The sequence below is a fragment of the Phyllobates terribilis genome, unplaced genomic scaffold (assembly GCF_046119375.1).
Source record: "Phyllobates terribilis strain yellow unplaced genomic scaffold, ASM4611937v1 Scaffold_12__6_contigs__length_324123572, whole genome shotgun sequence".
Classification (NCBI taxonomy): Eukaryota; Metazoa; Chordata; class Amphibia; order Anura; family Dendrobatidae; genus Phyllobates; species Phyllobates terribilis.
The window spans coordinates 297,574,097-297,646,185 of NW_027362772.1; the positions used below are offsets into that span (position 1 = coordinate 297,574,097).

At 47.4% G+C, this 72,089-nt stretch overlaps 1 protein-coding gene across 1 annotated transcript; it reads right to left on the minus strand.

Annotated features, from left to right (window-relative positions):
- Positions 1 to 4,264: 4,264 nt before the first annotated feature.
- LOC141171666 (indolethylamine N-methyltransferase-like) lies at positions 4,265 to 49,406 on the minus strand. The gene is made up of 3 exons (XM_073655329.1): positions 49,175 to 49,406; positions 15,612 to 15,819; positions 4,265 to 5,354 (listed from the first exon to the last, which is right to left on the minus strand). The coding sequence occupies exons 1-3, from the start codon at positions 49,323 to 49,325 to the stop codon at positions 4,931 to 4,933; spliced, it is 783 nt and encodes a 260-aa protein (XP_073511430.1). The 5' UTR covers positions 49,326 to 49,406; the 3' UTR covers positions 4,265 to 4,930.
- Between the last annotated feature and the right edge of the window lie 22,683 nt (positions 49,407 to 72,089).

Here is a 72,089-nt window from a genome sequence, read left to right on the forward strand (position 1 = left end):
CATCCTCAATTATTCCCAACCTGCACAAACACCTCTTCCTGCTGATACCTCAATACTGAGCCTCTGTTGCCGTACCTTCTGTGTGCTCTCAAGATGGTAAAACAACCCTCTAGAACATAGTAATGCAGTGTGCAAGTGTCCTAGAAAACAGTGACCACATTTTGCCCCCTAGAAAGTAATAGTGCCCTCTGTGCGCCCCTCTGACAGTCATAATAACCTGAGCTCCCTTATAACGATAAGTGCCCACTTAACATTTAATAATGTTCTGAGTCTCCCCCCATGTACAGCTCCCCTATACACAGTATGATGCTTACCTATACACAGTATAATGCTCCCTCACTGTATAGTACCCAACACACAGTATACTGACCCCTTAGTAGCCTCCAAACTTATGTCTCCAACACTATATGATGGACCCCACACTGTGAAAAGACCCCACATTATCTCCCACACTGTATGATGACCTCCACAATATACAAAGAACCCACATTATCTCTCACACTGTATGATGGCACCTATATTGTGCAAAGACCCTACATAATCTCCCACACTGTATGACCCTAACTGTAATCCCCACACTGTATAAATAACCTCCATATAGTATAATGCGCCAGATAGTCTTCAATATAGTATAATGCACTCCCCATAGGCAGAGTCAGTAGGATAATGCCCCCATAGATAGTCTGTAGTATAATCCTCCCACCCCCCACAGGCAGTCTGTAGCATAATCCCCCTTCCCCCATAGGCAGTCTGTAGAATAATCCCCCCTTCCCCTATAGGCAGTCTGTAGCATAATCCCCCCGCCCCCATAGGCAGTCTGTAGCATAATCCCCCCACCCCCATAGGCAGTCTGTAGAATAATCCCCCCCATAAGAAAAAAATAAATAAGCACAATCCTCACCTCTCTCTCCTCCTGGTTCCCCCACTGCTCTGAGCACCCGGCCCGCACACATCTTCAGCACAGCGGGCCGGGTGCCAAGTGATGACATCAGTAATGTCAGAGACAGAGGACGCTATGAGGACTGATGGTAGAGGGAGCTTTGCTCCCTCTCCCATCACTGAGCTTGTGGTTGCGGTGAATGTTTGGCAGGCCCGATGTTGGCATCGGGGTCCCCCTCATGCTCATGGGCCCAATAGCAGCCACCAGGCAGTGCAGGGACATCGAGTCTCCCTGCTCTGCCCGGAGTGTAACTGTAGCGGCGTGCTGCTCACGCTGCTACAGTTACAATAGTGTAGTTCCGGGTGGGCTCCCTAAGAGCGCCGGACCCGGGGTGACCGCCAACCCTGACCCCGGTAGCGACACTACTGGTGTGAACACAGGCACACAGCTGAGTAGCTTATCTGAGGAGGTGGAGGAGTAAGAGGATGAGGAGGTAACGTTGCGTCCTAAGGCGCAGACATGGAGTGATGCAACCGCGATGAGCACTGAATACATAGCCACAACCGCGGCAGTGACCAGCACCGTTCGCGAGTCTGCAGCTTGCAAGGGCGGCAAAGGTTGTCTAGCCTGGGCCTTTTTTGACACCGCAAAGGATGAGCCAACTCACATTATCTGGCAACTTTGCAAGAAAAAATTCAGTAAAGGGAAAAAGGACAATAATTTGACTACTACATGCCTGAACCTTGACATGCGCAATTAAATGCATTACACTGGTAATCTCACTGCGATAAAATGTGGACCTCAACAACCATCAGCCACCCCATCAACCGCATCTGCTTCTTTTTCCTGCTCAGTTGTGAACTCCTGCAAGCTTACCTTCATTTAGGCTCTCAATAGATTTGTCCCGTGCATCTCCCCTACTGTGTAACTCTGTACCCCAATGCATCAGACTGTCGCCTACCGTGGAAACCTTGAAAAGGAAGCTGAAGATCAACTTCTTCTGACAAGCGTACAATCTGCAGTATCCCTCTCTCCAGCATACCACTGCATGACTAGCTGTACCCTGACCTAGTGTATCCTCACCCACCCCTTTTAGATTGTTTGTGTGCCCTCGTGGGCAGGGTCCTCTCTCCTCTTGTACCAGTCGGTGACCCCTTTTCACATGTAAAGTGCCACGGAATAAATGTCGCTATAATAATAATAATTATTCTACTTGTACTCTGGGTCAATTGAGGGCACTTTCCTTGTATCTGCCCCTAATTTGATGTGTTTTGGAAGCTTTTGGGGCCATGTGAAGGTGTTGTATATGCGTTTGTTTTTGCCACCCATTGAATCCAATGGCGTTCGGCTATGTTCGGCGAATATTCGACAAACAAATTGAGGCCTGGAAATGGGAGTCACTCCCAAAATTAAAGTGGAAAAACATACTACAGGCTGATCCAACTTTGATGTAATGTCCTTAAAACAAGTCAAAATGAGGCTCAGTATTGTGTGTGGCCTCCACGTGCCTGTATGACCTCCCTACAATGCCTGGGCATGCTCCTGATGAGGTTTCGGATGGTCTCCTAAGGGATCTCCTCCCAGACCTGGACTAAAGCATCCGCCAACTCCTGGACAGTCTGTGGTGCAACGTGACGTTGGTGGATGGAGCGAGACGTGATGTCCCAGATGTGCTCAATCGGATTCAGGTCTGGAGAACGGGCGGGCCAGTCCATAGCTTCATTGCCTTCATCTTGCAGGAACTGCTGGCACACTCCAGCCACATGAGATCTGGCATTGTCCTGCATTAGGAGGAACCCAGGGCCAACCGCACCAGCATATGGGTCTGAGGATCTTTTCTGGGACCTAATGGCAGTCAGGCTACCTCTGGCGAGCACATGGAGGGCTGTGCGGCCCTCCAAAGAAATACCACCCCAACCATTACTGACCCACTGCCAAACAGGTCATGCTGAAGGATGTTGCAGGCAGAAGATCGCTCTCCACGGCATCTCCAGACTCTGTCATGTCTGTCACATGTGCTCAGTGTGAACCTGCTTTCATCTGTGAAGAGCACAGGGCGCCAGTGGCTTTTCCAATACTGGTGTTCTGTGGCAAATGCCAAGCGTCCTGCACGGTTTTGGGCTGTGAGCACAACCCCCGTCTGTGGACGTCGGGCCCTCATACCACCCTCATGGAGTCGGTTTCTAACCGTTTGTGCAAGCACATGCACATTTGTGGCCTGCTGGAGGTCATTCTTCAGGGCTCTGGCAGTTCTCCTCCTGTTCTCTCTTGCACAAAGGCAGAGGTAGCGGTCCTGCTGCTTGTTGCCCTCCTACGGCCCCCTCCATGTCCACTGGTGTACAGGCCTGTCTCCTGGTAGCGCCTTCAGCCTATAGCCTATAATAAAACTAATTTGTAATGTTGATGAACAAATTGGTTCTAGTTTAGCGTTCAGACAATATAAAAAAAAACTTTGCAATTTAAATATCTAAAATGTTTCTTTAGCATTCAATGTCTTTTTTTCTATTTAGTGACTCTATATTGATTTCTTCCAGTGGTGTAACTTTGACTAAATCAAAGTTTTTATTGTGCTTCATCACTAGATAGACTTTGTTTAAAAAAAACATTTTTCACATTATGTCTGTGGTCATTCATGTGTGATCTCAGAGTCTGGGTCGTACGACCCACATATTGTAGACCACAGACACACATTGCCACATAAATCACGTGATTTGAATTTCATGTTAGATTTTATGAGATGTTATGTATTTCTTCCATACTATTAGAATTAATTTCTTTAGCTCCATGATTTATAATTCTGCAGTAGCAGCATTTTATTAAAAAGCATTTAGAGATTCCCTTTGTATCTCCTCTCTCACTCTGGGAAAGAGTTATAAAAGCAGGCTCAAATTAATTTTCTCCATACACCTGAAGAAGGAGGCAAACAGCGAAACGCGTTGTGTGTATAGTTTTTATTTGTTTTATATTAGTGTGAATAAAAAATGTTTACTTACAAGCAACCTGAAGTTCCTGCACCTTGATCTCACTCGGTAACAAAGATAGCGCCGTTCCCTGGTTCTCCATTTTGGCATATAAATCACAAATTATAGCCAATATGTAGTTGGAAAAGTCAGGATATACAACTGATAAAAGCTGTAGAAGTGAGAAAAATTTAGGTGCTGGAGGGGGCCAAAATATATAAAAACCTAGAGACCGGTCACAGGTTAATATGGCCCTGCTTATGTGCAGTTACTTTCACATGGTACATCTAACTCAATATAATTATTACTGATAAATCAAATTCTATAAAACTTTACAACCAGTAAGCAACAAAGATCTCGCCTTAGTAAAGGACACAAACAATTAACTATGATATGATTTGCTTTATTTCATTATTCATATAAAACAGATGGAAAGCAGAAAAGCAATTAAATTCAGTAGACAATTGTTAACCAGTATACAGCAGTACACATAATCCTTTGTCACCTTATACACGTTTGGTTTTTTTGTATGTGCTTAGAATATTAGACATCCGCGCTCCTCATGGATGTTCATCTGTATTTTGCATTTTTGTGACATTTTTGGTACTGTAAACCATTGGTGCCTGTCTGCATCCAGCAGTGAATTGGTGTTTTAATCATATAAATTATATTTAATAATAATCTTTATTTTTATATAGCGTCAACATATTCCGCAGCACTTTACATACATTATCATCGCTGTCCCCATTGGTGCTCACAATCTAAATTCCCTATCAGTATGTCTTTGGATTGTGGGAGGAAACCGGAGAACCCAGAGGAAACCCACGCAAACACGGGGAGAACATACAAATTCCTTGCAGATCTTGTCCTTGGTGGGATATGAAACCAAGGACCCCAGCTCTGCAAGGCTACAGTGCAAACCACCGAGCCACTGTGCTGCCCAGTGAATACATCCAAACAGCTCCTCTTATACTAAAGGCTAAGCAGTTATATTTTTATACATTTATAGGTTTGTGTAGGTATTTTATGATTATTTAACCTTAAAGCTTTACATAGAATCTCTTGGCATTAAGACCTAATTTATAAGTTTCTACTTCTCTTTGTGAGCTGCAATGAATAGCATGCCCTTGTAGTCAATGAGATCACTCACATTCGTTCTCTTTTTAACCTTGCAGTTATCAACAACAAAACCTTCTTCAACTAGAGCTTTTCTGGCAAAATCCTCATCATATTTGAGAATATGGAACTTGTCTTTCCCTATTGTAATATATGTTGCATCTAAAAGCCCCATAAATATGAGGTGTCCTCCAGGTTTCAGCAACTTTGAGACCTTCCTAAGATAATTTTTGAGTTCATCATGATTTTTGCTTATAAATTCTAACAACCAAGCAATGATGATACAATCTGCAGGTGGTAGATCGATTGGCTCTACAATATTTTCTTTCTCGAGGTCACATTTCATAACATGTCGAAGGGCTGTTCTCACTTTTCCATCTTTGTCCTGAAACTGGTCACTGAAAAAAAATGGAAAAATGAAGAATGTGATTGTGTCACAGCCATTTATAAATAGAAAAGCATTAGGGCCCAATAGTTAGCACCTGACTATCGGTTTTCAGTTTTTGGAAAAGGTTTAAATTTTACCAAAATTAATGCACTGTGTTTTCGTTTGGAAAGTTATATTCACACCATGTTCGAAAGCCTATGTGTGATGCATGCCTTGGCAGCTCCATTTGTATACATATACTAAAAGCATCCATAAACCCGCATTCACTCAACAGGGGCCAAAACAATGTAATAATCTCTTTCAGCAAAACTTTTTTAACTGCAAACAAAAGAGTGGAAAACTGCACAGATGGTGCCCAATCATGGCTTTGAGCAGAGGGGGAGGGTATGTAGGAAAGCCAGGTGGGACAGAGTCTGGGTGAGACCCCGTTATTGATTTGCTTTCATTGGAAAAAGCACTGTGATTTTTGTTATTATGTATATTCAGTGAAAAAGGCTGGTTTCATTTAACCCCTTAATAACATCTGACGTACTAATATGCGTCTGTGCCCTGGGACTTAAGAGCCAGACCCGTATTAGTACGTCATATCTCTAATTAAAGACAGCATTAAAGTTACGGTGCCATCTTACCTCCTGGTAGATGGTGTCATCATCCCGGGGGCTGTCGCCGCCCCCCAGCACCAGCGATCGCTGTGATTGGCTGTTCAAATCTGAACAGCCAATCACAGCATATCTCACTGTTTCCGGCAATGTGATTGCCGGAAACAGTGATCTGCAGCCTAGGATCGGTGCTCCTATGAGCACCGATCCTAGACTGTTGCTAGGACACCCCAGCCCTGGCCCCGGACTGCTATGATCGGTGCGATCGCCGATCACATCGATCGCACCGATCGTAGCGCGACCGCGCGGTGACAGGGCGGTCATGGGGCGGTGACCGGCTTGTGACCTGCCTGTCACCGCCCCATGACCCCCTGTAATGTGATTCAAGCCGCCAGACTGCTGTGATTGGAGCGATCGATGATGACATCGATCGCTCCAATCAGAGTACCTGAATACAGGTGACCAGGCGGTCACAGGGAGGTGTCACCCCTCTGTGACCCCCTGTGGTGCGTGCTCTGCTCCAGCCATGTCTGATTGGTGCAATCAGTGTCACCAATCAGATGGCTGGGGCACAACATGCACCACAGGGGGTCACAGAGGGGTGACACCTCCCTGTGACCGCCTGGTCACCTGTATTCAGGTACTCTGATTGGAGCGATCGATGTCATCAATGATTGCTCCAATCAGATTACCTCCACCTGTCACCACCCCATCATCACCCTGTGACCGCCCTGCAGACCCTCACATTTGGTGAGGATTTCTACAGAGCGATCACATCTGATGTGTTTGTGCTGGGCCTTGTAGTGCCACAGAATATTCTGTGACACCACAAGACCATCTTCTCACTGTTCCAGTCGCTGCTGCTGCCGCTGCTCCTGGATCTTCTGTTCCAGCGTCCTGGATCTTCTGCTCCAGCTCCTGGATCTTCTGCTCCTGACCTGCTGTGGTTCCTGCTCCAGAGCCTGCTGCTGATCCTGCAGAGAAGACTTTGGTAAGTCTGTTCTCCCCTCATCCACCCCAATCCCCCCTCCCCCCTCTTTTTACCCCCCTTTACCTTTTTTTTCTGCGTCCTGCAGCGGTCTCCAGCTCTGGTCCGAGTCTCCAGCTCCACTCCCGGTCACCAGCGCCGGGCTCCTGGTCACCAGCGCCGGGCTCCTAGTCACCAGCGCCGGGCTCCCAGTCTCCTGCTCTGGGTCTTCTGTTCCAGTCCTGCTGACCCTTTGGTAAGTCCATCTCTGATCTCCCCTCATTCACCCCAATCCCCCTCTTCCCACTCCCCTGTCTTTTTACCCCTCTTCCCACTCCCCTGTCTTTTAACCCCCCTTCCCACCCCAGTGTCCCTGTTAATTCTTTTGCTTCTGATCTCCAGCTCCAGTACCGGTCTCCTGCTCCGGGCTCCTGGTCTCCTGCACCGGGCTCCTGGTCTCCTGCACCGGGCTCCTGGTCTCCTGCACCGGGCTCCTGGTCTCCTGCTCAGGGCTCCTGGTCTCCTGCTCCGGGCTCCTGGTCTCCTGCTCCGGGTTCCTGGTCTCCTGCTCTGGGTCTTCTGTTCCAGTCCTGCTGACCCTTTGGTAAGTCCATCTCTGATCTCCCCTCATCCACCCCAATCCCCCTCTTCCCCATCTTCCCACTCCCCTGTCTTTTTACCCCTCTTCCCACTCCCCTGTCTTTTAACCCCCATTCCCACCCCAGTGTCCCTGTTAATTCTTTTGCTTCTGATCTCCAGCTCCAGTACCGGTCTCCTGCACCGGGCTCCTGGTCTCCTGCACCGAGCTCCAGGTCTCCTGCACCGGGCTCCTGGTCTCCTGCACTGGGCTCCTGGTCTCCTGCACCGGGCTCCTGGTCTCCTGCTCTGGGTCTTCTGTTCCAGTCCTGCTGACCCTTTGGTAAGTCCATCTCTGATCTCCCCTCATCCACCCCAATCCCCCTCTTCCCACTCTCCTGTCTTTTTACCCCTCTTCCCACTCCCCTGTCTTTTTACCCCCCTTCCCATCCCAATCCGCCTCACCCCAGTGTCCCTGTTAATTCTTTTGCTTCTGATCTCCAGCTCCAGTACCAGTCTCCTGCTCCGTGCTCCTGGTCTCCTGCTCCGGGCTCCCTTCTTCCTGCTCCGGGCTCCCGGTCTCCTGCTCCGGGCTCCCGTCTTCCTGCTCCGGGCTCCCGGTCTCCTGCTCCGGGCTCCCGGTCTCCTGCTCCGGGCTCCCGTCTTCCTGCTCCGGGCTCCCGTCTTCCTGCTCCGGGCTCCCGGTCTCCTGCTCCGGGCCCCCGGTCTCCTGCTCCGGGCCCCCGGTCTCCTGCTCCGGGCTCCCGGTCTCCTGCTCCGGGCCCCCGGTCTCCTGCTCCGGGCTCCCAGTCTCCTGCTCCGGGCTCCCGGTCACCAGCGTCGGGCTCCCGGTCACCAGCGCCGGGCTCCTGCTACGGGCTCCCGGTCCTGAAAGAACAGAGAGGACTTTGGTAAGTAATCTGATCTCCCCTCATCCAACCCAATTCCCCTCTTCCCACTCCCCACACATTTGTGCGCACATCACAAATCCACACTCGTGCTCGCTGTTTGCACCACATACAGTATTTCCTTTTTCCACACACTCTAAATAAAGTACTGACACACACACACTCTCAAAGAATTGACACACACGCACCACATACATAACAAACAATGTCCTGCTCATCCCAAACTCATTATTCAGCGGAGGAGGCATACGCTATTCTTGCCTCCGACACTGACAGTGAGGGTGAGGATCCCACATTTCTTTGTTTTTCCGACTCCTCGTCGTCTTCCTCCTTCTCTTCTTCCTCCTCTTCCTCAGGTTCTGCTGGCCCGCCCCGCCGTCGTCGCAGGAGAGATGATCCAGCGCCCCCCACTACTGAGCCTATATGGACTTCGCCCCCCGAAAATTATGAGCCGCTGATTCCTGATTTCGTAGCGGAATCAGGAATCAAGTTTGACACCACCGGCCTCACAGAAATAGACTTTTTCAAAGTCTTTTTCTCTGAGGATTTTATAAACCTCATGGTGGGCCAAACTAATTTATACGCTCATCAATTTTTAGAACAAAACCCCTCTTCATCATTTTCTAACTGGTATCCTGTAGACGCAGTAGAAATGATGAAGTTTTGGGGCCTGGTCCTTCTTATGGGGATCTTGAAGAAGCCCGAGCTTCGGCAATACTGGAGTGTTGACGTTTTGTATAACACTCCAGTGTTCCGAATGGTCATGCCCCGGACACGTTTTCAGGCCATCTACAAGTTCTTGCATTACCAAGATAATGCAAGGTGTCCTGCACGCGATGACCCGAACTTTGATCGTTTTTTCAAAGTTCGGCCGGTCATCGAACACTTCAACAACAAGTTTGGTGAAGTGTACGTGCCCCAAAGGGACATTTGTGTGGATGAGTCCTTAATTTCTTTTAAGGGGCGGCTTGGATTCCGGCAGTACCTGCCCAGTAAGAGGGCAAGGTATGGGATCAAGCTGTATAAACTTTGTGAGAGTACCTCAGGATACACTCACAAGTTTAGAGTTTATGAAGGGAAGGACTCCCGGATTGAACCCCCTGAATGCCCCCCTGTTCTGGGAGTGAGTGGGAAAATTGTGTGGGACTTGGTGCACCCACTGCTTGATAAAGGTTATCACCTCTACGTGGATAACTTTTATACAAGTATCCCGCTCTTCCAGTCCCTCTCTGCGCGACGTACCGCAGCCTGCGGTACTGTCCGCAAAATTCAGAAAGGCCTCCCAAAGACGCTAATTGTGCAGCTGCTCAAAAGGGGTGAGAGCAGAGCCCAATGTAGCGACCACCTGTTGATGGTCAAGTACAAGGACAAAAGGGATGTCCTTTTCATGACCACCATACATGGTGATGGCAGCACACTCAGCACTGTACGAGGTTCCACTACACAGGTAGTCAAACCAGACTGTGTAGTGGGGTACAACAAGTACATGGGGGGAGTTGATCTCTCTGATCAAGTCCTCCAGCCATACAGTGCTTTGAGAAAGTCCAGAGTGTGGTACAAGAAGCTGGCCGTGCAAATTGTACAGATGGCAATGCACAATGCTTTCCTTCTGTCACAATGTGCAGGCCAGACTTCTGCGTCGTACCTTCAGTTTCAGGAAACAGTTATCAAGGCCCTGATATTTGGCAGCGGTGACAGAGAGGGCCCCAGTACTTCTGGAATTGAAGGACCAAGAATTGTACCAGGCCAGCATTTCCCAGGGCAGATCCCTCACAGCGGAAAAAAAGGAAAGTCACAAAAGAGGTGCCGAGTGTGTTATAAAAGTGGAATACGCAAGGACACCATTTATCAATGTGACACCTGCCCTGACAAACCTGGCCTGTGTATGAAAGACTGCTTCAAAAGGTACCATACTTCGATGGACTATTGAATTAATTTCTGAAGTATGACAACCTGATGAACACTGCACAGCTGACGTAGTGTTCGTCAGGTTGTCATACATCAGTTGTGTAGTGTTCGTCAGATTGTCCTACACAACTGATGTATAACACTACATTACAAAATTCAAAAATCAACTAACACTACCAAAAAGGGGGCACTTGTTAGGCATTTCACTATTTAGGCACATCAAGGGCTCTGAGAACATGACATGACGCCCGCAGACCATTCCATCAAAGTCTGCGTTCAAAAGCGTCACTCCTTCCCTTCCGAGCCCTTACATGCGCCCAAACAGTAGTTTTTTTCAAACACATGGGGTATATGAGTACTCAGGAGAAATTGCACAACAACTTATGGGGTGCAATTTCTCCTAGTACCCTTGTGAAAATATTTTTTTTTGCATTTTTGTGGAAAAAATGTTTTTTTTTTATTTTCACAAGTCAACATTATGATTTTCTGAGAGGCACCTGGGGGTTCAATGGGCTCACCACACATCTATATAAGTTCCCTGGGGGGTCTAGTTTCCAAAATGGGGTCACTTGTGGGGGAGCTCCAATGTTTAGACACACAGGGGCTCTCGAAACGCAACATGGTGTCCGCTAACAAATTGGAACCATGTCGCGTTTGGAGAGATCCTGTGTGTCTAAACATTGGAGCTCCCCCACAAGTGACCCCATTTTGGAAACTAGACCCCCCAAGGCACCTATCTAGATGCATAGTGAGCACTTGGAACCCCCAGGTGCTTCACAAATTGATCCATAAAAATGAAAAAGTGTTTTTTTTTCACTTATTCAATTTTACGAATCAATTTGTGAAGCACCTGGGGGTTCCAAGTGCTCATTATGCATCTAGATAGGTGTCTTGGGGGGTCTAGTTTCCAAAATGGGGTCACTTGTGGGGGAGCTCCAATGTTTGGGCACACAGGGACTCTTCAAATGCAACATGGTATCCGCTAACAAATTGTCGGCTCAAATTGTTAGCGGATACCATGTTGCATTTGAAGAGTCCCTGTGTGCCCAAACATTGGAGCTCCCCCACAAGTGACCCCATTTTGGAAACTAGACCCCCCAAGGCACCTATCTAGATGCATAATGAGCACTTGGAACCCCCAGGTGCTTCACAAATTGATTCGTAAAATTGAATAAGTGAAAAAAAAACACTTTTTCATTTTTATGGATCAATTTGTGAAGCACCTGGGGGTTCCAAGTGCTCACTATGCATCTCAATAGGTGCCTTGGGGGGTCTAGTTTCCAAAATGGGGTCACTTGTGGGGGAGCTCCAATATTTGGGCACACAGCGGCTCTCCAAATGCAACATGGTGTCCGCTAACAAATTTAACGGAAAATCGGCTCAAATTGTTAGCGACACCATGTTGCGTTTGGAGAGCCGCTGTGTGCCCAAACATTGGAGCTCCCCCACAAGTGACCCCATTTTGGAAACTAGACCCCCCAAGGCACCTATCTAGATGCATAATGAGCACTTGGAACCCCCAGGTGCTTCACAAATTGATTCGTAAAATTGAATAAGTGAAAAAAAAACACTTTTTCATTTTTATGGATCAATTTGTGAAGCACCTGGGGGTTCCAAGTGCTCACTATGCATCTCAATAGGTGCCTTTGGGGGTCTAGTTTCCAAAATGGGGTCACTTATGGGGGAGCTCCAATATTTGGGCACACAGCGGCTCTCCAAATGCAACATGGTGTCCGCTAACAAATTTAACGGAAAATCGGCTCAAATTGTTAGCGACACCATGTTGCGTTTGGAGAGCCGCTGTGTGCCCAAACATTGGAGCTCCCCCACAAGTGACCGCATTTTGGAAACTAGACCCCCCAAGGCACCTATCTAGATGCATAGTGAGCACTTGGAACCCCGAGGTGCTTCACAAATTGATTCGTAACAATGAAAAAGTGAAAAAAGAAACACATTTTCATTTTTATGAATCAATTTGCGAAGCACCTGAGGGTTCCAAGTGCTCACTTTGCATCTAGATAGGTGCCATGGGTGGTCTAGTTTCCAAAATGGGGTCACTTTTGGGGCAGCTCCAATATTTGGGCACACAGCGGCTCTCCAAACGCAACATGGTGTCCGCTAACAAATTTAACGGAAAATCGGCTCAAATTGTTAGCGACACCATGTTGCGTTTGGAGAGCCGCTGTGTGCCCAAACATTAGAGCTCTCCCACAAGTGACCCAATTTTGGAAACTAGACCCCACAAGGCACCTATCTAGATGCATAGTGAGCACTTGGAACCCCCAGGTGCTTCACAAATTGATTCGTAACAATGAAAAAGTGAAAAAAAAAACACTTTTCATTTTTATGAATCAATTTGTGAAGCACCTGAGGGTTCCAAGTGCTCACAATGCATCTCGATAGGTGTCTTGGGGGGTATAGTTTCCAAAATGGGGTCACTTGTGGGGGAGCTCCAATGTTTGGGCACACAGTGGCTCTCCCAACGCAACATGGTGTCGCTAACAATTTGAGCCGATTTTCCGTTAAATTTGTTAGAGGACACCATGTTGCATTTAGAGAGTCCCTGTGTGCCCAAACATTGAAGCTCCCCCACAAGTGACCCAATTTTGGAAACTAGACACCCTAAGGCACCTATCTAGATGCATAGTGAGCACTTGGAACCCCAAGGTGCTTCACAAATTGATTCGTAACAATGAAAAAGTGAAAAAAAAAACACTTTTTCATTTTTATGAATCAATTTGTGAAGCACCTGAGGGTTCCAAATGCTCACTATGCATCTAGATAGGTGCCTTGGGGGTCTAGTTTCCAAAATGGGGTCACTTGTGGGGGAGCTCCAATATTTGGGCACACAGTGGCTCTCTAAATGCAACATGGTGTCCGCTAACAAATTTAACGCAAAATCGGCTCAAATTGTTAGCGACACCATGTTGCGTTTGGAGAGCCGCTGTGTGCCCAAACATTGGAGCTCCCCCACAAGTGACCCCATTTTGGAAACTAGACCCCCCAAGGCACCTATCTAGATGCATTGTGAGCACTTGGAACCCTCAGGTGCTTCACAAATTGATTCATAAAAATGAAAAATTGTTTTTTTTTTCACTTGTTCATTGTTACGAATCAATTTGTGAAGCACCTGGGGGTTCCAAGTGCTCACTATGCATCTAGATAGGTGCCTTGTGGGGTCTAGTTTCCAAAATGGGGTCACTTGTGGGGGAGCTCCAATGTTTGGGCACACAGGGACTCTCTGAATGCAACATGGTGTCCTCTAACAAATTTAACGGAAAATCGTCTCAAATTGTTAGCGACACCATGTTGCGTTTGGAGAGCCGCTGTGTGCCCAAACATTGGAGCTCCCCCACAAGTGACCCCATTTTGGAAACTAGACCCCCCAAGGCACCTATCTAGATGCATTGTGAGCACTTGGAACCCTCAGGTGCTTCACAAATTGATTCATAAAAATGAAAAAGTGTTTTTTTTTTCACTTTTTCATTGTTACGAATCAATTTGTGAAGCACCTGGGGGTTCCAAGTGCTCACTATGCATCTAGATAGGTGCCTTGTGGGGTCTAGTTTCCAAAATGGGGTCACTTGTGGGGGAGCTCCAATGTTTGGGCACACAGGGACTCTCTAAATGCAACATGGTGTCCTCTAACAAATTTAACGGAAAATCGGCTCAAATTGTTAGCGACACCATGTTGCGTTTGGAGAGCCGCTGTGTGCCCAAACATTGGAGCTCCCCCACAAGTGACCCCATTTTGGAAACTATACCCCCCAAGGCACCTATCTAGATGCATTGTGAGCACTTGGAACCCTCAGGTGCTTCACAAATTGATTCATAAAAATGAAAAAGTGTTTTTTTTTTCACTTTTTCATTGTTACGAATCAATTTGTGAAGCACCTGGGGGTTCCAAGTGCTCACTATGCATCTAGAAAGGTGCCTTGGGGGGTCTAGTTTCCAAAATGGGGTCACTTGTGGGGGAGCTCCAAAGTTTGGGCACACATGGGCTCTCCAAACACAACATGGCGTCCGCTAATTATTCAAGCAAATTTTACAATCAAAAAGTCAAATGGCGCTCCTTCCCTTCCGAGCCCTGCCGTGCGCCCAAACAGTGTTTTTTCCCCAAATATTGGGTATTTGCGTGCCCAGGGGAAATTGCACAACAAATTTTGGGGTCCATTTTTTCTTGTTACCCCTGTGAAAATAAAAAAAATTGGGTCTAAAGTAACATTTTTGTGAAAAAAGTTAAATGTTAATTTTTTTCTTCCACATTCAAAAAATTCCTGTGAAGCACCTGAAGGGTTAATAAAGTTCTTGAATGTGGTTTTGAGCACCTTGAAGGGTGCAGTTTTTAGAATGGTGTCACTTTTGGGTATTTTCTGTCATAAAGACGTCTCAAAGTGACTTCAAATGTGATGTGGTCCCTAAAAAAATGGTTTTGTAAATTTTGTTGGAAAAATGAGAAATCGCTGGTCAACTTTTAACCCTTATAGCTTCCTAACAAAAAAAAATTTGGGTTCCAAAATTGTGCTGATGTAAAGTAGACATGTGGGAAATGTTATTTATTAACTCTTTTGTGTGACATATCGCTCTGATTTCAGGGCTTAAAAATTCAAATTTTGAAAATTTCAAAATTTTCAAAATTTTCGCCAAATTTCCATTTTTTTCACAAATAAACGCAAGTGATATTGAAGAAATTTTTCCACAATCATGAAGTACAATATGTCTCGAAAAAACAGTCTCAGAATCAGGGGGATCCGTTGAAGCTTTCCAGAGTAATTACCTCATAAAATGACAGTGGTCAGAATTGTAAAAATTGGCCCGGTCATTAACGTACAAACCACCCGCGGGGCTTAAGGGGTTAAAGAGCTGTACAAGTTTATGTAGTTCAATAATCTTCACATTGTCTGGACACAAGAATCCGATGCCTGTGAGAAATCTAAATCCTACCTGAGAATGTGAATCCTTACAATTGGTATATTCTTTTTTTAAATCGTGGCTAATGAGTGATTCATATTGATTCATATCAATATATGGCTAATCAGTGGCATACATGGAGGTAAATGCAGAGCTATATTTATTGGATTATCCCGATTATACCTTTGACCCAAATGTGATGTGATCATAGCCTTGTTGTGTCCTTTCAGAAGAACTCATTAAGAATTTTGGTTACAGTGGATAAAAGTAGACCTTTTTACTAACAGCTGAAATTTCATTTGCAATAAAATAACATTTTAAAATAAGGTTGGAGGAACATATGCAGAATTCTACATGTTTTCATGTTGTTGGTACAGTACCAGTACAGTATATTTCACCTTTTTTCTTCTATGTCCGCATGATGTTTCGCAGCATGGTCCCATTCAAATGCTCCTGTACGTTCGTCCACCCATCTTTTCAGCTCCATGATGCATCTGTCATTGGTCTTCAGCACAATGATGTGCTTGAAAAATTCACAGACTGCATAGAGATGATGAATTGTGGAACCAGCACTGAGTTCAATCAAAATGTTTCCTTGAATGTGACCTGCAGAAAAAATATCAGAATACTGTTATATGCATACAAGAGAAAAAAGTGATGATTCATCATTATCTACAGTGGTGTGAAAAAGTGTTTGCCCCCTTCCTGACTTCTTATTTTTTGCATGTTTGTCCCACTTAAATGTGTCAATGCAAAACAAATGTAAATATTAGACAAAGATAACACAAGTAACCAAAAATTGCAGTTTTTAAATGCAGGTCGTTAGTATTAAGGGAAAAAGAAATCCAAACCTACAGCGAACTGTGTGAAAAAGTGATTGTGCAGTAAACCTAATAACTGGTTGGGCAGCCCTTAGCAGCAACAGCTGCAATCAAGCATTTGTGATAACTGCCAATGAGTCTTTTACAATTCTCAGGAGGAATTTTGGCCACTCATCTTTGCAAAATTGTTGAACTTCAGCCACATTGGAGGTTTCTGAGCATGAACCGCCTTTTTAAGGGCATGCCACATCATCTCGATCTGATTAAGGTCAGGACTTTGAATAGGCCACTCTAAAGTCTTAAATCTGTTTTTCTTAAGTGATTCAGAAGTGGAGTTGCTGGTGTTTTGGATCATTGTCCTGCTGCATAACCCAAGTGCACTTCAGCTTGAAGTCATGAACATTCTGTTTCAGGATTTTTTGGTTGATAGCAGAATTCATGGTTCCAGTTACCACAGCAAGTCTTCCAGGTCCTGAAGCAGCAAAACATCCCCAGACCATCACACTTCTACCACCATATTTTACTGTTGGTATGATGTTTGTTTTCTGAAATGCAGTGTTACTTCTACGCCAGATGTAACGGGACATATACCTTCAAAAAAGTTAAACTTTTGTCTCATCAGTCCACAGAGTATTCTCCCAAAAGTATTGGCAATCATCAAGATGTTTCTGGCAAAATTAAGACGAGTCTTTATGTTCTTTTTGCTCAGCACTGGTTTTCATCTTGGAGCTCTACCATGCATGACATTTTTGCCCAGTCTCGTTCTCATGGTGGAGTCAAACACTGACCTTAACTGAGGCAGTTCTTTGAAAGTTGTTGTAGGGCCTTTTGTGACCTCTGGGATGAGTCGTCGTTGCACTCTTGGGGTAATTTTGGTAGGTTTGAATTTCTTCTTCCCTTAATAATAGAGACGTTCATTTAAAAATTGAATTTTCTTTGTCTAACATTTAAATTTGTTTTGTTATCTGAAACTTTTAAGTGTGACAAACATGCAAAAGAATAAGAAATCAGGAAGGGCGCAAACACTTTTTCACACCACTGTATATTCACTACTTCCATTATACATCTCCTAATCAGGTTATCCACTACCTGAACAATCCCTTTTTAAATGAATTAGCCCCCTTGTATAATAAAAATGCTTGCATCCCATCAGTGGCCACTAGAGATGAGCGTTGTTCGACTCAAACTGTTCGCCAATCTCAAATTCGAGCTGTTTTGGGCGGTGTTCGAGCCGTTCGGCGAACACGAACGATTTGAGAAAAATTCAGCTGTTCGAGGTTATGTTCAATAACTGTTTGTGCACCAAAATCATAACTGGATTTTTTCTCAGTAATGATGAAAATTAATGTTAATACGCAGTTTGAGTGAACAGCGGGGTGGGGGGAGGGGCAAGGGATGGATCTCTGCAGAAATAATGAAGATCTCCATTTTTTTTTCTCTTTCTCGCATTTACAGTGGGGAGGTGCAATCTGTCAGCCTATCAGCAGCGCACACATGGAGCGAAGTGCTTTTTTTCACACAAGCAAGGGCATGTGTCATTGGCAGTGTATGTCACATGTCCTTGCCCTATAAGACCAAGCCATTTTCCCCGTCGCCACCATTTTCTCACTGCTGCAGCTGCGTGTTAGACGGCACCGCTGTTGCTATGTGCGCTATACCTTGTTAATAGAGATGAGCGTTGTTCTACTCGAACTGTTCGCCAATCTCAAATTCGAGCTGTTTTGGGCGGTGTTCGAGCCGTTCGGCGAACACGAACGATTTGAGAAAAATACGGCTGTTCGAGGTTATGTTCGATAACTGTTCGTGCACCAAAATCATAACTGGATTTTTTCTCAGTAATGATGAAAATTAATGTTAATACGCAGTTTGAGTGTACAGCGGGGTGGGGGGAGGGGCAGGGGATGGATCTCTGCAGGAATAATGAAGATCTCCATTTTTTTTTCTCTTTCCCGCATTTACAGTGGGGAGGTGCAATCTGTCAGCCTATCAGCAGCGCACACACGGAGCGAAGTGCTTTTTTTCACACAAGCAAGGGCATGTGTCATTGGCAGTGTATGTCACATGCCCTTGCCCTATAAGACCAAGCCATTTTCCCCGTCGCCACCATTTTCTCACTGCTGCAGCTGCGTGTTAGACGGCACCGCTGTTGCTATGTGCGCTATACCTTGTTAATAGAGATGAGCGTTGTTCTACTCGAACTGTTCGCCAATCTCAAATTCGAGCTGTTTTGGGCGGTGTTTGAGCCGTTCGGCGAACACGAACGATTTGAGAAAAATTCGGCTGTTCGAGGTTATGTTCGATAACTGTTCGTGCACCAAAATCATAACTGGATTTTTTCTCAGTAATGATGAAAATTAATGTTAATACGCAGTTTGAGTGTACAGCGGGGTGGGGGGAGGGGCAGGGGATGGATCTCTGCAGGAATAATGAAGATCTCCATTTTTTTTTCTCTTTCCCGCATTTACAGTGGGGAGGTGCAATCTGTCAGCCTATCAGCAGCGCACACACGGAGCGAAGTGCTTTTTTTCACACAAGCAAGGGCATGTGTCATTGGCAGTGTATGTCACATGTCCTTGCCCTATAAGACCAAGCCATTTTCCCCGTTGCCACCATTTTCTCACTGTTACAGCTGCGTGTTAGACGGCACCGCTGTTGCTGTGTGCGCTATACCTTGTTAATTTCAAGCCAATTTTCGCACAAATCTACAGATAGCTTGGGAGTAGGGAATAGTTGTGATTGCAGTCCTTTTAAGGACTAGGTTACAGCATTTCCTACGACTTTTATCAGGCAGGTCTGTGCTCTTAAATAGATAGATTGTGGGAGTAAAGACTAATTGTAATTGCAGTCCTTTTCAGGACTAGGTTACATCAGTTCCTATCAGTTTTTGCCAGGCAGGTCTGTTCCAGTGCTGTGCAAGTTTTTTTCACAGCATTTGGCTGAATCTAGCAAAGCTAATCCTTTTTGGCCTATTGCAGAGTGTGTTAGTCAGTGGAGTAGCCTATCTGTGTTGCAAGATATACCACCTGTGTATAGAATACCAATTTTTTTACTGCACCTAGTGAAGTAAAATCTTTTGGGCATAGCATCATTCTATTAGTCCATCTATACTGACCTCCATCAGGTTGCAAATTGAATATAATTTTTTTCTGCATCTAGCTCTGAAAAAATATTTGGGCTTCTAGCAGTATGTGGGACTTGTTCTATTAGTCCATCTATACTGACCTCCATCAGGTTGCAAACTGAATATAATTTTTTTCTGCATCTAGCTCTGAAAAAATATTTGGCCTTCTAGCAGTGTGTGGGACTTGTTCTATTAGTCCATCTATACTGACCTCCATCACGCTGCAAATTCAAAATAATTTTTTGTCTGCATCTAGCTCTGAAAAAATATTTGGCCTTCTAGCAGTGTGTGGGACTTTCTCTATTAGTCCATCTATACTGACCTCCATCAGGTTGCAAATTAAAAATAATTTTTATCTGCATCTACCTCTGAAAAAATATTTGTGCTTCTAGCTGTGTGTGGGACTTGTTCTATTAGTCCATCTATACTGACCTCCATCAGGTTGCAAATTGAATATAATTTTTTTCTGCATCTAGCTCTGAAAAAATATTTGGCCTTCTAACAGTGTGTGGGACTTTCTCTATTAGTCCATCTATACTGACCTCCATCAGGTTGCAAATTCAAAATAATTTTTATCTGCATCTAGCTCTGAAAAAATATTTGGCCTTCTAGCAGTGTGTGGGACTTGTTCTATTAGTCCATCTATACTGACCTGCATCAGGTTGCAAATTAAAAATAATTTATATCTGCATCTAGCTCTGAAAAAATATTTGGCCTTCTAGCAGTGTGTGGGACTTTCTCTAATAGTCTATCTATACTGACCTCCATCAGGTTGCAAATTAAAAATAATTTTTATCTGCATCTACCTCTGAAAAAATATTTGGCCTTCTAGCAGTGTGTGGGACTTTCTCTATTAGTCCATCTATACTGACCTCCATCAGGTTGCAAACTGAATATATTTTTTTTCTGCATCTACCTCTGAAAAAATATTTGGGCTTCTAGCTGTGTGTGGGACTTGTTCTATTAGTCCATCTATACTGACCTCCATCAGGTTGCAAACTGAATATAATTTTTTTCTGCATCTACCTCTGAAAAAATATTTGGCCTTCTAGCAGTGTGTGGGACTTGTTCTATTAGTCCATCTATACTGACCTCCATCAGGTTGCAAATTGAATATAATTTTTTTCTGCATCTAACCCAGCCAATAGTTTTGGCCTAATACCACAGTTTGGCCACTCAGCTCTGCTCGGTTCCCATCCATTGTTTTTTTGTGCAAACAACTCCAGAGTTGTGAATTAGTTAACCACCAAAATGAGTGGAAAAAGGCCTGCTGCTGGTGAAAAGGGGAATAGGCGTGTTGGGAAGGGGAAAAAAGGTTGTGTCCATGGGGTAGGTGTTAAAGCAACAGTAACATCTGCAGAAGAAAGACCATCTTCCAGCCAAACTAAAATGTCTACTTCTTTTAGCGGACAATGTGATAAGATCCCTTTCTTACGGCCACGCCAATCGCTACAAATTCCAGATGAGGCACAAAAACAGCAGGTGCTTCAACGGATATCAAGTGCTCCTTTAAGTGGGCTCTCCTCCACATCAACTTCAACATCACAAATACTCCAGTCCTCAAAGGTGTCACCCCAATCGCACTTGCTTCCTCACAGCTCCCAAATCTCCAGCTGCCCGTCTGAGTATGAGGTAGAACAGATGGTTGAGTCTGCAGAGCTGTTTACTCATACTATAGCCTGGGAATCAGAGGTCGGATCCAGGACCAGACGCAGAAGGTTCTGACCATAATGTAGACCCTCATTCCCAAACTGTAACTCCTGTTGGTGGAGACAATGAGGAAGAGGATGATGAGACTCAAATACCTGATTGGAGCGACAACTTTAGTTTTTTGTCAGGGCAGGAACAGGTTGGCTCTGAGGACGACGGGTGTGATAACGCACAGGGTGATGATGATGAGGTTGGAGATCCCACTTACTGTCAACCCACAGTCAGCCAAGAGATGAGGTCAGCAGAGGAGGTGGAGGAAGATGCTAGTGACGACGAGGTCAGGTTGCGCCTTCCTGGACAAAGATGTAGAACTGGAAGCACGTCAACAACTGCATCCTCAAACACAACTCTGCCTCTCACCACAAGTCGTGGTGGCTCTTCAGGTCGCATGGGTGCTAAGCCTTGCATAGCCTGGGCATTTTTTCAGATCGATAAAGATGACCCAACTCGTGTTATCTGTAACATTTGTCAGCAAAAGCTAAGTAGAGGCCAAAAAATACATAGTTTGAGTACTTCATGCATGAACCGGCACATGGACATGAAGCATAAGTTGCAGTGGGAAGCTCAGTGTGCTACAATGCGGCCTAGCCGGCCGGGCCAACCACCGTCTGCCATATCTTGTGCATCCGCGGCCTCTTCATCCTCTGTGACTGGGGGGACAGCAGTCACACCTGTTTTGGGGTGCAGACCTGCCACCTCTTTACCCGCAACAGCCAGCGTGATTGGCAGGTCATCATTTTCTTTGGAGGTGGTAACACCAGCTGGTGTTGAGCGCTGTCCGACATCGATAGCACCACCTTTGGATCAAGGCAACCTAACATGTCCGCCTGCATCTTACTCACAGACCGGCAGTTTGCAGGGGACACCCTTATCAACCCCGTCTAAGCACAATAGCCAGCCCTCGGTCCCTCAGATGTGGACAAGTAAAAGACCATTTTCTCCTAGCCATGAGAAAGCTAAGAGGTTGAATTTCAAAATCTGCAAGCTCTTGGCTACAGAAATGCTGCCTTTCCGCCTGGTGGACACAGAGGATTTTCGAGACTGTCCGTCGCAGTGCCCCAGTACCAGATGCCCAGTCGGCACTACTTCTCAAAGAAAGGTGTGCCTGCGCTCCACCAGCATGTCGCACACAACATCACCGCTTCTTTAAGAAACTCTGTGTGTGACAGGGTGCATTTCACCACAGACACTTGGACGAGTAGGCATGGACAGGCGCGTTACATGTCGCTGACTGGGCACTGGGTAACTATGGTGACAGCAGGACAAGGGGCTGCTGTCCAAGTCTTGCCGTCCCCACGAGTTGTGCATCAATCCTCTTTATGTCAAAGTTCCTCCACTGCTTCTGCCTCCTCAACCTCCTCTTGGTCTTCCACCTGCACCCAAAGCCTGTCTGGTCATGCCACAAGCTTTCTAACTGCGCAGAAGGGATCCTGCACACCTCCTTACTATGCTGGCAGTAGGGCTCAACGTCATCAGGCGGTTTTTACTTTGAAATGTCTGGGAAATGTGAGTCACACAGCTGAGGAGTTGTGGTCAGCTCTGGAGAACCAATTTCATGAATGGTTGTCTCCACTGGACCTGAAACCAGGGAAGGCCGTGTGCGACAATGCTGCAAACCTGGGTGCGGCCCTTCGCCGGGGCAATGTCACACACGTGCCTTGTATGGCTCACGTGTTGAACCTGGTTGTCCAGCAATTTTTAGCCCACTATCCCAGACTAGATGGCCTTCTGCAGAGGGCACGGTCGCTGTGTGCTCACTTCCGCCATTCGCATCCCGCAGCTCAGCGACTTACATCTCTACAGAAGTCTTTGGGCCTGCCACTTCACCGGCTAAAATGCGATGTGCCTACCCGGTGGAATTCAACTCTGCACATGTTGCAGCGACTGTGGCAGCACCGACAAACCCTGGTGCAATACGTTCTGACGTATAGCCTCGGCCAACGAGATCCAGAGGTGGGGCAAATCACGCTGGAGGAGTGGTCTCAGATCAGGGACCTATGCACCCTTCTGCACAGTTTTGAAATGGCGACGAAGATGTTTAGTGCTGACGATGCCATTATCAGCATGACTATTCCGGTGATTTACATGCTGGAGCACATGTTAAACAGAATTCGGAGTCAGGTGGTGGCACAAGAGGAGGTGGAGGAAGTAGAGGAGGAGGAGTTGTATGCGGAAGGGCTAACATCTGCAAGGTCCAGACGGTCGGCAGCACCAAGGCGGCAGGCATGTGAGGGTGGGGGAGATGGTTTTACCAGGGCGCATGGTAGCAGCCAAACTAGTGAGGAAGGTGCAGGAGCCCAGGAACAAGTGGAGGACGAACTGATGGAAGACTCATCAGATGAGGGAGACCTTGATCACATTTCTGTTGTGCGAGGTTGGGGGGAGAGGACAGAGGAAGGAAGCATGATTGTTACCTCTCCACCAACACAACAGGGACTTGGTGCTCCTGGATGCGCAACACACATGAGTGCCTTCTTGCTGCACTACCTGCAACATGACCCTCGAATTGTGAGAATTAGAAATAATCCTGACTACTGGGTTGCCACACTGTTAGATCCCCGGTACAAAAGTAAATTTGCAGAAATTATTCCTGCCATAGAAAGGGATGCACGCATGCAGGAGTATCAGCAGAGACTGTTGCAGAATCTTACATGTGCTTTTCCACAAAACACCAGTGGTGCACGTAGTGAATCTCACAGTTCCAACTTGCCAACCGTGGAACCGTCAAGTGTTCAGCACTCAAACCGTAACAGAACCACAGTATCTGCTGGTAACATCAATTTTGCGGAATCATTTCACCACTTTTTTAGCCCATCCTTTGCAAGGCCACAGGAGACAAGAAGTCTGACACATAGTCAACGCCTAGAGACGATGGTACAGGAGTATCTCGAAGTAAACATTGAAGCCATGACTGTGTCACTGGACCCTTGCTCTTTTTGGGCTTCCAATCTGGATAAATGGCCAGAGCTAGCCACTTACGCCTTGGAGATCTTGTCATGCCCCGCAGCCAGCCTTCTGTCTGAACGTGTGTTCAGCGCTGCTGGTGGTGTGCTGACAGATAAGCGCACGCAGCTCTCCACTGATAATGTAGACAGACTCACGTTCATAAAGATGAACAAATCATGGATCCGAAACGACTTTTCTACCCCTGTGTCATCCTGGGGAGAGTAAAAGCTTGATGATTGGTTAAATCACCCTACCAACCGTTTTAAGCTTTCAAATTACTAATCATGTTTATCTGTATCTTGGCTGGAAAATAATTTGGGCTTTGTAGCAGTGTGCAGCACTGATTCTATTAGGCCATCTATAATAAGCTCCACCAGATTTAAAATTACTAATCATGTTTATCTGTATCTTGACTGGAAAATAATTTGGGCTTTGTAGCAGTGTGCAGCACTGATCCTATTAGGCCATCTATACTAAGCTCCACCAGATTTAAAATTAATAATAATTTTTAGCTGCATCTAGCCCGGAAAATAATTTTGGGGCTCCGAGATGCGCAAGACACATAAGTGCCTTCTTGCTGCACTACCTGCAACATGACCCTCATATTGTCAGAATTCGAAGTAATCATGACTACTGGGTTGCCACACTCTTAGATACCCCAAACTTTTCGATCAACCTTTTCATTTTAATAAAGACCAAAAAAATGGTCATTTTTGAAATTATAAGCATTAGCAGGTTATTGGAAACTGAAATCAAACAGTTTTCAACTCAAAACTTTATTCTAGGTGATGTTACATTTTCACATAGGACCCCTTGTTCGAAAGGAGCTTCTGAACTCTCTCGTCCATTGAATTTGTCAGGTTTTGGATGGTTTCTGCTTCAATTGTTTTGCATGAGGACAGAATACCCTCCCAGAGCTGTTGCTTAGATGTGAACTGCCTCCCGCCATCGTAGACACTCCTTTTGATGATGCTCCAGAGGTTCTGAATGGGGTAGAGGTCAGGGGAGCATGGGGGTCACACCATAAGTTTGTCCCCTTTTATGCCCATATCAGCCAGAGATGCAGATGTTTTATGTGCAGCATGAGATGGTGCATTATCATGCAAAAAAATGATCTTGCTGTGAAATACACGGTTCTTCTTCTTGAACCATGGCAGGAAGTGCTGTTTGAGAAAATCCACATACATTATGGAGTTCATCTTTAGCGCCTTCAGGGATCCTAAAGGGGCCGACAATCTCTCTCCCCATGATTCCAGCCCAAAACATTACTCCACCTCCTCCTTGTTGGCGCTGTAGCCGTGTTTGCGTGGGGTGTCCATCAACCAGCCATCCTCCACTCCATCCATCTGGACCATCGAGCGCTGCACGGCACTCATCCGTGAACAAAACAGTTTTGAAATCAGTCTTCATGTAATGTTTGGCCCACTGGAGCCGTTTCTGCTTGTGTGAAGTGGATAGAGGAGGTCGACAGGATGGCGTATGCACAGCTGCAAACCTCTGAAGGACCCTGCATCTTGTTGTTCGGGGGACGTTGGAGGCACCAGCAGCTTCAAAAACTTGTCTGCTGCTATGACAAGGCTTTTTTGCCGCTGCTCTTTTAACCTGACGTAATTGCCTGTAGGAAAGAGTCCTCAATTTGCCCTTATCAACACGCACACGTGTGTACTGTGAATCAGCTACATACTTCTTGATTGCCAAGACACTTCATCCTGATCATCGCACAATGTTGATTGTAGTCATGCCTTGACCTAAACACTCCACAATTTGTTGCTTCTCAGCAGCCGACACATCCTTTTTCTTTCCCATTTTGGCAGAAAATGTAGGCTGCTTAATAATGTGAGACAGCCTTCTTAAGTAGTCTTGCCTTTCATTGGACACACCTGCCAAACTAATTAGCACAGGTGTCTGCAATTGCTTACAGTGATATAAAGAGCCCTGACACACATCACCATCAATGAGTTTAACTGACAAACAAACAAATTCTTCCCTTATCACTCCTAAACACTTTTTGCATAATAATTTGGAACACAGTGTACATGTGCTTTTCCACAAAACACCAGTGGTTCACGTAGTGAATCTTACAGTTCTAACTTGCCAATCGTGGTCTGTATGGAGTTGTTCAATAAAGGGCCCAAAATTAAGATAACATAGATGGGAGAGGTCTCTATGAATAGGAATTCCTAAGTATTTGATACCCTGTGAGGGCCAGGCAAAGGGAAAGTTGGACTGGATGGAATCCTAATATTGGGGTTATGGCGAATTGATGAGAGCAGGTGCTCCGTCACTAGGATGTATAAGAGAGGGGACAGAGGACATCCCTGCCTTGTCCCATTGGTGATTGTGAAAGGTGATGAAAATGTTCTGATGCACCCCCTGGGCCTTGGGACACCCGGAGCCGGACCCTTTTTGGTGGATGCTGGTGGTTGTAGTCTTCGTGGCGGCGACCCGGTTCCGTGGCTCAGGGTGGTCAAACCAGTGGCGGAATTATTTATGTGGTTTTGATGTTTAAATGTCCGACTACGCCCCCTGTGGATTGCGGTCAGAGTGAACCGCCGCTGCAGGGCAGACCGCTGAGGCTGGTGTTGTGGGCGCAGCAGAGCGTAGCATAACTCCCCACGGGAGGAGTATAGCCTCAGGGCAGTGTATGCGGAGGATGGGGGTGATGGTGCAGGGCAGCAGCAGTAACGACACAGAGTCAGTGATGCAATCCAGGGCCTTTACTCACAGTTCTTATTATCCAGACCACGTCTGCAGGTAACGGCTGCCCACGTCGTACTGTGCTCACCAGGTGAGGGGCTCAGACAACTCCCAGATAACTTTGGAGCGCTTCACAGGACCCCCTTTGTGTGTCCTTTGTCTGGCCTTTCTTACCAACCCTTCTGTCCGGCTGCCTCGGGCCCCTCTTGGTAAACTTGGCGCCAGTTTCCCTGACCCTATGTGGTGCCTTCCTAGCGGGTGTAGCGAGGGGCTGCGCCACATAAAATGTCACAGCCTCCGGTTTCTAGCTGAGGGTCGTTTCCTGCCTCCACTAGTTTCAGGGAACGGTCTCCCCCTTTTTCCTGACCCCTCCACGCAGGTGGATTCTGGCGTGCGGTGGCGACTCGCCCGTCCGCACCCCTGGAATCCCTTCATTCCTCGTTCCTGGAGCCTTCTCCGCTCCTCTTCCTTCCTTCTCCCTCTTCCAGGCCTGGGCCTCTATTACTAGGCCCGCCTCCAGAGCAGAGCTCATGCAGAGCCCCTGCTCCCTGCCACTTCTGCACTGAACTAAGATGGTGCCCACCTTTTATACTCCCTTCTCAATGCACCCAGGAACTGCTTCCTCCCTGCTTCTGCACTACAGGGTTTCCCTTCCTCAGTGTTCCCTCCCCCCACTCCAGCCAGGGACAGGGACTGTCGTGCCCATCTCAGAGGCATGTTGGTCGCCCTGCCCCACGGCAATGTGGTGTAATGCATGCAGGTGTCGGGTCCTGATCCACACTCTATCCTTATCTGAGAGTGAGATATCACACCTCTGGGTGAGGTGCAATACCTCTGTAGCAACCGAGCCCTCAGGGTGCTACAGTTCCATTTATCTTCAGCCTAGGTGACGTATTGCGATACAGGGCCGTGATTTTGGCTATAAAAGGGTCCCCTAGACCCCTACCCCAAGCTTTTTAAGAGAATCATATATGGCGTGCCAGGAGACTCTATGGAATGCTTTCTCAGCATTCAAAGAGAGTATCTAATTACAAATTTTTAACTGCATCTAACCCAGGAAATACTTTGTGCCTAGTAGCAGTGTCTGCTAGTCAGCGGATTTTCCCGGCTGTTAAGCAAGCTACACCACCTGTAGTTTGGACACTTAATTTTTTCAAAGGAAATGCTTCGGGACCACGGGATACTCAGTGAAGAGCATCAGGAGGCACCCCAAGGCATAGGGGCTGGGACTGACAGTAGGATGCCTTGCGGTGGAAAGCCGAGCTCGATCCTTATAAAAGCTTTTTAACTGCAGCAGCTTTAGTGGACGCTACTGGAGCTGGAATTACACGGCTGCTGGCATGAGACTTGCCCTCCAATAGATCCTTGTAAATGGGTAAATGGATTTAAAGTGTATTCATTCAAATTAGAGAGACAATTTAAATTAAAAAGCTTAGAGCTGCCTCCACCACAGGGGGGCTCGCTCGACCCACCAGCGGACAGGCACCAGTATTGGGAGAGGGGGGCTGGCCGTCAGGGTTCACCGCGGCTCTGGCACAAACCCGGCGACACGGAGGTGGCACGGGCAGGAGCGGATTGAACGTGTCGGCTTCTCACTTTTTGGATTTTAGAAGGGCATGACATGCCTATATCTGTGTCTCCCCCTCCTTTTACTCCACCACCTCTTTTCTTTTCGCATGACTATATGTACTTGTCACTTTTCCATGTGTTAGTTGTGTCTTCTGAGCAGTTTGTCAGCTTTTGGACACCTTTGAAGGTGTTTTCTATGTGTTTCTATGTGTTTTTGTTTGCCTGCCATTGGTTTTAACGGTGTTCGAAGGTGTTCGACGAACAGTTCGACGAACAGTTCGGCGAACACACGGGTGTTCGACGAACCGAACCGAACCCGAACACTACGGGGGTGGCTCAACACTAGTGGCCACTTTAGGGCTGCTGCGCTGTTACTTCCTTTGGACAAATGTTGGATAAATGCAACAACAGAGAACACAGCAGCCCAATATTGGACCTCATGTGGCATAACAAATGTCATGGAAGATCCGTTGCTGACATTCCTCGAATTGTCTGGGAGTTGAGTATATGGTGTTTTTCTTTAAAAAGGGGACAATTTCATTTAAAAGGGAATGCCATCAAGCAGCAGAGCGACGTGTGGTTTGTGCCAGCGAATCTCCAGCCAGACATGGTAGTGTGTGACAATGGCCGAAATCTGGTGGCAGCTCTGGGCCTAGGCAACCTCACTCACATCCCATGTCTGGCACATGTGCTCAACTTGGTCGTGCAGAGTTTTTTGAGGGACTATCTGGATCTTGATGCACTGCTTCACAAGGTCCGCATAGAGTGCGCTCACTTGCGGCGTTCCAGCAATGCAAGATCACGCATTGCAGCACTGCAGCGCCGATTACGTCTTCCGAAACATCGCATCATATGTGACCTACCCACCAGGTGGAATTCAACGTTACATATGTTGGAGAGGTTGTGTGAGCAGCAGGCAGCAGTAATGGAGTACCAGCTGCAGCAGGCGCAAACAAGTCGCAGTGCGCGCCGTTCACACTTCGCCACCACTGAGTGGGCCTCTATGAAGGACATTTGCAACGTTTTGCGTGCCTTCGATTATTCCACGCGGATGGCGAGTGCAGATGATGCACTAGTCAGCATGACTATCCCCCTTATCTGCCTGCTTGAAAAAACACTGCAAGCACTAAGGGACGAGGTTTTGGAAGAGGTGGAGGATGAGGAGTCACAAATGCCATCTGCTTCTCTACAGTCTGCGCAATGTGGTTCCTCACAAAGGCCTAGGCAGGGGACACTTTGTGAGGAGGATGAGGAGGAGTCAATGGATGAGGAAGACATCTGTCCAGAGGAGGGAGGTACACAATGCTCTAGTAGTCAGTATCTAGAGCGAGGGTGGGGTGATGCAGAGCAGGCAGAGATCACGCCTCAAGCAGGGGACAGCGTTTCTTGGCCAGTTGGCAGTCTGCAGCACATGGTTGATTTCATGCTGCAGTGCCTGAGAAACGACCGCCGCATCGCCCACATTCTCAACACGGCTGATTATTGGGTGTCCACCCTCCTAGATCCTCGCTACCGGGACAACTTACAAAGCCTCATAACACCGTTGAACCGGGAGCGTAAAATGCGGGAGTACCAAGACGCACTGGTGCATTCCATCATGTTCTCCATTCCAACCGAGAGCAGTGCTGCTAGTGCTTTACAAAGCAGCTCAGTGCGTTGAGGCAGTGGAGGAAGCTCTGCACAAAGAGGGAGCAGAAGCAGCGCCTCAGCACAAGGCAAGACCAGTATGGCCGAAATGTGGCAAAGTTTTGTGTCCCCGCCGCCACAAATGTCTACACCATCACAGATGGCTCCAGTCAGCAGGAGGCAACGTTTCCGTCAGATGGTGACAGACTACATGTCTTGCCCTCTTAGTGTACTCCCAGACGGCTCTTCTCCCTTCAAGTTTTGGGTCTGTAAGCTAGATACATGGCCAGAGCTAAGTCAGTATGCATTGGAGGTGCTAGCTTGCACTGCTGCTAGTGTATTATCGGAACGCGTCTTTAGTGCCGCAGGTGGTGTACTAACAGACCGTCGCATGCGACTATCCTCCGATAACGTTGACCGGCTTACTTTTCTCAAAATGAACAAGGCCTGGATCTCTCATGAATTTGCCAGTCCTCTTCCAGAATAAATAATTGTTTGCAAAAGTATCCAGGTCTCCTGTTCTGTTCATGTTTCTACCACCTGAACTGTAATCCCTGAGCTCCAACACCGCCAGTTGGCACTCGGAAGTGCCGTCTGCACAGTCAACACTTGCTGCCGTGTCATTGGGGTTCAGTAACGTCAGCTGTTCCCCGGCTGTGCGGACGGCAATTTCTCCTGCTCTGTCCACATTCTCACTACTACAGATTTTAAAGTTGCTCCAATTACACCTCTAGCTCCTCTGTTTTCAGTATTATCCCTGAGCTCCAACACCGCCAGTTGGCGCTCGGAAGTGCCGTCTGCACAGTCAACACTTGCTACCATGTTATTGGGGTTCAGTAATGTCAGCTGTTCCCCTGCTGTGCGGACGGCAATTTCTCCTGCTCTGTCCACATCCACTGTACTACTGATTTAAAACCTCCTCCAAATACACCTCTGGCTCCTCTGTTTTCCGTATTATCCCTGAGCTCCAACACCGCCAGTTGCCGCTTGGAAGTGCCGTCTGCACAGTCAACACTTGCTGCCGTGTTATTGGGGTTCAGTAACGTCAGCTGTTCCCCTGCTGTGCGGACGGCAATTTCTCCTGCTTTGTCCACATCCACTGTACTACTGATTTAAAACCTCCTCCAAATACACCTCTGGCTCCTCTGTTTTCAGTATTATCCCTGAGCTCCAACACCGCCAGTTGGCGCTCGGAAGTGCCGTCTGCACAGTCAACACTTGCTGCCATGTTATTGGGGTTCAGTAACGTCAGCTGTTCCCCTGCTGTGCGGATGGCAATTTCTCCTGCTCTGTCCACATTCTCACTACTACAGATTTTAAAGTTGCTCCAATTACACCTCTGGCTCCTCTGTTTTCAGTATTATCCCTGAGCTCCAACACCGCCAGTTGGCGCTCGGAAGTGCCGTCTGCACAGTCAACACTTGCTGCCGTGTTATTGGGGTTCAGTAACGTCAGCTGTTCCCCTGCTGTGCGGACGGCAATTTCTCCTGCTTTGTCCACATCCACTGTACTACTGATTTAAAACCTCCTCCAAATACACCTCTGGCTCCTCTGTTTTCAGTATTATCCCTGAGCTCCAACACCGCCAGTTGGCGCTCGGAAGTGCCGTCTGCACAGTCAACACTTGCTGCCATGTTATTGGGGTTCAGTAACGTCAGCTGTTCCCCTGCTGTGCGGACGGCAATTTCTCCTGCTCTGTCCACATTCTCACTACTACAGATTTTAAAGTTGCTCCAATTACACCTCTGGCTCCTCTGTTTTCAGTATTATCCCTGAGCTCCAACACCGCCAGTTGGCGCTCGGAAGTGCCGTCTGCACAGTCAACACTTGCTGCCGTGTTATTGGGGTTCAGTAACGTCAGCTGTTCCCCTGCTGTGCGGACTGCAATTTCTCCTGCTCTGTCCACATACTCACTACTACAGATTTTAAAGTTGCTCCAATTACACCTCTGGCTCCTCTGTTTTCAGTATTATCCCTGAGCTCCAACACCGCCAGTTGGCGCTCGGAAGTGCCGTCCGCACAGTCAACACTTGTTGCCGTGTTATTGGGGTTCAGTAACGTCAGCTGTTTCCCTGCTGTGCGGACGGCACTTTCTCCTGCTCTGTCCACATCCACTGTACTACTGATTTAAAACCTCCTCCAAATACACCTCTGGCTCCTCTGTTTTCAGTATTATCCCTGAGCTCCAACACTGCCAGTTGGCGCTTGGAAGTGCCGTCTGCACAGTCAACACTTGCTGCCGTGTTATTGGGGTTCAGTAACGTCAGCTGTTCCCCTGCTGTGCGGACGGCAATTTCTCCTGCTCTGTCCACATTCTCACTACTACAGATTTTAAAGTTGCTCCAATTACACCTCTGGCTCCTCTGTTTTCAGTATTATCCCTGAGCTCCAACACCGCCAGTTGGCGCTCGGAAGTGCCGTCTGCACAGTCAACACTTGCTGCCGTGTTATTGGGGTTCAGTAACGTCATCTGTTCCCCTGCTGTGCGGACGGCAATTTCTCCTGCTCTGTCCACATCCACTGTACTACTGATTTAAAACCTCCTCCAAATACACCTCTGGCTCCTCTGTTTTCAGTATTATCCCTGAGCTCCAACACCGCCAGTTGGCGCTTGGAAGTGCCATCTGCACAGTCAACACTTGCTGCCGTGTTATTGGGGTTCAGTAACGTCAGCTGTTCCCCTGCTGTGCGGACGGCAATTTCTCCTGCTTTGTCCACATCCACTGTACTACTGATTTAAAACGTGCTCCAATTACACCTCTGGCTCCACTCTGTTTTTAGTATTTACCCTGGGTTCCAGCACCGCCAGCTGGTTCTCGGTAGTTCCATTTGCTCTTGTACCTTCTACTACCCATCCGGGTTCCAGTACTGTCAGCTGGTTCTCGGCAGTGCCTTTGGATTAGGTGCCTCCTTCTCGGTATCCAAGTTCCACCAACGTCTTCTGGTCCTTGGTAGTAGTTTCTGGCACAGGTACCTCCTGCTTAGTAACCGAGTTTCAGTACCGTCAGCTGGTCTTCGGCAGTTCCATTGGCCCTTGTACCTTCTGCTACCCATCCGGGTTCCAGTACCGTCAGCTGGTCCTCGGTAGTTCCATTTGCTCTTGTACCTTCTACTACCCATCCGGGTTCCAGTACCGTCAGCTGGTTCTCGGCAGTGACTTTGGCACGGGTACTCCCTCCTGCCCAGCCTGGTTCCAGCACGCCAGCTGTTTCCGGGTAGTGTCAACGTCACTTTGCCTCCAATGTGTTGTCCTGTCGTGTTGCGGTCGGGTTAGCCGACTCTATGGTGCATGCAGTTTAGGTGACTCCTATGTGGGCTGCGGGATCAGGCAATGAAGGCTGGTTCCATAGTGCCAATAGGACAAGCACCCCCTGTAGGACTGTGGGTTTTGGTAACTGCGGCCGGCTCGCGGCCTTGAACTTTTTTTTACATGGGTACCTTCTGCTACCCATCTGGGTTCCAGTACCGTCAGCTGGTTCTCGGCAGTGCCTTTGTATTAGGTGCCTCCTTCTCGGTATCCAAGTTCCACCAACGTCTGCTGGTCCTTCGTAGTGCTTTCTGGCACAGGTACCTCCTGCTTAGTAACCGAGTTCCAGTACCGTCAGCTGGTCTTCGGCAGTTCCATTGGCTCTTGTACCTTCTGCTACCCATCCGGGTTCCAGTACCGTCAGCTGGTCCTCGGTAGTTCCATTTGCTCTTGTACCTTCTACTACCCATCCGGGTTCCAGTACCGTCAGCTGGTTCTCGGCAGTGACTTTGGCACGGGTACTCCCTCCTGCCCAGCCTGGTTCCAGCACGCCAGCTGTTTCCGGGTAGTGTCAACGTCACTTTGCCTCCAATGCGTTGTCCTGTCGTGTTGCGGTCGGGTTTGCCGACTCTATGGTGCCTGCAGTTTAGGTGACTCCTATGTGGGCTGCGGGATCAGGCAATGAAGGCTGGTTCCATAGTGCCAATAGGACAAGCACCCCCTGTAGGACTGTGGGTTTTGGTAACTGCGGCCGGCTCGCGGCCTTGAACTTTTTTTTACATGGGTACCTTCTGCTACCCATCTGGGTTCCAGTACCGTCAGCTGGTTCTCGGCAGTGCCTTTGTATTAGGTGCCTCCTTCTCGGTATCCAAGTTCCACCAACGTCTGCTGGTCCTTCATAGTGCTTTCTGGCACAGGTACCTCCTGCTTAGTAACCAAGTTCCAGTACCGTCAGCTGGTCTTCGGCAGTTCCATTGGCTCTTGTACCTTCTGCTACCCATCCGGGTTCCAGTACCGTCAGCTGGTCCTCGGTAGTTCCATTTGCTCTTGTACCTTCTACTACCCATCCGGGTTCCAGTACTGTCAGCTGGTTCTCGGCAGTGACTTTGGCACGGGTACTCCCTCCTGCCCAGCCTGGTTCCAGCACGCCAGCTGTTTCCGGGTAGTGTCAACGTCACTTTGCCTCCAATGCGTTGTCCTGTCGTGTTGCGGTCGGGTTTGCCGACTCTATGGTGCCTGCAGTTTAGGTGACTCCTATGTGGGCTGCGGGATCAGGTAATGAAGGCTGGTTCCATAGTGCCAATAGGACAAGCACCCCCTGTAGGACTGTGGGTTTTGGTAACTGCGGCCGGCTCGCGGCCTTGAACTTTTTTTTACATGGGTACCTTCTGCTACCCATCCGGGTTCCAGTACCGTCAGCTGGTTCTCGGCAGAGCCTTTGGATTAGGTGCCTCCTTCTCGGTATCCAAGTTCCACCAACGTCTGCTGGTCCTTGGTAGTGCTTTCTGGCACAGGTACCTCCTGCTTAGTAACCGAGTTCCAGTACCGTCAGCTGGTCTTCGGCAGTTCCATTGGCTCTTGTACTTTCTGCTACCCATCCGGGTTCCAGTACCGTCAGCTGGTCCTCGGTAGTTCCATTTGCTCTTGTACCTTCTACTACCCATCCGGGTTCCAGTACCGTCAGCTGGTTCTCGGTAGTTCCTCAGCTTTCTTGTACCTTCTGCTATATTTCCAAGTTCAAGCTTTTTGAAATGGTTCTTGGTAATCACTCTGGATCTCCCTGAAGAGGACCCTGAAGACGAGGACCCTGAAGACCAACCCTAAGAAGACGAGGACCCCGAAGACAACGACCCTGAAGACGAGGACCCTGAAGACCACCCCGAAGAAGACGAGGACCCTGAAGACCACCCCGAAGAAGACGAGGACCCTGAAGACCACCCCGAAGATGACGAGGACCCTGAAGACCACCCCGAAGAAGACGAGGACCCCGAAGACGAGGACCCAGAAGACCAACCCGAAGAAGACGAGGACCCCGAAGACGAGGACCCCCGAAGACGATGACTCTGAAGACCACCCCGAAGAAGACCAAGAAGATGACCCTGAAGAAGTTGACCAAGAGGACAAAGAAGAGAAGACAAGCACCAAGATACAGAAGAACAAGAGACAGAAAACCAAGAAGCAGAAATACAAGAAGCTGCAGAACAAAAAGCGTAAGAACATTAAGCATAAGACTAAAAATCAGAGCAAAAGATAATATCTAAATTATAAGCAGAAGATGACTAAGCAGTGTATGGGGGTGAGTCCGTTCCTCCTCGTGGTGCCCCTGGAAAAGACCTGCTGCTGCAGGCCAAACTGAATGCGGACAAATCCTGTTGTAAATCTTTTGTGACGGGCAGAACGAAAGGTGTAATGTCCAACCTTTTATAGATAACAACTACAGGAATGCCTGTCACAAATAAGAATATGATGAAGAAGAAGAATATGAAGAAGATGAAGAAGTAGAATATGAAGAATGTAAAAAAAAAGAATAATACGAAGAAGGTGAAGAAGAAGAAGATGAAGAAGGTGAAGAAGAAGAGGATGAAAAAGAAGAAGAGGATGAAAAAGATGCTGAGGATGATGAAGGAGAAAGTGTGGGAGAAGAAAAAAGAAGGTGAAGAGCATGGAAGTAGTGAAACATAAATATCTGACAAAATATAAAAATACTTAACATAGTCAATATTTCCGTAACTCAGAACGTCTTAAAAAAAATATTAATTCCTGCTATTCCATTTGATTGGGCTAAACCTCTATGACTTTATTGTCTCCCCCACCTCCCCCAATACATTCTACATTATTCTTAGTTGTTTTCCTTCATGTAGAATTAACCTACAAGGAAAGAAAGGGTTTATTTTCATTCCGATATTTCTGTCCCATTGACTTGCATTGGTTTCCGGTATCGGAATCGGCGATATCCGATACTTTTTCGGTATCGGTCCGATCCAATCCGATCCGATATCGGAAGGTATCGCTCAACACTAACCGTGACACATTCACCGGGAAATGTCATTTTAACATTTTACTACCTTATCTGGCCATGTGCTGCGTGACACATGCATGCAGTGCTGAAAAGACATGGGAACAGCATGGGGAAGACCCCTGGAAGCATCTCTGACACCCAAGTCACTGCCTAAAAGTGTGCCCATCAGAAGTGATCCTTGCCACATCAGAAGATGCAGACTTGCAAATAACCCCCTGCAAGTCCTTGTCCCAGGGCAGTGTTCAATTGTACCTCCCCCATTCCTTGCAATGCAAGCGCAAATATGCAGCCAACCACCCACCCACCCGCAGGCTGCAATACCATACTGCTAGCTTGCACTTGAAATGGGGCCTTTTAGTTTGGAGGAGGCCGAAGCTGGCCACTACCTCATGACTGCTACGGCAGTGAGGTCTCCATACTCAGTCCCCAGCCGCCACTATTTGTCCTGGTAACCTTCCCCACATTTTTCTTTGCATGGTCTGCTTTACGACAGCATTAGACGAGCCCACCAGACAACCAGACTCCTCCGGTGGGCCCTGGCTTCTCCATAAGGGGAGTTGAGAGTGAAAAGGTGAGGAGCATGATGATGATGATAGAAGTTAACATCTGCTTTGTTTTCTTGGAATGCAAGCGTAAGTGTGCAGCCTGCCACCGACCCACCCCCAGACTGCAATACCATACTGCTAGCTTTCTTGCGCTTGAAATGAGGCCTTTTAGGCTTGTGGAGGCAGACGCCGGCCACCATGTCATGGCTGCGTGGCGGCCTGGTGTCCATACTCAGTCACCAGCCGCCCGGCTTCTCCATAAGGGGAGTTGAGAGTGCAAAGGTGAGGAGCATGATGATGATGATAGAAGTTAGCATCTGCTTTGTTTTCTTGGAATGCAAGCGTAAGTGTGCAGCCTGCCACCGACCCACCCCCAGACTGCAATACCATACTGCTAGCTTGCTTGCACTTGAAATTGGGCCTTTTAGGCACGTGGAGGTGGAATCTGGCCACCACGTCATGGCTGCGTCGGTGGCCTGGTATCCATACTCATTCCCCAGCCGCCCGGTGGCCGGGTGTCCACGCTTGGTCCCAAGCCGCCAGGGGGCGGCCGGGTGTCCATACTCTGTCCCCAGCCGACCCGCGACGGGGTGCCCACACACGGTCCCCAGCCGCCTAGGGGCGGCCGGGAGTCCATAAGCGGTCCCCAGCCGCCCCTATTTGTCCCGGTGCGCCTTATACACAAGCGCGCATACCAAAACATTACCTGTGCCCTCCCCAGTGCATTTAGTGTTAAGGACAGCCTAATCACAAACATGTGGACAAGTGAATGTGGCCAGGGATGGTCCATCTCACTGATGCCTTCACAATAGGTTAATATTGTGGTAGCCGGTACACAGTTGGACACTGGGATGCAACATGCCCTCCAGACATAGAGGATTGCGGTTCCTGGGTCAATCAGGCTTCAACACAAAGTTCAGTAGTTAGACAGCAGCAGTGGTCGGCCTCCTACACAACGAGTAAATTATTCATGATCATGAGGCCATCCATCTCCTTAGCTTCTGGTCCTTGAAATGCAAGCGCATGTATGTAGTAGTGGCTAGGCTTGAGGTGGTTAGCGCTTTGGCGCATATCCTACCTCCTCCGAAGATTGCTGGATGTTTTCCTGCTACTATCCCAGTTCTATGACTCCCGTTAAAACAAAGCTTCAGGTGATGAATGATGGATGAGGTGGTGGTAAAGGAGAAAGAGCAGGAGGAACAGGGACCATTCACATCAATATCAGGCCATTCAACCACACATGTCTTGTAGGATATGTTTCTGTACCAAAAGGAGCGGTTCAGCTACACAGTTATAGGGCATACAGTGAGTGCAATGCCTACCAAAAATTTTGAGGCACTCCAATGCCCATTGGAAGTGACATGGAGGTCAGAGGGCCTTAACTAAACCGTTTTTTCCATTTATAGCAACTGGGTCTCCTGTACACTGTTGGCCTAAGCAGTGAATGGAAGGCTTTCCAAAAATTATGAGGAACTGCAATGCCCCTTGAAACAGACGTGGATTACAGCATATTAAAAACCTTCTACCCATTATTGGGGAGTGGGTCTCCATTAGTGTTTGCCTATGCATTGAAAACCAAAAGCTGACTAAAATTAGGAGGAAATTCAATGCCCGTTGGAAAAGTCGTGGAGGTTAGAGGTAATTAAAAACAACATTTCAATGCCTCTTGGAAGAGCTGTGGAGTTCAGAGTGGTTTAACAAGACGGTTTTAATGACACTTGGAAGAGACGTGGAGGCCACAGTAGCTTAAAAAGACGGTTTTAATGCCCCTTGGAAGAGATGAGGAGTTTAGAGTGGTTTACCAAGACAATTTTAATGCCCCTTGGAAGAGTGGTGGAGGTCCCAGTGGAATAAAAAGACAATATCAATGCCCCTTGGAAGAGTGGTGGAGGTCCCAGTGGAATAAAAAGACAATATCAATGACCCTTGGAAGAGACGTGGAAGTCACAGTAGCTTAACAAGACGATTTTAATGCCCCTTGGAAGAGACGTGGAGTTCAGAGTGGTTCAACAAGACGGTTTTAATGCCCCTTGGAAGAGACGTGAAGGTCACAGTAGCTTAACAAGACGGTTTTAATGCCCCTTGGAAGAGACGTGGAGGTCACAGTGGAATAAAAAGACAATATCAATGACCCTTGGAAGAGACGTTGAGGTCACAGTAGCTTAAAAAGGTGATTTTAATGCCCCTTATAAGAGCCATGCAGTACAGCATACTAAAAACATTATTCCCATTACTGGGGAGTGGGTCTCCCATAGTCTTTGCCTATGTCTTCCAAGAAAAAGCTGACAAAAATTAGGATGGAGGAACTCACAATGCCCCTTACAAGAGCCATGCAGTACAGCATATTAAAAACATTATTCCCATTAGTGGAGAGTGGGTCTCCCATAGTCTTTGCCTATGCCTTCCAAGCAAAAGCTGCCAAGAATTAGCATGGAGGAACTTGCAATGCTGGCAACACAGACCATGGTCACCCTGGTGGTATAGTGGTGGTGGAGGCTGAGGATAAGGAGAAGAGCAAAAAACAGCCGAAATGAGGAAGCGTATGCCCATGTGTGGGTGTGAAGCGGTGCATGGGAATACACCTCCCTAAATAACACAGTGGATTTGACTTTATGTTGCTCTGCTGTCATTTGGTGGTGATGAGAAGTCTGGCCCAATCCAGCCCTTGTTCATTTTGATAAGAGTCAGCTTGTCAGCATTGTCAGTTGACAGGAGAGTGCGCCTATCAGTTATAATTCCCCCAGCGGCACTAAAAACACGCTCCAATAACACGCTAGTGGCAGGGCAGGCCAGGACCTCCAAGGCATACAGAGCGAGTTCATTCCAAGTGTCCAGCTTGGATACCCAATAATTAAAAGGCACAGAGGAATCACGAAGGCCGCTGGTATGGTCAGCAAGGTACTCCCTCACCATCTTTTGAAACTTTCCACTCCTTGTGAGAGTACCCCACGCCTCAGGGCCTGTAAGCTGGGCGAGTCCCAGAAAACTGTCCCCGAACGTTGAAAGTGTTCCCCTGCCTCTGCTGGATTGGAGTTGCGTCTCTCTCACCTGTATGCCTTGGTTGGGCAACGAACTGTAATATCTGCCGCTAGCGTGTTCAGATGGGAATTTTTTTTAACAGTTCTGCAGCAAGGGCCTTCTGGTACTGCCCCATTTTTGTAGACCTCTCCACTTCAGGAACAATAGAGTAAAAGTTCTCCTTGTAGCGGGGGTCTAAAAGTGTCACCAAACAGTAATGACTGTCACCGAACATTTTGACAATGCGAGGGTCAAGGTTAAGGCAGCGTAACATAAAGTCAGCCATGCTTGCCAGACTGGTAACGGGCAAGATTTCTGTGTCCTCACCAAGATGATGACTGACCATGCTCTCCTCCTCCTCCTCCTCCCCCCTGTCCTCAGGCCATCCACGCTGAACCGACGGTATGACAGTTGTACAGGTACTACCGTCTACAGCGCATGATACAAACTCCTGTTCTTCCTCCTCCTCCTCCTCTCCCTCATTGTTCCCCAATGCACGTTGGGATGAGATGAGACTGGGCTGTGTGTAATCGTCCGCTACGGCGTCTTGATCCATCTCATCATACTCTGGCTGCAATGCCTCCTCTTTAATTCTCTGCAGAGAGCGTTGCAAAAGACAGAGAAGTGGGATGCTGACACTAATGATGGCATCATCACCACCCACCATCTTGGTAGACTCCTCAAAGTTTGTCAGGATGGTACATAGGTCAGACATCCAGGTCCACTCCTGAGGTCTTACGTGTGGAGTCTGACCTGAATATCGACGGCTTTCTTGCAGCTGGTACTCCACAACTGCTCTCTTCTGCTCTCAAATCCTTAGCAACATGTGGAGGGTAGAGTTCCAACGTGTGGGGACTTCACACACCAGTCGGTGTGCCAGAAACTGCAAACGCTGCTGCAACACAGCAAGGGCGACGGAAGCTGTAGCCGACTTCCGAAAATGAGCTGACAGGTGGCGTACTTTGACGAGCAGATCTGGCAACTCGGGGTACGATTTAAGAAACCGCTGAACCACGAGGTTAAGCACATGAGCCAGGCATGGTACGTGTGTGATCTCGCCTCAGAGCCGCCACCAGGTTATGGCCATTATCACACACGACCATGCCTGGATGTAGGTTCAGTGGTCTCAACCACAGATCTGCCTGCTCTTTCACAGCTGACCACAACTCACAAGCAGTGTGAGGTTTATCACCTAAGCTTATGAGTTTCAGCACAGCCTGTTGCCGCTTGGCTGAGGCAGTACTGCAGTGCTTCCAGCTTGTAACTGATGTGGTGATATCTGAGATGGAGGCTGAACATGAAGAGGAGGAGGATGATGTGCAGGAGCTGTACACTGTGGGGGCAACTCTGACTGACATAGGGCCCGCAATCCTCAGTGTGGGGAGGATGTGTTCCATCCCAAGGTCCGACTGGCTCCCGGCTTCCACTATGTTTACCCAGTGTGCCGTCAGGGAGATGTACCATCCATGGCCATAAGCACTTGTCCACTTGTCCGTTGTCAAGTGGACTCTCGCAGTAACTGCGTTGTTGAGGGCACGGCAGATGTTTTAGGACACGTGCTTGTATAATGCGGGGATGGCACACCGGGCAAAATAGTGTCGGCTGGCGACCGAGTACCGAGGGCTGGCCACCACCATAAGGTTGCGGAAGGATTCCATCTCCACCAGCCTAAAAAGCAGCATTTCCAACGCAAGCAGTCGTGAAATGTGCAAATTTAGGACTGTAGTGTGTGGGGCATTGGCTGCAAATTTGCTCTTTCATTCAAAGGTCTGGGATATGGACAATTGAAATCTGCGGTTGAACGTGGACGTGGACGTTGATGCTATTTCTTGAGAAACTGCCATAACAAGTGAAGACTGAGAGGAGGGGGCATCTTTTCATGCACTATTCACAGGGGATTGCCTTGCACACACAACCTGGGGTTCTCTTACACGCACAACAGCAGAAGAAGCAGTGGTGTCACCCACTGACACTGGTCGTGGACCCTGGGGTTCACTCCACAAAGTTGGGTGTTTGATCATGCTGGTGGTGGTCAGGCTGGTAGTTTTGTCACCCCTGCTGATGTTGGCCTGGCAGGTGGTACAGATCGCCTAATTGGGGTTATCAGCAGAGTCTTTAAAAAAATTCCAGACTCTGGAAGACCTACTGGTTGTACTGGCAAGGTCCCTCGTGTTGATGTTACGGGGAACGGTTGCCCGCCTTCTGTGTTCGGCCACCACACTGCTTCTTCCTGACTGTTGGGGTACTCTGCCTCCCTCCTCCTGCCACGTTGGGTCAGTTACTAGATCATCCACCACCTCTTCCACTTCCGCACCACGGTCCTCCTCCTCACTTCGTGGCAATTGTGTCTCGTCATCGTCCACCTCTTGTGACAAACTGCCAGCGTCGCCTTTCTATGGCTGCGGCTGTTCAAATATTTGGCCATCGCTACATGGGATCTCCTCTTCCACCACTTCAAGTGGAGCATGCGAGCGGCCCAAATATGGAAATGAACCAATGAACAGCTCTTCAGAGTGTCCAACTGTGGGATCAGTTGCTGTCTGATGACACTAGGCATGATGGGAGGAAGGAGCATCAGGGTGAGCAGCAGTATGTGGTCGAGACTCATGGCTACTAAGACTTGACCGTGTGGAAGACAGACCGGAGGTGGTGGTGCCCAGGTGACTGGAAGTATTATCTGCTATCCAATTAATAACCTGTTCACACTGATCAGTTGGCAATAGTGGTGTTGTTGTGTGCTTCCCTAGTAACTCGGTCAAGAACTGGGAGCGAGAAGATGTGGCTGTTAATTGTGGCACATTTTCACCTTGGCCAAGGCCCCATCCTCTGCACGCACCATCACCAGAACGTCCAGTTCCACGTCCCTTGCCACGCTCCTTGCCCATTGTAAATGAAGTAAAATAGCTTACTCTCACACTATCAATGGCAAAAGGGTAATAAAAAGGAGATTAGAGCCATGGAAGAGGAAAACCACAGTTCTAGTTCTCTGGCCTACACCAGAATCTTTTAAACAGATATATTTGTGTCTGAACAGTCAGCGAGACACTCAAACTATTTTTTTAATGTAAAAAAAGCAAAAATGTGGATTACACCCAGATTTGAACCATAGAAGAGGAAAACCACAGTTCTATTTCTCTGGCCTACACCAGAATCTTTTAAACAGATATATTTGTGTCTGAACAGTCAGCAAGACACTGAAACTGTTTTTTTATTGAAAAAAAGGCAAAAAGGTGGATTACACCCAGATTTGAACCGTGGAAGAGGAATACCACAGTTCTAGTTCTCTGGCCTACACCAGAATCTTTTAAACAGATATATTTGTGTCTGAACAGTCAGCGAGACACTCAAACTGTTTTTTTTAATGTAAAAAAGGCAAAAAGGTGGATTACACCCAGATTTGAACCGTGGAAGAGGAAAACCACAGTTCTAATTTCCTGGCATATACCAGACTTTTTTAAATAGATATATTTGTGTCTGAACATTCAGCCAGATACTCAAAATGTTTTTTTTATGGAAAAAAGGCAAAAAAGTGGATAATACAGAGATTTGAATGGTGGAACTGCAAAACCACAGTTCTAGTTATCTGGCAGAAACCAGACTCTTTTAAACAGATATATTTGTGTCTGAACACTCACAGACACACTCAATTTTTTTTTTTTGGGGGGGGGGATACCAAAAGGTTAATAAGACTGGTATTTGTATAGTATGACTGAGGAAAAAAAAAAAAAGAGGATTTAGTTAAAAAAAAAGGATTTTTCCTGGCCCCTGAGACCTGGGGCTAAGTCTAGCAATTTGAGCAGCAGCAGCACACAGGACTGTAATGCAGTGTTTGTTGGTATAACCACTGCATCTCCCATACAGCCAGCCTGCTTTCCTGCCTGATATCTGGGATGGATATTAGTTCTGAGAAGGACTGTTTGTTTGATTTTGCAGGCTTTAGAGACCCTACACTACCTATTTCGCAGTATAAATCTCTCCCTAGCTCAGCCTACACTGTCTGATCCGAGCGACTGTGTCCAAGATAGTGGCACCCGGTTTTAAATGCTTGAGTTGACGCTGTGCGGCCAGCCAATCACTGTAATGCCCACAACCAACATGGCTGCGGCATTACAGTGACTGGCTGGCAATCCCTGCATGTTCATTGGCTCTGTAAAGAACATGCAGGGCGGAGACCCGAGCTCCCGCCCGAGTAACCCGAAAATGCTCGGTGTTTGCCGAACATCCCGAGTAGTGAGATGCTCGGGCGAGTACCAAGCAGTGTCGAGCATGCTCGCTCAACACTAATGATTTTTAATAGTCCGAAGCCTGGGGGCATATTGAGCAATGATTCAGGTTTGACATTTATTTTGAGAGTTCAGTTGATTTAGTCCCCTCATTTTCTGAGTTAGCACTTCAGTCTTAACACTTCCCTATATGTAAAAAAGAAAATTACACTTCTGAGTCCTGCCTGCATTCAAGAATACTTTTTTTGTGCAGATTGTCTTCTTAAAATCTGTCTTTATGATTCTATGATGTAAAGGAATTTTTCTCTTGTCATATCATCTAGTGATGAATGAATCTTCCAAAATTTAAATTTGGTAGTTTGTTTGAACTTGGCAAGGAAATGTAATTGTCATCAAAGTTATTTGCAGAAAATTGAATGTTCCTAATGTTCTGTGTCTCCCAAGATCTCAAAGTTTAATAACTGTAAGGTGTAAAAAAAAAAGCTCACCTTCTAGTTCACCATTTTTTCTAGTTGGGAACGAATGGTTAAGAATTATACAGGTGGGCATTGCCACTCCCCACCCTGCCCATGCTTAGTTTTGTCTCACAAACAGTTTGATATACCTTAATTATTTATGCATTTAAATCTAAAAAACTAAAACTTTCATTTGGTTTTTAACCTCTTTTCCCCCCCGAGGGTGGTTTTTATGTTAATGACCGAGCCAATTTTTACAATTCTGACCACTGTCAATTTATGAGGTAATAACTCTGAAATGCTTCAACGGATCCAACTGATTCTGAGATTGTTTTTTCATGATATATTGTACTTCATGATAGTCATAACATTTCTTTGATATGTGTTGCGTTTATTTGTGAAAAAATAAGAAATTTGGTGAAAATTTTGAAAATTTCACAATTTTCAAAATTTGAATTTTCATGGCCTTAAATCAGAGAGATATGTCACACAAAATAGTTGATAAATAACATTTCCCACATGTCTACTTTACATCAGCACAATTTTGGAACCAAAATATTTTTTCTTAGGAAGTTATAAGGGTTAAAAGTTTACCAGCGATTTCTAATTTTTCCAACAAAATTTACAAAACCATTTTTTTATGGACCACATTATATTTGAAGTGACTTTGAGGGGTCTTTATTACAGAAAATACCCAAAAGTGACACCATTCTAAAAACTGCACCCCTCATGGTGCTCAAAACCACATATAAGAAGTTTATTAACCCTTCAGGTGCTTCACAGGAATTTTTGGAATGTGGAAGAAAAAAATGAACATTTAACTTTTTTCACAAAAATGTTAATTTAGACCCCAATTTTTTTATTTTTACATGGGTAACAGGAAAAAATGGACCCCAAAATTTGTTGTGCTACTTCTCTTGAGCATGCCAATACCCCATATGTGGGGGAAAACCACTGTTTGTGCGCACGGCAGGGTTCGGAAGGAAAGGAGCGCCATTTGACTTTTTGAATGTAAGCTTTGCTTGAATAATTAGCGAACGCCATGTTCCTTTTGGGGAGCCCCTGATGTGCCTAAACAGTGGAAACCCCCCACAAGTGACATCATTTTGGAAACTACACCACTCATTGAACTTATCTAGATGTGGGGTGAGCACATTGAACCCCCAGGTGCTTCACAGAAGTTTATAACATTGAGCCATAAAAATAAAATTTTCACATTTTTCCAACAAAAGTGTTTTTCAGCCTCCAATTTTGCATTTTCATAACGGTAACAAGAGAAATTGCACCATGAAATTAGTTGTGCAATTTCTCCTGAGTAAGCAGATACCCCATATTTGTGGGGGAAAACCACAGTTTGGGCGCACAGCAGGGTTCGGAAGGGAAGGAGCGCCATTTGACTTTTTGAATGTAAAATTTGCTGGAATAATTAGCAGACGGCATGTTGCGCTTGGAGAACCCCTGATGTGCCTAAACAGTGAAAAGCCCCCACAAATGACACCATTTTGGAATCTAGACCCCTCAAGGATTTTATCAAGGGGTATAGTGAACATTTTGAACCCAGAAGTACGACACAGAATTTGATAACATTAGGTCATCATATTGAATAAGTTGTCATCAGTCTTGAGTGCAATTGCTCGCTACTTGAACTTGCATCGGGTACTTGGGTACGCACCAATTATCGCGGGTGTTTGAGTGACATGCTCGAGTCCTCGCCCCGCACGTGCGCTCAACACTAGTCACCATATTGTCATCATTTTTTTTCTTTACTTTTGAAAAAATCCCAACCCCAACACAACCCCAACCCTAGCACAACTTTAACTCAAACCCTAACCCTAGCACAACCCTAACCCTAGCACAATCCTAACCTTAACCCTAGCACAATCCTAACCCTAACACAACCCTAACCCTAAAACAACCCTAACCCTAACAAAACCCTAAGCCTAGCACAACCCTAAGCATAGCACAACCCTAACCCTAGCCCAACCCTAATCCTAGCACAACCCTAATCCTAGCCCAACCTTAACCCTAACCATAACCCAACCCTAGCCCTAACCCTAGCACAACCCTAACCCTAGCCCAACCCTAACTATAGCACAACCCTAACCCTAGCACAACTCTAACCATAGCACAACCCTAACCCTAGCCCAACCCTAATCCTAGCACAACCCCAACTCTAGCATAACTCTAACCCTAGCCCAACCCTAACCCTAGCCCAACCATAACCCCAGAGTTTATTTTTTATGCCTTTCCTCATGCGGTATAAGTGATTAGATTACTTTAATTTATTCTTCGGGTCGATGCGATTACAACGATACCAGATTGATATCGGGTTTATATGATTGACAGCTGTCATACACTAAAAAACCTTTTCTTTGCAAACACTAGTTTTTGCATAGCCATATTTTGAGAGCTATAATTTTTCCATTTTTCGGCTTACAGAGTCATGTGATGGCTTGTTTTTTGCGGAACAAGTTGGTATATTGGTACCATTTTCGGCCATGTGACAGTTTTTGATCGCTTTCTATTCTGATTTTTTTGAGGCAGAATAAGCAAAAAACAACAATTCTGAATTTTTTTTATGCCATTCTGCGTGTGGTAAAATTGATAAGTCAGCTTTATTCTTCGGGTCACTATATTTACAGCGGTACGACATTTATATAGTTTTTTTATGTTTTGGCGCTTTTACACAATAAAAACTATTTTATAGAAAAAATAATTTTTTTGTACCTTTTTATTTTGAGAGCTATAACTTTTTTATTTCAGCTGATGGAGCTGTATGGCGGCTTGTTTTTTGGGGGACAAGATGACGTTTTCAGCTCTACCATTTTTATTTATGTTTGTCTTTTTGATCACGTTTTACTCCATTTTTTGTTTGGCGGTATGATGATTAAGCATCGATTTTTGCTTAGTTTTTTTTTTTTTACTGTGTTCACTAAAGGGATTAACAAGTGGGACAGTTTTATAGGTCAGGTCGTTCCGGATGCGTGATACCATATATGTGTACTTTTATTGGGTTTTTTTCCATTAAAATATTTATTTATCGGTACAGTATATTTTTATTTTTTTGGGATTATTTTTTCATTTTTTTAAATATGTTTACATTTTTTTAATTTTTTTTCACTTTGTGAATCTTTTTTTTTACTTTTACACTTTGTCCCACTGTGGCACATTCATTTTTTTAACTCAGATCGCCTGTATAGCATAGAGATGTTGCTGCAGCATCTCTATGCTATGCAGGCTGCAGCCCTGTGCACACAAGTCAGGTAGACCGGTCACTAAGCACGATCTACCTAACTTCCTGCTGTCTCATGACCCGGATGTCGTCATGATGACATTGGGTCACCATGACAACCACCGGGACCCCCCACAGACAGCACGGGACACCGCTCCTAGCACATAGCAATAGGTGTTAGCTGTGACAATCAGTTGATTGTGTGCGTGCGCAATCACATTCTGTGTAATAGTACGTCCCTGGCCCAATAGATCCAGGGCACAAGGACGTACTATTACCACATATGTCAGAAAGGGGTTAAAATTTTCATTTTAGGATCTAATAGCATTTAGATGTTTTTGAATTTTATTACTTGCCTTAAAAGGTCTACAAAAGTCTTAAAGGCTTTGGAGACTCCCTGCCAAAGGATAAAAATCTTGCGTATTAATTGTGCCCATATTATCACCTATTCATTAAAATGGTGTAAGTTGTCCATAAAGAGCTTTGTGTCATTTCCCCTTCCCAAGTTTGAATTTGTAGGTGCACACTGAAATTTTTTTAGCAGTGACCCATGGCTGGTGGTAAATCCAATCATCAAAAAGGAAAGGAAGGAGATAACTGCGTTCTTAAGATCTTGCTGTTATAAACTTCTACATTCTGATTTATGCCTCCTTTCTCCTATATGGACGGTCACTTCAAAGTCTGATTTTTAGATTATAATGTATTATTGATGTGATTGGCTAATTATTATTTGCAGTGATACTTTTTTTGTCAAAAATTGAAAAACAGATACATTTAACACAGAAACCTTATTGAAACAATAGGTCAACTTATCTTCTGATGGCACATTCCCTTTAACAACAATTAAGAAATGCTCTTCTTTTGTCATTTTCTACTTATCAGCTTGTCAGACAGTATCTTAAAATTAGCAGATCACAAAGCATCTCCCTTCTAGTACCCCAAGTAACGACTAGCACCGTACACGTACTGCACTTGTTGGGAGCGAGTGTATTAAATAGGCTCAGTAAATGTGCCTGCTCCATTCCTGGCAGATGATGAGCGATGATTTTCAGCCATCATCTGCTTCTAAAAGTAGCGAGTGGAGTCAAGCTCCATCCACATTTGTTAAGTTGTTAATCTCTTACAGTAGAATATAAATGGAAGGGGTCGCACTGTTCCATGTGAGTATCAGCCCCCCAACCAATGGGCTACCATGACACCTGGGGTTCTGATGAAGACCCCTGCTCCTGTCATGATGGTGCTCTTATAAAGACTAGCCTGTGGTTGGCTTCATTGGAGCCATATATACACATATACACACATATATGGCATGTAAAAAGCAAAAGCAAAACATCGCCTGGTCTTTAAGGTGTTTATCTGACTGTAAAGCTGCAGTTACACTTCAAGATTATTGTGAATCTGATCCTCATGCAAGTTCTCTTGCCAATGTAGAAGTGGATTTTTGTGAAACATTCTGTGTCTGTGTATCCTTACATTAGATTTGTAAATAATTGCACCTACTATTGTAATTTTACATTTTTTCATCCTTAATATGTTTTCCAGGGTTCCATTACTTTTTCCAGAGACCCTACACCTTCATCATGTTCAATTACCAGAGTTTTGTTATGATTCCTCGGTAAGGTGATTGCTACTTGTTTTCACCCAAACTTCTAAAAAGATTTTTTTTCCAAATTTGCATTATTTAACAATGTTTAAAACTAATTAAATGTAGAAAGATTCATAAAATACATACCCTCTGTGAACGTTTTTGTAAGATTTTCAAGGGGAAATATTATGGAATCGTCTCCAAAAACCATTCCAGATTTATTTGAAAAGTAATCTTCTAGATTTTGTCTGGCATCAAAACTATCTTCATGGTAGATCTTGTATTTACAGGAATCCATTGTGTAATCTTGTGTCACGGATGAGTTGTTTCTCTCTACACTGGCTCTTGAGCTCTTTATATAATTTGCAAAGCTTGTGAGTAAGAATTATCAGGTGATGAGTCCTCATCTTAACATATAGAGTCATGGGATTATACATTCACCTGGAAACTGTATGATCTTTCTATAAACAAGTTGCTTTTAGAGTATGCGCAAACAATATTTTTTTCATCAAGATAAAGTGGTGAAATGTTTCAAGACGCTTGTGTTATTTTTTCCTGAAGTGTCTTTTTTTGTGTTTTTCTGAGTGCTTTTTCCAGTGTTTTTGGGGGTGTCTTTTTACTGTCTCTTTCCTGATAATTTTTTTTTAACTTCATCCAACAATGAAGAAACCTCTAGCAATTTTTTAAACAAAAATGATGGCAAAATGCTGAAAAATAAGCCCGACATCTTCTGAGTGTCTCATGAACCTTGCTTTTGACATGCATTGTAAGTATGAGGCATCTTCGAGGAAGAAAATGGCTAGAGAATGATCTGCTCATTTCTTTTAATTACTGAACTACTTGCTCACACCCAACATGCACTGAACATCTCAATAACATATTTGAGTAAAGAACAAATTTTGGCAAACTCAGCCATTGATTTAAACACTAAATGTACATGTCATGGGGTTACCGCGACAGTTTGGAGCCAGAAGACGTCGGATGACTCCTACTGCTGCTGTGAGAAGAAGCACTTCTTTATTTTAAATGTGTTGGTTTCTATTGACAGAATAGGGGTTAAGCAGCCATCTTGTATTTCCCTGTGTTCACAGCTGAGCTTGGTTAACCACTTCTCACTCTCCCTTTATAATCTGGGCTCTGACTCCGTTCCTTGTCAGAGCTTGAATTTACTGCATTGCTAAGGAGAGTGAGGAGATCTATGACAAGGAGTGTTGGAGGAATAACTTGTGACTGTTGCCTGGTTTGCATGCGTGGTTATTCCTTATCCTCCTCCATTTAGGTTAATTACTCCTTCCTTCACACCTCGGTGCTTCTCTCTGTTATATGTGGAAGAATATTTTTTGTGCCTGGAGTTTTTCTGTTTACCCCAGACTGTGTTGCCCTGTTTGTCGGATGGGTGTACTTCGGTGCACAGTAGCACCCATCTTCCCTGGGTGGGGGAAGAGATCAAGCGGAGGACTATCTCAGGAGTTAGGGCGAGGGAGGAGGCCATGGCATCCTCACCTTCAGAGGTGTCCCGTGGAATTGGGCAAGCTAGGGCGCCACCTAGTGTTAGGGTCAGGGTAGGAGCTCCGATCCCTGGTCACCCGACAGCTGTGTCGTGACAGTAAAATCAATTTTTATAAGAGCTATGTCTCCTACAAGGTGCTGAGCTTGGTTTGATCTGTCATTTTGTTCTGACAGACTGTCTTTAACATTTATAACTACTGTGTCATGATTTCTCCTCTCATTGTGGTGAGTGGCAGCTCAGCCATCTAATCTGGGGCAAGGGTGTGCTGAGCTGTAAATGTAGTGAGTGATAATCTAGGTGCACAATCAGGGCCAGGATGTGCTGAGTTTCCTAAATGTCTCCTGTTTGGAATGATTCCCAGGCTATTTATCTGGCTGTCTGCCTCTTATCTCTGCCATTTGTAGCTCTGCTCAGTTTGGTGTGTATTTGCTCTGTGCTTTGAGTTCTAGTATTCTATAACCACCCTTATATTTTCCATTGACCATCCATTTGCTTAACTCCTTTGTCTTGATCATCTACCTTCTTGGAATTGTGACCTGAGACTGTGATTTGACTGTGCCTTTGCTTTACCTCTCTGTTTAAAATGTACTCCATCACTTCCCCATCTCACGGCGTGTCTGTAAGTAGTGACTAGCGTAACATTACAACTGGCCATACATTTGTCTTTTTCACTAGTATGGATTCAGTTTAAATGCTCAGTGACCAGGTGGCAAATCTAATGCACATGATTCAGGATCTCGCTAAGAAAAGCCAGAATCTTGAATTGTGGCACTATCAGTTGCAGGGTCAGATAATTAGTTGAATGAACACTACCTATAGTCCTCCTTTGGCAGCACTGGTTGTGATATTGGTTCCTTCTGATGTACAGTTGATCTCTCCCGAACCTTTAACGGCCTTCCCTGATACATTTTCAGGAGAGAAAAAACAGTTAAGTTTGTTCAGGGAGAGCTGTAGGCCATTTTTTATCCTGTGACCTCAGTCTTCAGGGGATGAGTTCCAGCAGGTGTGATAATCATGTCTCTACTGCAAAGGGGCCCTCAGACCTGGTCATTTTCTTTGTCCTCACAAGTCCCAGAATGGTTTTCTGTTGAAGCCTTTTTTGACACTTTAGGTTTGATCTATGAAATTCCTGACAGGATCCATGTCAATGAGGCAAAGATCATTAACCTAGCACAAAGGGGCTGCACTGCTGAGGACTACTGCACAGAGTTCCGACAATGGTCCACTGAAGTTCTATGTGTTACACGCATGCCACTAGGTTCAGATAGGGCGAGACGGGTTTCATGAATTCGTCGGAATCCTGGGGTAACCGTTACTCAGGGCGACCATAGGCTGCAGCTTCTCTCAGGCACACGGTAGATTCAGTTGCTGACCAGACACATCTGACAAGAGTCTTTTAAACAGTTTAACAGTAGAATTTAATCCGAAGCACAGCCAGTGCAATTCAGGGATATTACAGCAACAATCTTCATTACAGTACAGTTTAATAAAGAAGGCACAGTAAACTCAGTCTCTTCAGTAGCATAATTAAGCACAGATTAGATCTCTTAGCAGTACACTTCTATGCAAACACAACCACAGGCTTTTCCTTCACAAGGACTCAATAGAACACCGCAATCTTTATCCTGCCTAGAGATGGAGGGGGGGAGGGTTTGATGAGGGGGAAGATCCCTATGACACGATTCCTTCCAGTCCTTATCTTTCTGCCTGATAATACTCCACACTGTTAGCTCAGGGAGTCTATCTGACCTGTGTTTAGCTTCACTCCTGACCTGAATTCTGTTCCTTTTCCTTCTATGAGATACAGATCACACACTAACTGTCTCTTCGGCTCCAGCCAGACAGTAAATAGCTTCCCCACAATCCCCCTGGGGCCCTGCTAAAACACTCCCTGTCTCCTGTGACTTTGTTAACCCTTCTAGCTGCTGGATGCTTCTGGAGCACAACACTTCCTGTCTCCTGTGCTTGTGTTACTTCTAATAGTCGCTGGATGCTTCTGAAGCTGAAGCAACAGGACTACTTCTGCTTGTCACATAAGGAATGATGCAGCTTTCTGGTGCCAGTTCAGCAAAGGTCTTTCTGAGATGCTTAAGGACCCTCTGGTTATTCATGATTCCCTTGTTTTCTGGCAAAGGCCATGACTCAGGTCATATGGATGGACCACAGAATCTGTGAAAGATGTGGTGAGCAGCAGGATGCCTATTATACTTCTCCGTAGTAGATCCACTTACTGAAGGTGGAGTTTTTGAAGATGAAAGTTGCAGTTGCCAGTTTTCGAGCTGTGGAGAAAAGGTAACTTTTTTCCTTTGATAATGTTCTGGTTTATATGGTTATGTCCTTCAAGAACCAGGTATTGCCAGAATTCGCTTTCATAGATTGCGGGTCTGCAGCTAACTTTATTGATTCAGGACTGCTTCTGAAATTTGGATTAGGGACAGTTAGTTTCGAAAAACCCATTGAAATTTTTGCGATTGACAAAACACCACTACTTCAGAAGTTTGTTAAATGGTTAATGTAACATACCTGGCGGCGTCCTTGCATAGTGGTCCATCTCCCACTGTGCAAGAGTGCGCACTTGATCTCCTGTCCAGAATGTCTCTCTGGCTTCCCTCCTTGCTGTCTGTTTGTCTGTTTTGGCTGCATAGGGCGACGCCCGCTGAACTTCCTGTTTCTTGTACCTGCTGCGGACACGCCCCTGTTGCACCTTCAGCCTATTGCTGTCTATCTTTGGGTATTTATACCACCTTCTTCCTCAAGATGGCGCCTGAGCATTGTTTCTTGTCAGTTGGCTTTTTGTCTCTGACATGCCAGGTCCTATCCTGTTTTCCTGCCTGTTTTCCAGTTCTGTGTCTGAACTGTGGTCTGTTCTTGTGAACACGCTTCTTGCCTGTTCTTTCGCCTTCTAGGGGCCGTATTCCTAGATCTGCCTGTCTGTGCCTTGCGGTATCTGTTCCCGTCTGAACAGAGTCCTGTTTGTGTCTCTGCCTTGCGGTATCTGTTCCCGTCTGAACAGAGTCCTGTTTGTGTCCCTGCCTTGCGGTATCTGTTCCCGTCTGAACAGAGTCCTGTTTGTGTCTCTGCCTTGCGGTATCTGTTCCCGTCTGAACAGAGTCCTGTTTGTATCCCTGCCTTGCGGTATCTGTTCCCGTCTGAACAGAGTCCTGTTTGTGTTCCTGCCTTGCGGTATCTGTTCCCGTCTGAACAGAGTCCTGTTTGTGTTCCTGCCTTGCTGTCTCTGTTCCCGTTCCTCTGTTCCCTGTTGTCTGTGCCTCGTTTCTACTTTAACCTCGTCTCCCTTTTCCCTCTATGTCTGTTTTCTGCGTCTTTCTGCAGAGTCTGAACCCGCTCCTAAATTCCTTCTCGTCGTCTTTGTACCTCTGTTGTGAATTTAGTGTACGCTCGCTACTTCTGTGTAAGTACTGTGCGTGCTTCTGGTTCTGCCTTTCCTTCTCCGTCTGTTCTTTGTGAACAGAGTCCTATCCCCTTGCCTTGTTTACCGCTCTGCGGTGTCCGCTCTGCTCCTGCTTAGCTTGCCGCTCTTGCGGTTTCTGCTCTGCTCCTGCCTTGTTTACCGCTCTGCGGTGTCCGCTCTGCTCCTGCTTAGCTTGCCGCTCTTGCGGTTTCTGCTCTGCTCCTGCCTTGTTTACTGCTCTGCGGTGTCCGCTCTGCTCCTGCTTAGCTTGCCGCTCTTGCGGTTTCAGCTCTGCCCCTGCCTTGTTTACCGCTCTGCGGTGTCTGCTCTGCTCCTGCTTAGCTTGCCGCTCTTGCGGTTTCTGCTCTGCTCCTGCCTTGCTTACCGCTCTGCGGTGTCCGCTCTGCTCCTGCTTAGCTTGCCGCTCTTGCGGTTTCTGCTCTGCTCCTGCCTTGTTTACCGCTCTGCGGTGTCCGCTCTGCTCCTGCTTAGCTTGCCGCTCTTGCGGTTTTCACTCTGCTCTTGCCTTGCTTGCCGCTCCTGCGGTTTCTGCTCTGCTCTTATCTTGCTTACTGCTTCTGCGGTTTCCGCCCTGCCCTGCTTCTGCCCGCTGCTCCGGCAGTCCTGTCCTGCCCTGCTTGTGCTCGCTGCTCCTGCAGCCCCGTCCTGCTCTGTTCTTGCCCACCGCTTCGGGCGTTCCCTCTCTGCTGTGGTTGTCTACCGCATCTGCGGTTCTGTGACCCAGTCTGTACTGGGACTTAACATCTCTGTGCTCCAGCCCGTCCTTTCGGCCAGTACCTCCCTGCCTGCATACTCACCTGTATCCACCCATCTGCATACCTGCCATGTTTGCTTACATCCACCAGTCTGTGCCAGCCTAACCTGCCGGTTCCAGTAATCCCAGTGTGGGTCAACCCCCGTGTCCGGAGTTTGACCTGGAGTAGCACCTGGTCCCTCTGCCCGGTTTCTCCCTGGTGCACTGGCGTCGTATGCCGTCGTGCCACCTTGGTCGGATCGGCCAGATACTTAGTCACGCCTCTCCAGGCACTCTCCGGTCCATGGTCCAGTGGAACCACAACCCCCGCACACGCCAGTCAGTCCGGGCGTGTGCATAACAGTTAATAGTGGAATTCACGCTTCAAGTGGGAGCACTTCAATCTGAATCCAACTCCTGTTTTGTCTTGGATATTTTACATGCTTGCTTGGTTCTTCGACTTCCATGCTGCTTCTTCACAATTCTGTTATTGATTGGTGTCAGAACAAGATTAAGTGGAGCCTCGATTGTTATAAGAAATGTCTCAGTTCTGAACTAATATCCTCGGCTAGTCTGGAGGGTCTGCCAGGGTACCTCAAAGACTTCGGAGATGTGTTTTCGGAAAGAGAAGGAGAGACATTACCTCTAGTGTTGAGCGAGCACTAAAACGCTCGGGTGCTCGAAGCTTGGGCCGAGCTCGCCGTGATACTCGGGTGCTCGACCCGAGCAATGAGCCCAATGTTAGTCTATGGGAGACTCGAGCATTTTTGCGGTGGCACCCCCGGCAGTCTTTTAAAAGCCTAACAAGTGCCGAAAACGATAGTGACAGTGATCAAATGACATGGGGACAGCATGGGGATCGCCCCAGGAAGCATTTCTGACCCCCAGGTCACTGCTGTCAACAACGTGGTCAGAGGTATTAAGCCACTTTTACGGGCTCACAATAAAACGTTCAAAAACGAAAGTGAAACTTTTTTCCTGTGAAATATGTTAAGGAACATCCTTTCCAGGGAAAAGACTTGTGTATAAGTTGAAATAAATGACCAAAACCAAAAATACTCCTCCACACCTTCGGCTATGTTCACAAGTAGCATTTTTTATGCGTTTTTGCACTTTTGCATTGCTTTCAACTATGACAAATGCATTCACCGTGAAATGTCATTTTAACATTTTACAACCTTATCTGGCCATGTGCTGTGTGACACATGCATAAAGTGCTGAAAAGACAAGGGAACAGCATGGGGAAGACCCCTGGAAGCATCTCTGACTCTCAGGTCACTGTCTAAAAGTGTGCCCATCATAAGTGATCCTTACCGCATCAGAAGATGCAAACTTGCAACTATCCCCATGCAAGTTCTTGTCCCAGGGCAGTGTTCAATTGTACCTCCCCCATTCCTTGCAATACAAACTCAAGTATGCAGCCCGCCACCCACCCACCCCCAGGCTGCAATACCATACTGCTTGCTTGCTTGCACTTTAAATTGGGCCTTTTAGGCATGTGGAGGCGGAATCTGGCCACCACGCCATGGCTGTGTCGGCGGCCTGGTATCCATACTCAGTCCCCAGCCGCCTGGTGGCCGGGTGTCCTCGCTTGCTCCCCAGCCTCCAGGGGGTGGCCGGGTGTCCATACTTGGTCCCCAGCCACCCTTATTTGTCCCGGTAACCTTTCCCACACTTTTCTTAGCCTGGCCTTCTTTAGGGCAGCATTGGCCGAGCCCACCGGACTATCAGACTCCTCCAGTGGGCCCTGGCTTCTCCATCAGGGGAGTTGAGAGTGCCAAGGTGAGGAGCATGATGAGGATGATAGAAGTTAGCATCTGCTTTGTTTTTTTGTAATGCAAGCGCATGTATGTAGTAGCGGCTAGGCCTGAGGTGGTCAGCGTTTTGGCGCATATCCTACCTCCTCCGAGGATTGCTGGATGTTTTCCTGCTACTATCCAAGTTCTATGACTCCCGTTAAAACAAAGCTTCAGGTGATAAATGATGGATGAGGTAGTGTCAAAGGAGAAAGAGCAGGAGGAACAGGGACCATTCACATCAATATCAGGCCAGTCAACCAGATATGTCTTGTAGGATATGTTTCTGTAACAAAAGGAGCGGTTCGGCTACACAGTTATAGGGCATACAGTGAGTGCAATGCCTACCAAAAATTTCGAGCCACTCCAATGCCCCTTGGAAATGACATGGAGGTCAGAGGGCTTTAACTAAACCTTTTTTTCCATTTATAGCAACTGGGTCTCCCGTGCACTGTTGGCCTAAGCAGTGAATGGAAGGCTTTCCAAAAATTATGAGGAACTGCAATGCCCCTTACAAGAGCCATGTGTGGCACCCCAGGGGTCTGGTCACCACAGTAACAGAGATATTACGTCGGAGAGCAAGTGGGAGGTTTCCTGGTCAGGATCCCTTAAACATGCAACATCCTCCTGCCCCAATCCTGGGAGGGGAGAATTCTGCCCTTATAAACTGGATCTGGGGAGGGGTTGAGTGAGTCAGAGAACAGTCAGAGTCAGAGTGAGAGCAAGGGAAAGTAACAGCAAGGAGCTCTGTAGGAGCTAGGAGCTAAAGACCAGCGGCTGGAAGCTGAGCAGAGCTCGCCCTGGCAGAAGACAATAGGAACCGGACACAGGAGTCCGAAGCTGTTAGTAATTATATATCCAGCAGCAGAAACCAGCCGGCAGGGGATTTCAGGTCCTCTGGCCATAGAAGCCCGAAGGCTCAGTCACAAGCAAGGGACCAGCACCGCCGTAGTGGAGTGGAGGCTAACAGAAGGCCCCAAGTCACCAGCCATATGGGTGAGCACTACACGGTACACTCAGGGACGTGGGCTACTTCTACCCGCTTACATCAAGGTAGCCAGGAAGAGTGCAGACAGACGGGGAGGCCTACAACTCCACCTGGCCAGGGGAACTCCTGCTTGCTCACAGACTGACCAGGCCTCTTATGCTAGCCAGTACTCGCGGGAGGGTCTACCTTATAATCATCAGTAAAGACCCTGAACTGCACTGCAAAGACTCTGAGTCATTCCTGCTGTGCTCGTGCACCATCACCCCCATCATCCACACTCACTGCCCTGAGGCTATACTCCTCCCGAGGGGAGTTATCCCATTCTATGCTGCGCACACAACACCAGCCTCAGCGGTCTGCCTCGCAGCGGTGGTACTCCCTGACCGCAATCCACGGGTGGTGCAGTCAGACAATTAACCTCAAAACCTAAGAAAGACTGCCACTGGTTTGACCAGCCTGAGCCACGGGACCGGGTCACCACCACGGAGATTACAGACCCCAGAGACCCGGCACCGGGTATCCCACACACGTGTACACATGGCCCAGGGGGCGCGTCACATGCAGTACAGCATATTACAAACATAAGTCCCATTATTGGGGAGTAGGTGTCCCATGGTATTTGCTTATGCTTTCCAAGCAAAAGTTGCCAAAAATTAGGACGGAGCAACTTGCAATGCCCCTTACAAGAGCCATGCAGTACAGCATATTACAAACATAAGTCCCATTATTGGGGAGTGGGTGTCCCATAGTATTTGCTTATGCTTTCCCAGCAAAAGCTGCCAAAAATTAAGACGGAGAAACTTGCAATGCCCCTTACAAGAGCCATGCAGTACAGCATATTACAAACATAAGTCCCATTATTGGGGAGTGGGTGTCCCATAGTATTTGCTTATGCCTTGCAAGCAAAAGCTGCCAAAAATAAGGACGGAGGAACCTGCAATGCTGGCCCCCTGGTGGTATAGTGGTGGTGGAGGCTGAGGATAAGGAGAAGAAGATTAAACAGCCGAAACGAAGAAGCGTATACCCATGTGTGGGTGTGAAGCGGTGCATGTGAATACACCTCCCGAAATAACACAGTGGATTTGACTTTATGTTACTCTGCTGTCATTTGGTGGTGATGAGAAGTCTGGCCCAATCCAGCCCTTGTTCATTTTGATAAGGGTCAGCTTGTCAGCATTGTCAGTTGACAGGTGTAACGGGTCTGGGAGGCGGAACCTCTGAGCAACTATACAAGGGGGCGGTCCTTGTAAGGAAGCGGGTGGCGCCCAGGGAAGTTGGGCAGGTAGTCACAGCAAGTGACCGGGGCAGTCTCTGGGTAAACGGGCAGGAGGTCACGGCAAGTGACCGGGACAGTCTCTGGGTAACGGGCAGGTGGTCACGGCAAGTGACCGGGACAGTCTCTGGGTAAACGGGCAGGAGGTCACGGCAAGTGACTGGGACAGTCTCTGGATAACGGGCAGGTGGTCACGGCAAGTGACCGGGACAGTCTCTGGGTAACGGGCAGGTGGTCACGGCAAGTGACCGGGGCAGTCTCTGGGTAAAGGGCAGGTGCGACCTGTGACGGCTGAGCCTCCAGGTAGGCTAGCAGGCGAGTAGCAGATGTGTGCTCCCAGGTGAGCAGGCGAGAGTCTCTGGACAGGCAGGTGGTCACAGCATGTGACAGCGGAGCCTCCAGGTAGGCTAGCAGGCGAGTAGCAGATGTGTGCTCCCAGGTGAGCAGGCGAGAGTCTCTGGACAGGCAGGTGGTCACAGCACGTGACGACGGAGCCTCCAGGTAGGCTAACAGGCAGGTAGCAGATGAGCGCTCCCAGGTGAGCGGGCAAGCTGGTCCATAGACAGACTGACTGGTGTCGGAAGGCAGACCATCGGACCTCAGGCTAGCAAGCAGGTAAGCGGATAACAGGCAGGAATCAGACAGCAAACTGGCAGGAGACTGGCAGGTAACTGGCAGGTAACTCGAAACGGGACCTGAGGGCTGAAGCAGAGTAGTGAACAGTGCAACAACATTGCTCGGGCACCTCCATTTTGGAGGAGGTGACAGATATATATGGAGGGATCCTCCGGCCATTGGCCGGGGACTCCTTAGGGCGGCGTGCGCGGCCCCTTTAAGAGAGGGGGAGCGCGCGCACGCGCGCCCTAAGCACAATGACCGGGGGAGAGCGCGCGCTGCAAGAAGAGCGGGAGGAAGCCGCCGGACACGGAGCAGAGAGGTGAGGGGAACAGCGTCCCTGCCTAGCAGGAGGCAGGGACGCCGACGCTACAACAGGCGAGTGCCCTTATCAGTTATAATTCCCCCAGCGGCACTAAAAACACGCTCCGATAACACGCTAGCGGCAGGGCAGGCCAGGACCTCCAAGGCGTACAGAGCGAGTTCATTCCAAGTGCTTGGATACCCAATAATTAAAAGGCACAGAGGAATCACGGAGGACGCTGGTACGATCGGCAAGGTACTCCCTCACCATCTTTTGAAACTTTCCACTCCTTGTGAGAGTACCCCGCGCCTCAGGGCCTGTAAGCTGGGCGGGTGTCAGAAAACTGTCCCAGAACGTTGACAGTGTTCCCCTGCCTCTGCTGGATTGGAGTTGCATCTCTCTCGCCAGTACGGCTTGGTTGGGCAACGAACTGTGACCTCTGCCGCTAGCGTGTTCAGATGGGAATTTTTTTAAGAGTTCTGCAGCAAGGGCCTTCTGGTATTGCCCCATTTTTGTAGACCTCTCCACCTCACGAATAAGAGAGTGAAAGTTCTCCTTGTAGCGGGGGTCTACAAGTGTCAGCAACCAGTAATGACTGTCACCCAACATTTTGACAACGCGAGGGTCACGGTTAAGGCAGCGTAACATAAAGTCAGCCATGCGTGCCAGACTGGTAACGGGCAAGATTTCCGTGTCCTCACCAAGATGACGTCTGACCATGCTCTCCTCCTCCTCCTCTTCCTCCTCCCCCCTGTCCTCAGGCCACCTATGCTGAACCGACGGTATGACACTTGTACAGGTACTACCGTCTACAACGCATGATAGCAGCTCCTGTTCTTCCTCCTCCTCCTCCTCCTCCTCCTCTCCCTCATTGTCCCCCAATGCACGTTGGGATGAGATGAGGCTGGGCTGTGTGTAATCGCCCGCTACGGCTTCTTGATCCATCTCATCATACTCTGGCTGCAATGCCTCCTCTTTAATTCTCTGCAGAGCGTTGCAAAAGACAGACAAGTGGGATGCTGACACTAATGATGGCATCATCGCCACTCACCATCTTGGTGGCCTCCTCAAAGTTTGTCAGGATGGTACATATGTCAGACATCCAGGTCCACTCCTGAGGTCTTATGTGTGGAGTCTGACCTGAATATCGACGGCCTTGTTGCAGCTGGTACTCCACAACTGCTCTCTTCTGCTCACAAATCCTTTGCAACATGTGGAGGGTAGAGTTCCAATGTGTGGGGACATCACACACAAGTCGGTGTGCCGGAAGCTGCAAACGCTGCTGCAACACAGCAAGGGCGGCGGAAGCTGTAGCCGATTTGCGAAAATGAGCAGACAGGCGGCGTACTTTCACGAGCAGATCTGGCAACTCGGGGTACGATTTAAGAAACCGCTGAACCACGAGGTTAAGCACATGAGCCAGGCATGGTACGTGTGTGATCTCACCTCGCCTCAGAGCCGCCACCAGGTTACGGCCATTGTCACACAAAACCATGCCGGGATGTATATTCAGCGGTCTCAGCCACAGATCTGCCTGCTCTTTCACAGCTGTCCACAACTCACAAGCAGTGTGAGGTTTATCACCTAAGCTTATGAGTTTCAGCACAGCTTGTTGCCGCTTGGCGGAGGCAGTACTGCAATGCTTCCAGCTTGTAACTGATGTGGTGATATCTGAGATGGAGGCTGAACATGAGGAGAAGGAGGAAGAGGAGGATGCGCAGGAGCTGTCCACTGTGGGGGCAACTCTGACTGACATAGGGCCCGCAATCCTCGGTGTGGGGAGGATGTGTTCCGTCCCAAGGTCCGACTGGGTCCCGGCTTCCACTATGTTTACCCAGTGTGCCGTCAGAGAGATGTACCGTCCCTGGCCACAAGCACTTGTCCACGTGTCCGTTGTCAGGTGGACTTTCCCAGTAACTGCGTTGTTGAGGGCACGGCAGATGCTTTGGGACACGTGCTTGTGTAGTGCGGGGATGGCACACCGGCCAAAATAGTGTCGGCTGGGGACCGAGTACCGAGGGACGGCCACCGCCATAAGATTGCGGAAGGATTCCGTCTCCACCAGCCTAAAAGACAGCATTTCCAATGCAAGCAGTCGTGAAATGTGGGAATTTAGGACTGTGGCCTGTGGGGTGTTAGCTGCGAATTTCCGCTTTCATTCAAAGGTCTGGGATATGGACAACTGAACGCTGCGGTGGGACGTGGGCGTGGACGTTGATGCTGTTTCTTGAGAAACTGCCAGAACAAGTGAAGACTGAGTTACATGCAGTATGGACAGGGGATTGCCTTGCACACACAACAGGGGGTTCTATTGCACGCACAACAGTGGAAGAAGCAGTGGTGACACCCGCTGACACTGATCGTGGACCCTGGGTTTCGCCCCACAAAGTCCGGTGCTTTGCTGCCATGTGCCTGATCATGCTGTTGGTGGTCAGGCTGGTAGTTTTGTCACCCCTGCTGATGCTGGCATGGCAGGTGGAACATATGGCCTTTTTGGGGTTATCAGCAGAGTCTTTAAAAAAATTCCAGACTTTGGAAGACCTACCGCTTGTACTGGCAACGTCCCTCGTGTTGGTGTTACGGGGAACGGTTGCCTGCCTTCTGTCTGCGGCCACCACACTGCTTCTTCCTGCCTGTTGGGGTACTCTGCCTCCCTCCCCCTGTGTGCTGCTGGCCTCACTCTGCATGTCCTCCTTCCACGTTGGGTCAGTTACTAGATCATCCACCACCTACTCCTCTTCCACTTGCGCACCACGATCCTCCTCCTCACTTCCTGGCAATTGTGTCTCGTCATCGTCCACCTCTTGTGACAGATTGCCAACGTCAACTTCCTGTGGCCGTGGCTGTTCAAATATTTGGGCATCGCAACATGGGATCTCCTCTTCCACCATTTCAAGCGTATCAGGCGAGGGGCCCAAATATGGAAATGGACCAGTGAACAGCTCTTCAGAGTGTCCAAGTGTGGGATCACTTGCTGTCTGACGACACTCGGCATGGTGGGAGGAAGGAGCATCAGGGTGAGAAGGAGTATGCGGTCGAGACTCACGGCTACTAAGAGTTGACCGTGTGGAAGACAGACCGGAGGTGGTGGTGCCCAGGTAACTGGAAGTTTTGTCTGCTATCCAATTAATAACCTGTTCACACTGATCAGTTCTCAATACTGGTGTTGTTCTGTGCTTCAATAGTAATTCGGTCAAGAAGTGGGAGCGAGAAGATGTGGCTGTTGGTTGTGGCACATTTTCACCTTGGCCACGGCCCCGTCCTCTGCACGAACCATCACCAGAACGTCCACTTCCACGTCCCTTGCCACGTGCCTTGCCCATTGTAAATGAAGTAAAATAGCTTACACTTGCACTATCAATGGAAATAGGGTAATAAAGAGTAGATTAGAACCATGGATGAGGAAAACCACAGTTATTGTTTACTGGGGTATACCACACTTTTTTAAATAGAGATATTTGCGGCTGAACAGTGAGCAACACACTCAAACTGCTTTTTTTTTAGATACCAAAGGCCCAAAACTGGATAGTACAGCGATTTGACCCGTGGAACTGCGAAACCACACTGGGATGTTGGGCCTACACAAGACTATTTTCAACAGATATATTTTTGTGTCACAACAGTCAGGAGACACTACTGTTTTTCTTTACGGAAAAAACTACCAAAACCTGAATAATAGAGATTTTTTACCGTGGGATGGCAAAACCACAGTTATTGTTTACTGGGGTATACCACACTTTTTTAAATAGAGATATTTGCGGCTGAACAGTGAGCGACACACTCAAACTGCTTTTTTTTTAGATACCAAAGGCCCAAAACTGGATAGTATAGCGATTTGACCCGTGGAACTGCGAAACCACACTGGGATGTTGGGCCTACACAAGACTATTTTCAACAGATATATTTTTGTGTCACAACAGTCAGGAGACACTACTGTTTTTCTTTACGGAAAAAACTACCAAAACCTGAATAATAGAGATTTTTTACCGTGGGATGGCAAAACCACAGTTATTGTTTACTGGGGTATACCACTCTTTTTTAAATAGAGATATTTGCGGCTGAACAGTGAGCGACACACTCAAACTGTTTTTTTTTTTAGATACAAATGGTCCAAAATGGATAATACAGAGGTTTGAACCGTGGAAGTGCAAAACAACACTTCTATTTCTCTAGCCTACACCAGACTATTTTCAACAGTTATATTTGTGTCTGAAAAATCAGAGACACGCTTTTTTTTTTGGGGGGGGGGAGGGGGGACACACCAAAAGGTTAATAAGACGGGTATTTGTACAGTGTGAAGGAGGAAATAAAAAGGAGGATTTAGATGGGAAAACAAGGATTTTTCCTGGCCCCCGACACCTGGTGCTAAGTCCAGCAATTTCAGCAACAGGAGCACACAGGACTGTAATGCAGCGTTTGCTGGTATAACCACTGTGTCTCCTATACAGCCTGCCTGCCTGGTATCTGGGATGGATATTAGTCCTGAAAAGGACTGTTTGTTTGTTCTGGCAGCCTTTACAGACCCTACACTAACTATTTCGCAGTTTATATCTCTCCCTAAATCAGCAGCGCTGTCCCTACACTGTCTAATCCGCAGCGACTGTGTCCAAGATGGCGGCGCCCCGTTTTAAATACTCGAGGTGACGCTGTGCGGCCAGCCAATCACTGTAATGCCCACAACCAACATGGCTGCAGCATTACAGTGACTGGCTGGCAATCCCTGCATGTTCATTGGCTTTGTAAAGAGCGCCAAACATGCAGGGCGGAGACCCGAGTTCCCGCACGAGGAACCCGGAAATGCTCGGTGCTCGCCGAACATCCCGAGTAGCGTGATGCTCGGGCGAGTACCGAGCAGTGTCGAGCATGTTCTCTCAACACTAATTACCTCCCCTTCAGCCTTATGACTGTGCTATAAATCTTGTCGTTGGTGCTAAATTACCTAAAGCGCACCTTTACAATTTGTTTGGGCCTGACCATACCGCCATGAAAAAATCTTTCTGTGGCACCCTGCTACCCACAGGTACCACAGAACCCAAAAGGTTGCATGGATGGACTTCTCCACCAGAGGCCCTCATTACATAACAGACACCTCCACCCTTCCTCCTCATACCACCAGAGGGAGCCCTGTTAGGGATATATACTGGAGGGTGGAGTTAGCTAGTGAGAGTGTGCTGACACTGAGATCAGTGAAGGAGAAGCACTTCTGGTGCTGTGTTGAGGGCCCCGAGTGTGGCTGAGGCAAGGAGAGAGAAGAGAGGAGTTAAGGGGGCAGAGGAGCATCTGAAGCTCACCCCAGGACACAAGCCGGACACCGGGTCCGCGCCTACAGGGTCCTCTACACCCAGTAGGGACAACCGGAATACCAGGAGGATTCCAGATCCCTGGTCAACCTGAAGCTACCATCATTTTACAGAACTAGGAACCATGAAGGCCCCAGCATCTATGGATAGTGGTAGCCAAAGAAATGTTCTACTACAAGCAGACAGGTGAGAGAGTGAAACAGCATAGAAGCTAGGCCTAGTTCCAGGCTGGCCAAAAGCTTTAGAGAAAGGAAGAAATGGACCAGGAGGCCTACTACCCACTCACTTGGGAAAAGTCCTGAAGTGCACCCTCCTAATAGGTAGCCTGGACCATACCTGCCATTACACCAGTAAAGGTACTGAAGAGAATCCCCTGTGTGCGTGTCCTTCATTCCCCCTGACCCGACCGGACCACCTCTCACCGGCATCCTTTCCATCAACTACACTGCCCTGGGGTACTCATTACCAGGAACCACAGGTGGCATCACGAAACAAAAACTGTTAACAAACCCCCTTTTAAAGAGTGACCCCATAGTACGGGCCCGGGAGCTGATTGCCGTGACATCCCACAGAAGGTCAAGGCCTGGGTACCGAGTCCCCCATATCTCCCCCTGGGCGAGTCATTTCCTTCTTCCTTCCCTGTTGCTGCTGGATTTTTCTTTGTAAAAAAGAAAGATGTTGGTTTCTGTCCTTGCCTTGACTCCAAAAAACTGAACAAAATCACAGTTTAGAATACTTACACACTTTTACTCATCCCATAACTATGTAATCAGTTGAAAGGGGCTAAATGGTTTTCTTGACCTTAGAGAGGCTTACAATTTGATATGCATCTGGAAGGGTGATGAGTAGTGTTGAGAGAGCACTAAAATGCTCAGGTGCTCGAAGCTCGGGCTGAGCTCACCGTGATACTCGGGTGCTCGACCCGAGCAACGAGCCCAATATTAGTTTATGTGAGACCGAAGCATTTTTGCGGCGGCACCCCCGGCAGTCTGTAGAAAGCCTAAAAAGTGCCCAAAACGATAGTGACAGTGCTCAAAAGACATGGGGACAGCATAGGCATTGACCCAGGAAGCATTTCTGACCCCCAGGTCAATGCTGTCAACAACGTGGTCAGAGGTATTAAACCACTTTTACGGGCTCACAATAAAACGTTCAAAAACTAAACTGAAACGGTTTTCCTGTGAAATATGTTAGGGAACTTCCTTTCCAGGGTAAAGACTTGTGTATAAGGTAAAATAAATAACCAAAAACAAAAATACTTCTCCACACCTTGGGCTATGTTCACAATTAGCATTTTTTATGCATTTTTGCACTTTTGTATTGCTTTCAACCGTGACAAATGCATTCACCGGGAAATGTCATTTTAACATTTTACAATCTTATCTGGCCATGTGCTGTGTGACACATGCATACAGTGCTGAAAAGACATAGGAACAGCATGGGGAAGACCCCTGGAAGCATCTCTGACACCCTGGTCACTGCCTAAAAGTGTGCCCATCAGAAGTGATCCTTTCTGCATCAGAAGATGCAGACTTGCAACTATCCCCATGCAATTCCTTGTCCCAGGGCAGTGTTCAATTGAATCTCACCCATTCCTTACAATGCAAGCGCAAGTATCCAGCCTGCCACCCACCCACCCCCAGGCTGAAATACCATACTGCTAGCTTGCACTTGAAATGGGGCCTTTTCGTTTGGAGGAGGCCAAAGCTTACCACTACCTCATGGCTGCTTCGGCAGCGAGGTATCCATACTCAGTCCCCAGCCGCCCCGTGGCCGGGTGTCCACGCTCGGTCTTCAGGCACCTGGGGGTGGCCGGGTGTCCATAAATGGTCCCCAGCCGCCCCTTTTTCTCTTTGGAAGTTCCCCCACACTTTTCTTAGCCTGGCCTGCTTTAGGGCAGCATTGGACGAGCCCACCAGAGAACCAGACTCCTCCGATGGGCCCTAGCTTCTCCATCAGGGGAGTTGAGAGTGCCAAGGTGAGGAGCATGATGATGATGATAGAAGTTAGCATCTGCTTTGTTTTCTTGGAATGCAAGCGTAAGTGTGCAACCTGCCACCCACCCAACCCCAGGCTGCAATACCATACTGCTAGCTTGCACTTGAAATGGGGCCTTTTAGTTTGGAGGAGGCCGAAGTTGGCCACTACCCCGTGGCTGCTTCGGCAGCGAGGTATCCATTCTCGGTCCTCAGCCGCCCTGCGGTCGGGTGTTCACACATGGTCCACAGCCGCCTGTGGGCGGCCGGGTGTCCATAAACGTTCCCCAGCTGCCTCTATTTCTCCTTGGAAGTTCCCACACACTTTTCTTAGCCTGGCTTGCTTTAGGGCAGCATTGGACGAGCCCACCAGAGAACCAGACTCCTCCGGTGGGCCCTGGCTTCTCCATCAGGGGAGTTGAGAGTGCCAAGGTGAGGAGCATGATGATGATGATAGAAGCTAGCGTCTGCTTTGATTTCTTGGAATGCAAGCGCATATGTGTAGTAGCGGCTAGACCTGAGGTGGTCAGCGTTTAGGCGCATATCCTACCTCCTCCGAGGATTGCTGGTTGCTTTCCTGCTACTATCCCAGTTCTATGACTACTGTTAAAACAAAGCTTCAGGTGATGAATGATGGATAAGGTGGTGGCAAAGTAGAAAGAGCAGGAGGAACAGGGACAATTCACATCAATATCAGGCCAGTCAACCACACATGTCTTGTAGGATATGTTTCTGTACCAAAAGTAGTGGTTAGGCTACAAAGTTATAGGGCATGCAGTGAGTGCAATGCCTACCAAAATTTTGAGGCACTCCAATGCCCCTTGGAAGTGACATGGAGGTTAGATGGCCTTAACTAAACCGTTTTATCCATTTATAGCAACTGGGTCCCTGTGCACTGTTGACCTAAGCAGTGAATGGAAGGCTTTCCAAAAATTATGAGGAACTGCAATGCCCTTGAAACAGACGTGGACTACAGCATACTAAAAACCTTCTACCCATTATTGGGGAGTGGGTCTCCCTTAGTGTTCGCCTATGCATTGAAAAGCAAAAGCTGACTAAAATTAGGAGGAAATGCAATGCCCGTTGGAAGAAACGTGGAGATCGCAGTGAAATAAAAAGACAATATCAATGCCCTTGGAAAAGTGGTGGAGGTCGCAGTAGCTTAACAAGATGTTTTTAATGCCCCTTGGAAGAGACGTGGAGGTCGCAGTAGCTTAACAAGATTGGTTTTAATGCCCCTTGGAAGAGAAGTGGAGGTCGCAGTAGCTTAACAAGATGGTTTTAATGCCCCTTGGAAGAAACGTGGAGGTCGCAGTGGAATAAAAAGACTATATCAATGCCCCTGTGAAAAGTGGTGGAGGTCGCAGTAGCTTATCAAGACAGTTTTAATGCCGCTTGGAAGAGACGTGGAGGTCGCAGTAGCTTAACAAGATGGCTTTAATGCCCCTTGGAAGAGACGTGGAGGTTGCAGTAGCCTAACAAGACGGTTTTAATGCCCCTTGGAAGAGAAGTGGAGGTCGCAGTCGCTTAACAAGATGGTTTTAATGCCCCTTGGAAGAAACGTGGAGGTCGCAGTGGAATAAAAAGACAACATCAATGCCCCTGGGTAAAGTGGTGGAGGTCGCAGTAGCTTAACAAGACGGTTTTAATGCCCCTTGGAAGAAACATGGAGGTCGCAGTGGAATAAAAAGACAATATCAATGCCCCTGGTAAAGGTGGTGGAGGTCGCAGTAGCTTAACATGACTGTTTTAATGCCCCTTGGAAGAGATGTGGAGGTCGCAGTAGCTTAAAAAGATGGTTTTAATGCCCCTTGGAAGAGACTTGGAGGTCGCAGTAGCTTAACAAGACGGTTTTAATGCCCCTTGGAAGAGACGTGGAGGTCGCAGTAGCTTAATAAGACGGTTTTAATGCTCCTTGGAAGAGAAGTGGAGGTCATAGTAGCTTAACAAAAAGGTTTTAATGCCCCTTGGAAGAAACGTGGAGGTCGCAGTGGAATACAAAGACAATATCAATGCCCCTGGGAAAAGTGGCGGAGGTCGCAGTAGCTTAACAAGACGGTTTTAATGTCCCTTGGAAGAGAAGTGGAGGTCGCAGTAGCTTATCAAGACGGTTTTAATGCCCCTTGGAAGAGACATGGAGGTCACAGTAGCTTAACAAGACGGTTTTAATGCCCCTTGGAAGAGACGTGGAGGTCACAATAGCTTAACAAGATGGTTTTAATGCCCCTTGGAAGAGACGTGGAGGTCGCAGTAGCTTAACAAGACGGTTTTAATGCCCCTTGGAAGAGACGTGGAGGTCGCAGTAGCTTAGCAAGACAGTTTTAATGCCCCTTGGAGGAGAAGTGGAGGTCGCAGTAGTTTAACAAGACGGTTTAAATGCCTCTTGGAAGAAACGTGTAGGTCGCAGTGGAATAAAAAGACAATATCAATGCCCATTGGAAAAGTGGTGGAGGTCGCAGTAGCTTAACAACATGGTTTTAATGCCCCTTGGAAGAAACGTGGAGGTCGCAGTGGAATAAAAAGACTATATCAATGCCCTTGTGAAAAGTGGTGGAGGTCGCAGTAGCTTAACAAGATGGTTTTAATGCCCCTTGGAAGAGACGTGGAGGTCGCAGTAGCTTATCAAGATGGTTTTAATGCCCCTTGGAAGAGACGTGGAGGTCGCAGTAGCTTTACAAGACGGTTTTAATGCCCCTTGGAAGAGACGTGGAGGTCACAGCAGCTTAACAAGATGGTTTTAATGCCCCTTGGAAGAGACGTGGAGGTCGCAGTAGCTTAACAAGACGGTTTTAATGCCCCTTGGAAGAGACGTGTTGGTCGCAGTAGCTTAGCAAGACAGTTTTAATGCCCCTTGGAGGAGAAGTGGAGGTCGCAGTAGTTTAACAAGACGGTTTAAATGCCTCTTGGAAGAAACGTGTAGGTCGCAGTGGAATAAAAAGACAATATCAATGCCCCTTGGAAAAGTGGTTGAGGTCGCAGTAGCTTAGCAAGACGGTTTTCATGCCCCTTACAAGAGCCATGTAGTACAGCATATTAAAAACATTATTCCCATTATTGGGGAGTTTGTCTCCCATTGTCTTTGCCTATGCCTTCCAAGCAAAAGCTGCCAAAAATTAGGATGGAGGAGCTTGTAATGCCAGCAACACGGACCACGGTCACCCTGGTGGTATAGTGGTGGTGGAGACTGAGGATAAGAAGAAGAGCAAAATACAGCCAAAATTATGAAGCGTATACCCATGTGTGGGTGTGAAGCGGTGCATGGGAATACACCTCCCGAAATAACACAGTGCATTTTACTTTATGTTACTCTGCTGTCATTTGGTGATGATGAGAAGTCTGGCTCAATCCAGCCCTTGTTCATTTTGATAAGGGTCAGCTTGTCAGCATTATCGGCTGACAGGCGCTTATCAGTTATAATTCCCCCAGCGTCATTAAAAACACGCTCCGATAACACGCTAGCTGCAGGGCAGGCCAGGACCTACAAGGTGTACAGAGCGAGTTCATTCCAAGTGTCCAGCTTGGATACCCAATAATTAAAAGGCACAGAGGAATCACGAAGGACGCTGGTACGGTCGGCAAGGTACTCCCTCACCATCTTTTGATACTTTCCACTCCTTGTGAGAGTACCCCATGCATCAGGGCCTGTAAGCTGGGCAGGTCTCAGAAAACTGTCCCAGAATGTTGACAGTGTTCCCCTGACTCTGCTGGATTGGAGTTGCGTCTATCTCGCCTGTACGCCTTGGTTGGGCAACGAACTGTGACCTCTGCCGCTAGCGCTGGGAATTTTTTTAACAATTCTGCAGCAAGGGCCTTCTGGTACTGCCCCATTTTTGTAGACCTCTCCACCTCAGGAATAAGAGAGTGAAAGTTCTCCTTTTAGCGGGGATCTGAAAGTGTCACCAACCAGTAATGACTGTCACCCAACATTTTGACAGTGCGAGGGTCACGGTTAAGGCAGCGTAACATAAAGTCAGCCATGCGTGCCAGACTGGTAATGGGCAAGACTTCCGTGTCCTCACCAAGATGACGACTGACCATGCTCTCCTCCTCCTCCTCCTCCCCCGTGTCCTCAGGCCACCCACGCTGAACCAACTGTATGACAGTTGTACAGGTACTACCATCTACAGCGCATGATACCAGCTCCTGTTCTTCTTCCTCCTCCTCTCCCTCATTGTCCCCCAATACACGTTGGGATGAGATGAGGCTGGGCTGTGTGTAATCGCCCATTACGGGTTCTTGATCGATCTCATCATACTCTGGCTGCATTGCCTCCTCTTTAATTCTCTGCAGAGTGCGTTACAAAAGACAGACAAGTGGGATGCTGATGCTAATGATGGCATCATCGCCACTCACCATCTTGGTGGACTCCTCAAAGTTTGTCAGGATGGTACATATGTCAGACATCCAGGTCCACTCCTGAGGTCTTATGTGTGGAGTCTGACCTGAATATCGACGGCTTTGTTGCAGCTGGTACTCCACAACTGCTCTCTTCTGCTCACAAATCTGCTCAACATGTGGAGGGTAGCATTCCAACTTGTGGGGACATCACACACCAGTGGGTGTGCCGGAAGCTGCAAACGCTGCTGCAACACAGCAAGGGCGGCGGAAGCTGTAGCCGACTTCCGAAAATGAGCTGACAGGCGACGTACTTTGACGAGCAGATCTGGCAACTCGTGGTAAGATTTAAGAAACCGCTGAACCACGAGGTTAAGCACATGAGCCAGGCATGGTACGTGTGTGATCTCACCTCGCCTCAGAGCCGCCACCAGGTTACAGCCATTGTTACACACGACCATACCTGGATGTAGGTTCAGCGGTCTCAGCCACAGATATGCCTGCTCTTTCAAAGCTGTCCACAACTCACAAGCAGTGTGATATTTATCACCTAAGCTTATGAGTTTCAGCACAGCCTGTTGCCGCTTGGCTGAGGCAGTACTGCAGTGCATCCAGCTTGTAACTGATGTGGTGATATCTGAGATGGAGGCTGAACATGAGGAGGAGGAGGAGGATGACGCGCAGGAGCTATACACTGTGGGGGCAACTCTGACTGACATAGGGCCCGCAATCCTCAGTGTGGGGAGGATTTGTTTCATCCAAAAGGTTCGACTGGGTCCCGGCTTCCACTATGTTTACC

Bases quoted from the DNA above. Each gene is read 5' to 3' on its own strand.
- LOC141171666 (XM_073655329.1), bottom strand. From the start codon at position 49,325: ATGGATTCCTGTAAATACAAGATCTACCATGAAGATAGTTTTGATGCC. The intron at 15,820-49,174 runs GTATGTATTTTA...TTTTTTCTGCAG, and splicing joins TACAAAAACGTTCACAGAGG to GTCACATTCAAGGAAACATT. The intron at 5,355-15,611 runs GTGAAATATACT...ATTTTTTTTCAG, and splicing joins GCGGACATAGAAGAAAAAAG to TGACCAGTTTCAGGACAAAG.